The 54,143-nt window shown below is 41.5% G+C and overlaps 7 protein-coding genes and 1 pseudogene across 13 annotated transcripts; 4 read left to right on the top strand and 4 right to left on the bottom strand.

Annotated features, from left to right (window-relative positions):
• Positions 1 to 1,674: 1,674 nt before the first annotated feature.
• LOC102715886 lies at positions 1,675 to 2,925 on the bottom strand (annotated as a pseudogene).
• Positions 2,926 to 3,343: 418 nt separating this feature from the next.
• On the top strand, positions 3,344 to 4,552 carry LOC102715611 (BTB/POZ and MATH domain-containing protein 1-like). The gene has a single exon (XM_006662304.2). It carries the CDS (start codon positions 3,344 to 3,346, stop codon positions 4,550 to 4,552), a length of 1,209 nt encoding a protein of 402 aa, XP_006662367.2.
• A 2,106-nt stretch (positions 4,553 to 6,658) lies between these two features.
• LOC102722248 (BTB/POZ and MATH domain-containing protein 2-like) lies at positions 6,659 to 8,090 on the bottom strand. The gene has a single exon (XM_006661726.3). It carries the CDS (start codon positions 7,987 to 7,989, stop codon positions 6,790 to 6,792), a length of 1,200 nt encoding a protein of 399 aa, XP_006661789.2. The 5' UTR covers positions 7,990 to 8,090; the 3' UTR covers positions 6,659 to 6,789.
• A 6,519-nt stretch (positions 8,091 to 14,609) lies between these two features.
• Positions 14,610 to 17,423, top strand: LOC102721958. Its single transcript, XM_006661725.3, has 4 exons — positions 14,610 to 14,852; positions 14,961 to 15,067; positions 15,425 to 17,041; positions 17,142 to 17,423. Exon 3 carries the CDS (start codon positions 15,522 to 15,524, stop codon positions 16,086 to 16,088), a length of 567 nt encoding a protein of 188 aa, XP_006661788.1. The 5' UTR covers positions 14,610 to 14,852; positions 14,961 to 15,067; positions 15,425 to 15,521; the 3' UTR covers positions 16,089 to 17,041; positions 17,142 to 17,423.
• A 3,020-nt stretch (positions 17,424 to 20,443) lies between these two features.
• On the bottom strand, positions 20,444 to 21,228 carry LOC102721676. Its single transcript, XM_015841788.1, has one exon. It carries the CDS (start codon positions 21,164 to 21,166, stop codon positions 20,858 to 20,860), a length of 309 nt encoding a protein of 102 aa, XP_015697274.1. The 5' UTR covers positions 21,167 to 21,228; the 3' UTR covers positions 20,444 to 20,857.
• A 13,208-nt stretch (positions 21,229 to 34,436) lies between these two features.
• Positions 34,437 to 36,845, top strand: LOC102721482 (FCS-Like Zinc finger 10-like). The gene is made up of 3 exons (XM_015841742.2): positions 34,437 to 34,604; positions 34,686 to 35,534; positions 36,370 to 36,845. The coding sequence occupies exons 2-3, from the start codon at positions 34,687 to 34,689 to the stop codon at positions 36,443 to 36,445; spliced, it is 924 nt and encodes a 307-aa protein (XP_015697228.2). The 5' UTR covers positions 34,437 to 34,604; position 34,686; the 3' UTR covers positions 36,446 to 36,845.
• Positions 36,846 to 37,519: 674 nt separating this feature from the next.
• LOC102715336 (pentatricopeptide repeat-containing protein At1g03100, mitochondrial) lies at positions 37,520 to 45,249 on the top strand. 7 transcript variants are annotated; one of them, XR_005812600.1, is made up of 8 exons: positions 37,520 to 37,546; positions 39,214 to 41,683; positions 42,752 to 42,857; positions 43,095 to 43,295; positions 43,948 to 44,001; positions 44,087 to 44,207; positions 44,297 to 44,746; positions 44,947 to 45,249. XR_005812600.1 is itself a non-coding variant. In XM_040528101.1 (2 exons), exon 2 carries the CDS (start codon positions 39,218 to 39,220, stop codon positions 41,537 to 41,539), a length of 2,322 nt encoding a protein of 773 aa, XP_040384035.1. In that variant the 5' UTR covers positions 37,520 to 37,546; positions 39,214 to 39,217; the 3' UTR covers positions 41,540 to 41,825. The 7 variants fall into 7 exon arrangements, 1 of the variants encoding a protein (XP_040384035.1); XR_005812597.1 differs by having other exon boundaries at positions 44,283 to 44,746; XR_005812601.1 differs by having other exon boundaries at positions 44,283 to 44,746; positions 44,896 to 45,249.
• Positions 45,250 to 48,252: 3,003 nt separating this feature from the next.
• Positions 48,253 to 52,837, bottom strand: LOC102721197 (type I inositol polyphosphate 5-phosphatase 4-like). Its single transcript, XM_040528242.1, has 11 exons — positions 52,767 to 52,837; positions 52,496 to 52,595; positions 51,991 to 52,068; positions 51,687 to 51,774; positions 51,512 to 51,616; positions 50,860 to 51,399; positions 50,606 to 50,741; positions 50,275 to 50,465; positions 50,090 to 50,198; positions 49,725 to 49,873; positions 48,253 to 49,650 (listed from the first exon to the last, which is right to left on the bottom strand). Exons 1-11 carry the CDS (start codon positions 52,791 to 52,793, stop codon positions 49,404 to 49,406), a joined length of 1,770 nt encoding a protein of 589 aa, XP_040384176.1. The 5' UTR covers positions 52,794 to 52,837; the 3' UTR covers positions 48,253 to 49,403.
• Between the last annotated feature and the right edge of the window lie 1,306 nt (positions 52,838 to 54,143).

Raw genomic sequence — 54,143 nt, 5'->3', positions numbered from 1 at the left:
TTAACATAGGGGGTACTAATACTCCACCTTTTCTATTTGATGTCGGTCACTTTGGATCTAATCATTTTTCTTATTCAAAAATTCATATAATTATTGATTATTTTGTTATTACTTGATTTATTACCAAAGTAGCTTTAACCCTAACTTGTAACTTTTTCATATTAGTAGAAAAGTTTGAATAAAGATAAACAGATCAAAAATGCAACGACATCAAATACTAGTCGAAGTAGAACACCGAAACGGAGTAGGAAAAGAAAACAGAGCCCCGGTTAAACTTTGTTGAAAATAAAAGGAAACACTTTGGGAGATGGACAGCGTTAACCGGAGGGAGTAATAGGCAACATATAACACAATTATTCAATTAATAAAGTGAAGATTGAACTCCCTCAAAATAATCCCTCCATTCTGAAATAAGTTCGTCTAACATGATGATAAACACACTTTTGGGACAAAGGGAGTAATTATCATGAAAACAACAAATATCTTTTTTGTAAAGCCAACACTAATTAATATTTGATGTTTAGTGAAAGAGGATATCCTGGCTAGTCACCACACTTCAGAAAGTTGGCTAAAATTGAATGCATTGCAAACTATCCTCTCCATCATATGCACTGCTACTATATGTCTTCAGCACCAGAGAAGACACAAATGCTGGGAATCTGCTAGTCTCTTTTTTCCAAATTCCCTTAAGAAAACCTATTTTTCAAGGAAATTCGGTTTCTTTAGTGATTACATGAAAATATCATATAGAGATAACATAACCTAACATCAAGACAGACATAAAAACTACTCTCTCTATCCCTAAATATTTGATATTGTTGATTTTTTTATACACGTTTGACTATTCTTCTTATTCAAAATTTATATAATTATTAATTATTTTTATATCATTTCATTTATTGTTAAATATACTTTTATGCATATATATATATATAGCTTTACATATTTTAAAAAGAATTAAATAAGACGAATAGTCAAATATTTATAAAAAAAAGTCAACGGCGTCAAACATTTAGGTACTTTGGGAGAAATTTTTGCTTTAGGATTGAGAGAAAGGACAAATGCTTCCATTACTCTTCATGTGACATTCAAATCAAGAATGCCAAATCGAAGGTAACGCTAGGTAACAAGTGACAACCCACTGAGATATACTACTACGTAATAGTGAAGTTGCGGAGATAGTAATAAAAAAAAACAAATATAAAAGCATATACTGATATACACACAGCCACGCAGGGAATTCAGCTGCTGCCTGCGTGATAAAAGTAGAGAAGGCAAAGGTTCAGTTCAGCTTCAGAAGAATTACTGGTGACAACGATTCAGATTCAGCAACCAAAAGCCACCATTGTTTTCTTTGTACTATTTTTTTTTAGAGAAAGGGTATTTTTCTACCGACTTTTTATCTAACTAGATATATATTATCTTTTTATATTGGAAACTTAGCCTAAGTAGGGAATTTAGCCCCTCAAAGAACATAATTTAAAACATTATGTGCTACTTGGATCGCTACAACTGGCTAATGCCTTTTCACGAAGCCATCGTTGTTAGAACACGCGAGGCGCACTAAGACAGTAAGAGCAGGTACATTAGTAGGTTATAAACATATTGTAAGGAGATAAGAGGGAAGAGAGAAGAGCAAAGAGCTATAAAATTATAATCAACTGTCGCACGAATTCTAAGACACAATGTGTGTATGATATATGTGATATAGTAGTATATATTTTATAGTTAGCTATTATATGAATTAACTGTTAGATTGACTATACTACTGTACTATTCTATTGAACTTGCTCTAAGCATCACCCCGTGGAAGCGCCAGCACAGCAAGCAGTTCTTTCATAAGGCAGGGGCAGCTCCTGCTCAGATGCTCCAAGCCATCGGCGGCGACGACTGCGCTCAGATTCACCGGCGAGCCGAGGAATTGGAAGCACGCCTTCTTCAGCCCGTCGCAGTGGTGCTGGTCGGCGAGCGCCAGGATGTTCCACACCGTGTCGACGCCAATGGATCTGCACAGCCTCTCCTCGCAGATCAGCTTCAGCCTATGCAGGTCGTACCGATCCGCCGCGACGAGCAGATGCTGGCACGTGACCTCCTCCTCCGTCTCCGGCAACGAGTCGGTGTACACGAAGCGGAGCAGCTGCCCGAACACGTGCGCGTCCACGTCCTCGACGCGCACGACGCCGCGGGCGGCGTCGCCCTCCTTCATGAGGCCGTAGAGCTCCGCCGCGAACACCGGCTACCGCGCGGCGAGCACGCAACGGTGCGCGGCGAACGTCTCGGCGCCGACCTGGAACACCACGTCGGCGCCCTTCTCGCTCGCCAGCAGGTCGCCGAGCTGCTGGCCCATGTCGGACGCGGGCACGGACACGAACGCCTTGGCGTTGGCGGGACGGACCTCGGTCGTCTTCTCGGCGCGGATCTCGCGGACGACGACAATGTCGCACCGGACGGTGAACGAATCATCCCTGAGATCCTTGGACTTCTCAAAATCTGCCCTTTTGATGAACTTCCTATAGCCCCATGTCCAAGAGCCCTCGTCGCCAAAAATCTTAACTTCGCCCAGTGCCTGCGAAGATTGCTTCGTCACCCTGCCGGCAAAACGAAACTGGAATCGGGCCTGCACCTTCACACCCTTGGTGGTGTTGGTTTTTTCGTCCGGCAACAGCAAGAGGTAGAGCGACACGTGATCGGCGGTTTTGGCGCAGTTCCCGTTGGGGTAGTAGGTGATTGCCCAGCGGTGGCCGGCGACGGTGAACGGGCTGGAAGTGAGAGCCGTGCCGGTGGGGGTGCCCTTGGTGAGGGAGTAGCCGTCGATCCTGAGGAGGTGGTACCCGGCCGCCGTGTCGGCCACGATGGAGGAGGCCGACCCCGACGGGGCGGCGGCGGACATGTCAACTTCTCCTGTAGGGTTCAGCGCGAGGTGGGGGGAGAGCAGGTCAGGACAGGGCGGAGACGACGGCGGCGGCGGTTCGTTGTGAAGATATATATAGGAAGATGCAGGACTGGGCGGCCTTGTCTTGCTAACTTCTATTATTACTTGATTATTGATTATTTTATTATTACTTTGACTCTAACTCGTAACTTCTATTGATTATTTTATTATTACTTGATTTAATTACCAACTTAACTTTGACTCTAACTCTTAACTTTTTCATACTAGTCGAATAAAGATAAAAAGATCAAAGACCCAACGACATCCAATACTATCGGAGTACAGCACCAAAACGGAGTAGGAAAATGAAGCAGAGTCCCGGTTAAACTTTGTTGAAAATAAAAGGAGACAGTGTCGCTGATGAAATATCGACGTTGCGTGCCTCGGAACCATCACCTCTGTTGCCCCCTCATGGGTCAGTGCGCCACGTCCCCCGCGCGCTCTGCTGCCGCCGACGGCAGCGGCGACGCAGGCGAGCCGACGGCCACCGCGCCGCCACCGCCACCGCCGTCGTCGTCGTGGTCCGGCTCCACCATTTCCGCCAAGACGACCAGCGGGTACCACGTCGTCAAGATCGATGGCTACTCGCGCAGCAAGGGCGTGTTCCGCAACGGGGAGGTGATCAGGTCTCGCGCCTTCACCGTCGGCGGGCACCGGTGGCGCGTCGAGTACTACCCGAACGGCAACACGCCGGGCTGCGCGGACTATATATCCGTCTTCCTCCATCTCGACGAGGAGGCGCCGGCCGTGGGCGTGCACGCGCAGCACCGGTTTCGGTTCTTCAACGAGACGGATGCGGCGGCGGCGCCGTCGCCGCCGCCGTCGCTGGCCGCCGTCGAGGTGAACAGATTTCGTAGCTACGCTAGCTGGGGGCGAGCCAAGTTCATCAGGAAGGAAGAGCTCGAGAGATCGAAGCATCTGAAGAACGATTCTTTCACGATCCGGTGCGACGTCGTCGTCACCGGCGAGTTCGTTGCGAAGGACATGCCTGAGGCGGCGACGGCGACGACCCTCCGTAACGGGGGCTTCGTCACCGTGCCACCATCTGATCTTCACCGTCACATCGGGGATCTCCTCCGCACCGGGCATGGCGCCGACGTGATGATCAAGGTCGGCGGCAAGACCTTCGCCGCTCACCGGTGCGTGCTCGCGGCCCGTTCACCGGCGCTCGGGGTGGAGCTATTTGGCTCAACGAACAAGAAGAAGAAGAAGAAGGAGCGCCGCGGGAAGGCCGTCATCCGCATCGACGGCATGGAGGCGCGGGTGTTCGAGGCGCTGCTGCGCTTCCTCTACGCCGACTCGCTGCCGGAGATGGAGAAGAACCACGAAGCCTCCATGTGCTGGAACCTGCTCGTCGCAGCGGACAGGTACAGCATGGCGAGGCTCAAGGCCGTCTGCGAGGAGAAGCTGTGCGATCACGTCGACGCCGGCACGGCGGTGCCCATGCTGGCGCTGGCCGAGCAGCTCCCCTGCGACGGGCTCAAGAAGGCTTGCTTCGGTTTCCTCCGCGAACCAGAAAACCTCAAGGTAGCCATGGCCGGCGAAGGCTTTGAGCATCTGAGCAGGAGCTTCCCTTCTCTCGTGAGAGAGCTGGTTGCCATGAACCTAGCTGCTCGGTGACAGCAGCTCGTGTCGCAGAGCCAATGGTTTGCAATTCCGGGGACGAAATTCAGTTTCGGGAATTTCGGTAAAGCCGGTGGGGGTCCGGAATAACGGTATTAATGTATGGAAATGTTTGGAAATTTTAATTTTATTAATTAAATCCGGTTACTGTTGTTGTTGGATGATAATATGAAAACGTGTACGTAAGTTCAAAAACACATGCACGCCCTCCCCCTGCCCCCCTATGCATTGCCCACATGTTTGACAGAAGAATAAAAAATCAAGAGTAATTTTACTATTCTTAAAAAGGTATCAGAGGTACCACCGTTTTCTATGTAAAATTTGGTATCTCTTAATAGCTTAGATATTAGAAGGTATCAAATTTCACTACCTCATGGTACATTCTTAAGGATATGAAAAATACTCAAATATCAAATGTTTAATTAATAGCAAAAGTGTTGATGTATTATTTTCTGAAATTTCCAGAATGTGAGTCACCTATTCGGTGAGAAAACAAGTGTATTAGCATTTGAATTTGACAATTTTCGTCCAAAAGATTATGAAATTTCGGGTCACCGGAAATCTCGGTCCCTCGGTTAGGGGTGGGAATGGACCAAGATCCGTGGATTCTTTCACAATTATATTTAATTCTTAAAAAAAATTAGCTCAAAATTCTATATAATTTTATTATCAACCCGTTTTAAGCCTGGCTCTTAATTTTTTTGGCAAAATAGTTGAGCTCATTACCACCCATATCCTCGGTATAAAAGTGTATACCGAAATTTTAAACCCTACGTAGAGCTTCTACGCAAGTAGTACCAATTTATCTGTATTTTGCAAGGTCGGCCAGAAAATTTGTCTATATTTTGATCTTATGAATTTGGGACAATTTCGTTCCTGCCCTGCTTTTCAAGTCTAATATTGATTTTACCCCTCTTTTTTAGGTTTTTCGTTTTTGCCCTTTTTTTTAACTGAATGAACCGTTTGCCCCTATTTTGGATGAAAGTTACGTTTACTGTTAGTTGACCAAAATATTTAATTCGCAAAATAATTAATGACGAAATTACCTCTGTTTAAAAATTATAATTTTTAAACATGTCATTTGAATTAATAATATATCGCTTTTGTATATTTCTATGAAACTTATAATTTTTTAAAAAAAATTGACATAGTTTTGAAACTGTCAAATATTTTAAAAAATTTATAAGTTTTAAACATGCCATTTGAATTAATAATATATTGCTTTTGTATATTTCTATGATTTAGAATGGAGGGTAACAACACAAATGACTAAAAAACAAGGATCAAAATGATATTCTCGTGTAGGAGTAAAATAATCCTTTAACATGTTATTTAACACCGTTAGTCCTTCCATCCAAAGGAGGGGCAATCGGTTCATTCAATTAAAAAAGTAAGGGCAAAAACAAAAACCCTAAAAAGGAGGGATAAAATTAGTATTAGAACCTAAAACAGAGACAGAAACGAAATTGCCCCTATGAATTTCTCTCTAGTTTGCTAGTTCAGTGCAGGCATCTACAGCTCTGCCGTTTAATCAAGAATAAGTTAATTGTTAGCATGTTTGTTGTTGTTTTCTTATTTAATTTGCATCAATCAAATCTTGTCGGATTGTTATGGATCTATATTGATCGACATAGGCACACTCATTATAATTGAATGGAAACATATAAGGTAAGAGTTTTTTTATAGTGCAAGACTTTTTTCTCTTCATTAATTCATCCGTGAATAACATATATACATTTTATAAATGTGTTTAAATGTATTATCATCTATATAAATTTAATATAAATTTAGTCGGCGAGACTCTTATTAGAGAAATATCGCATATACCAGGTGTGGATCCCACGTAGCTTGCACGGTAAAACATGGAGAAAAAATTATAGGACACCATAGCAGGTGTATGGTTGAAACGGATCTGGATCCTCTACCATTATGACAGTGTCATCCAGTAATGACAGTGACATAATGGCAGAGGATCTTAATCCGGTTGAAACGCTTCTCTTGTAGGTGGGTCCTATGGCCCATAAGCACCGTTAGGTTTATCTCTTATCATCGATCCACGCCATTATGCTTGATCATACTGAGAAAAAAATCGTACGCGTAGAATTTTCAAATCCATCCACCAGATTATATTCTGACTAAAGAGAGTACAATAACACACGCATTATCTCATGGCACACACACGTCGATCGACTGAGTACATGGAACAAGAAAACTAAATTTGTCGGCGAGATCGATCAGAGCGCGACGACGAGCTTCGCGATCAGCTCCCTCAGGACGGCGGGGCAGCTGCTGGCCAGATGCTCGAACCCATCCGTCGCCTCGACGGCTCTCAGATTCCCGGGGGCGTTGAGGAAATCCATGCACGCCTTCTTCAAGCTCGGGCAGCTGTGCTGCTCGGCCAGCGCCAGCGTGGTCGCCGCCGAGCTCACGTCTATCCGCTTGCACAGCTTGTCCTCGCAGATCAGCTTCAGCCGCTCCAGGTTGTACCGGTCCGCCGCGACGAGCAGGTGCTGCGCCAGAGAGGTGGTGGCGGCGGGGGTGTCCTCCGGCTCCGTCTCGTCGTCGGCGTCGTCGTCCAGCTCCGGCGCCACGGCCTCCGTGTATATGTAGTGGAGGAGAGCCCTGAACGCCTTCGGCTCGACGCCGTCGATGCGCACCTTGCCGGTGCTCTCCTTCATGGCGCCGAACAGCTCCGCGCGGAACACCGACGACCGGGCGGCGAGCACGCACCTGTGCGCGGCGAACGACTCGCCGCCGACCTCGAAGGTCACGTCGGCCCCCTCCTCGCCGAGGAGCAGCGCCTCCATGTCCCTCTGCAGCTCCGGCGGCGGCACGGCGACGTCGGCAACGGGAGCCGGAGGATCGGCGGCGGCGGAGGGCTCGGTCATGAGGGTGATGTCGCACCTCACCGTGAACCGATCGTCGACGAGGTGCTCCGACGCCTCCAGCTCTTCCCTCTCGATGAAGTTAGGGAAGCTCAAGAAGACTCGGCTTGGCCACAGATCCCGAACACCCTCCCCACTCAACCTAGGCAGCTCATCAATGGCGGCACGGGTGCACCCCGGCACCGGCTTGCCGGCGCGATCAAGAAGGCTGAACCGGACCTCCCCCATCTCCCGCAAAAAGATGTACCCATAGTCCTTAGGCTCGAGGACGAGCGAGAGGGAGACGCAGTCGGCGTCGCAGCGAGCGCCGCCGCCGTCGCCGCCGGTGTAGTGCCTGACGACGTTGGAGTTGCCGTTGGGATAGTACCTGATGTGCCATGAATGGTTCCCCACGCGGAAGCTGCACGATCTCGTGCACTTGCCGAAGGGGAGCAGCTCCTTGGTGCGCGAGTACCCGTCGATCTTGAGGAGGTGGTACCCGTGCTCCGTGCCGACGACGATCGCCGACGAGGAGCGCGCCGACGGGACGCCGGCGCCGCGGAAAGACATGCCGATCGCCGGAGCCTACCTGTGCAATATACAGTAGCACACACGGGTGGGCAGTGGCGAGGAGACGGGGAAAGTGACTGCGAATCTTTTGGCTCTTTGGACAGGGGAGATAAGTGTTAAGTAGTGGCCTAGTCGCTTGGGGAAAGAGTTTTTTAGCACATCTATATATTCTCGTTGCTTGTATGTCATCTAAATAGTTATCAAAAATTATAAAAAAATTTAACAAGATAGTTTAATATGAGTTATATCACTCCACCAACATGTAAGTTTAAATTCAACTTTTACAAGTTGTAGCAAAAATAACAAAAACAATTATGAATATGCGTATACTTAGTTTCAGTTTTGTTTATTTTTTTTGCTACAACTTGTAGAAGTTGAATTTAAACTTGCATGTTTGTGGAGTGATATAAATCATATTAATCTATCTTATCAAAATTTTATATATTTTTTGATGACTATTTAGATGGCATGCAAGCACACGGGTGTACCTACACCCGTGTGGTAAAAATTGTTTCCCGCCTAGTGTGAGAGTGCGTTGTGGCTTAATAGTTGCTAATAGGGCCAAAAATGGAGCGTATACGGACGGATAACAGACATATTGTATTTGTTTCCATATTTTTAGGCGGATACGAATATCTCGGATACAGAAACAAATACGAATTATCTCGAATATGAATAATGATCGGATGAAGTCGAACACGAATACGAAAATAAATATTTCTTGAAACATACAAGCACTCAAACCGTTCGTAAAGACAAATAGTACCACATGTATATAGCTAACTTAATCGAGATAGTTATTATTTTAGGCCTCATCATAGATTAAACACGTTACATTTAATTTCACAGGTAACAGATAAGTGACATAAATCCACCACATAGCACATAATGAGTTCAACAAATACTGATAGTCTAATAGCACAAAAGCAATTTGTAGTAAATTGGTTGATGGGCCAGACCTGGAACCAAGTGGGCTGAACTGATTTTAGGTGTTCGCGGATATCCGCTGATTACAATCTTCGGATATCCGTCGGAATATCCGTATCCGTCGGAAACTGCCATACCATATTCGTATTTGTATCAAAAAAAATTATCCGTTTTTATATCCGTATTCAAATTATTCAGGAAATATTCGCTCCGAGCTACCTCCGTTTTCAGCCCTAGTTGCTAAGCAAAGCACCAGGAAATCAAATTGGAATATATTTTTTACGTACGTTTTTCAAACAGCTAAAAAATATTTTTAAAAAACTTTTTATTTCATTTTCTAAAATTAGAAATTTTTTCAATTTTATAGTGTTTCTCTTTCCCATTATAAGATGTTATGGTCTTATCTTTATTTATATATATACTAATGAATATATATATATATATAAAAGAGAAATTGATACATAGATAAATATAGAAAATACAGAAATGAATAAAGTAGTTAATTTTATGGTTTACACAATTAAATAATACTATAAATAGATATTCTTTTTATCTTTCATAGTGGACCTAAGGAACCCGGTCTTTGTGACGTGCATCGATGTCCTCAGCGAGTGACGAGGGACTCTCTTCGTCACCTTGTGAGTGCGTGGGTACTCACCATGTTCTCGTGCCGGAAAAAGGTATGCTTTCCACAACGACAACTTTTACGGTGTTAACCACAAAAGGTAAACATCCAATACTCTTTAATCAACGGTACCAAGCAAGAGATGCTCCTACAATCCAGTGAAACAATCCATCCTAGATCCAAAAATGATCCAACTCAACCCACCTTCTCAACGAATCAAACACATCCTTAGTGTATCTCCGAGAGATGATTAAAATTAATTCTTAAAAATAGAATTTGAGAATTGAGCAATATAATATATCTCAAACAGATTTACACATGTCTAAAATTAAATTACTTATGTTCTAAATTTGAGGCAAGAATATAAGTTATTCATTTTTAGATTTCTGTCGAAGAACTATATAAATTTTAGTATAAATTTTAGGGTAAGTGAACTCAATACAAATTTTTGGAAAGCATAATCTTTTAGATGCTCTTAAGTATTGATATCTTTGAGATGCTCTTAAGTATTGATAGCCCCAGTCAACGGTACACGTCGGCAGACTATTAGCCTAGCCATGTCAGTATCACGAAACATGACAGAGAGTAGAAGGGAAGGAGGATAGAGGTGTTTTAGATAGAGAATGGTTTTAGTTACTCGGTTTTTTAGTTCACTCTTTCTTTAAGTGACGCAATTAAATTTTAATCTATATTTGATCGTTGATCTTATTTAAAATTTTATCTGGATATATAAAATTATAAGTTATGTTTATAGTTCCTATAGTGATAAATCAAATCATTATAAAATAATAAATAATTATATATTTTTAATAAGGCAAATGGTCATAACGTAGACATAAAAGTCAATGGTATCAATAAAAAAACAGAGGGAGTATATAGATGGATCATAGACATCTTTTTCTTGCATGTCATCCAAATATTCAATAAAAATTTTAAAAATTAACAAGATGAATTAATATAAGATATATCATTTCATAAACCAGTATGCATACATTCATAGTTATATTTGTAATTTTTACTACTTAGGTGACATGCAAGAAACGATCGGATGAGCATTTACGTGCTAAAAAGATTTTTCATGTTTGAGATAAATGAGATTCTTATAATTGAATGATTATTTAATTTTTGTGACAGGTAGTTAATGGTATAAACATCTAAATTAACTGCTACGAAATGATTTTTTTTAGAACTATCAAATGAGAAACTTTTCTATAAACAATTGTTGGGCGTGTCAGTCAGTTTGATCATGTAACTGACAAGATATAACTGGAAACACAGTTAAACCCAAGTCACTATCGCCAGACAAATGAATTTCAGACCCTAGCCGATGAGTTAGACGATTAGCTTTATATGAATTTTATGATAGTGTATGAAAATATGTCATATCGGCTGAATTATGAGTAGGATAATCACCAAACAACTCGATCAACTAACTAATCTTAAAATATCAAACTTAACGGAAACAATTTCAAGATTAACCAGCTGATCGGACCGATCTGTTACTTATCGCACGTCCAGTCAGCTACGGTGGTTTTGGCTCATGGATAATAAGGTTGAATACTTTGAATCACATTAGCATCCTTTCACCAAAGTTAAAAAAAAAGGGGGGGGGGGTACTTAACATATATGCTCCACAATGTAGACTAGTAGGAAGCAGCATACGATAGTTATCAAAATTAAAATTTTACAGTATATCTAGGTAAGGTAACAAAATTTCATATGGTACCATGAATGATTTTGTACTCCTTGATAAAACAAAAACCTTACTAATGTTGTTAAAAACTCATTTTATTCAACAGAAGTTCAGAGCCCTTGACGGTATACAAGAGATGGGCAGCACTTGAAGAGATGCTCGAAGCCGTCGGTCGCCATCACCGTGTCCAGACTCCAGCGTCGGCGGCGTGTCCACGAACCGGAAGCACGCCTCCTTGAGGCCATGGCTGGGATGCAGTGGTGCTGCTCGGCCAACGCAATGAGCGCCGCCGCCGAGCCCACACCCAGTCGATGTGCGCGCAGAGCCGCATCAGCCTCTCCATAGCCGTACCTGTCCGTCCGCCTTGACGAGCAGGTGCTGCGTGCATGCGCCATCTACCAGCTCGTCTTGCTGCTTCGTCTTCGTCTCCGGCAGCGCGCGCCCGCCGGCCTCGGTGTAGACGAAGGTCACGATAGGGCCCTGAACACCTCCGCCTCCATGTCGAACACCTTGAGTGACACCACCAGCGAGCACGCACCGGTGCGCGCGCACCTCCTCTCCGGCGACGTCGAACGTGGCGCTGGCCGGTCCTCCGTGCGGGGCCGGGGCTCCTCGACGACGTACGGTGACGTCGCACCGGATCGTTGAGCCCACTGAAGATTTTAGGCCCAGGTCTAACATGGGCCAAAAATTATGGATATTATAGCAGAGCGGAAATTAGGCCCAACAATTTTGCAGGCCGGCCCAAATGTTCCGCGCAACTGGGCTGGCTTGCGTGCTGCTCGTGGCCTCGTGGGCCGAAGTTGTGCTTGACCATGGGCTCAAATTGTCCGAAGAATGGGAGGAAAATCTTGCGCATCTACGGGCCGAAACTGCGTGTGCGTGAGGAAATTGTGGGCCGAAGTTGTGCAGTATATGGCCCGAAATTGTGAGGTTCCATGGACCATGGATCAAAATTGCGGGCTCCTACTGGCCCAAACTGTACGAGCTCCGGTATAGGATGACACTGTGCCCTTGTTATTAATTTTTTATTTATATGTTTTGTTTGAAAAAAATAAAAAAATGGTTTTTTGTTTGAAAAATTGCAAAACTAGACCCCAAACTCCTAGCTAGTGGGTTAATATATATAACGTACCGAAATGGCAAACGCTCATTAGTGTGTCCGTGGATAGACAGGCAACATGGTTCGGTACTTTTGTAGATGGGCCCCTTAACACTCTCTTACTAGACGTTTTATGTGTAGTAGAGGACCACCTATAAACGTGTTATGCCCTAAGCACTCATTTTGCAGGAGTCCCCTCGACATTGAACTACTGAGTGCTAGAGAACTGTACAAAATTGGCTAGCCAGCCACGTGAGACAGGGAGGCTAGCAATAAAAATTGGCAGCATAGTTTGGGTTGACAATAGTACTAAGCTACAAACTCATTTGATTTACATTAGTCACCTACGGAGAACACTCTAGATTCCCTATGACATATATAGGGGTTATTTGCATGGCCTAGTATGAAGAAAATGATCAAGCTTCATCTTCAATCCTAAGGATGGAAATGGTTTGATATGAATTAACCTAAACCTTTTTATTGAGTTCACGAACCAATTGTTCAATAGGGTCAATCCATGTCAAGCTCATTGTGTTGATATCTTATCCATGAATAACCTAATTAGTAAGAGAAGAGACATGCGGGTCTCACGTATAAAAATGGATCAAAAATTGTACAAAGTTGCTCTTGTTCATAATATACTATTACACAAAATTTTAGTCAAATTTAATAAAATTTTGTAGTGCGAACATGAGTTTAAAAATTTTAGTTCTGAGTTTATATTTTTAATTAAATGGATACGAATAAAATGGATAAAATAAGTGCAACAACAGGAAGGATAAATCGATAGATCCTAGGTTATTAAGGTTAGAATCATTTGGTCCATTAAATTATAGGCACATCGTTTTAAATTCATTGGAGCATATTATGAATAGGTTTAAGCGGATAAACGGATTGAGCCTAACCATTCCCACCCAGAAATCAATCATGTCATAAAATGCTTGCAGGCTAAATCAGATTGTGCCAAGTATACATGTCTCCTTTATCCTCTCCCTGTACCTGAAGCAAGGGATATCCCTAGTCTTCGTAGAAGGTTTGCCCAAGTCTAACCATTGTGATTGTATTTTAGTATTGCCCAAGTAGTCCAACATCACCTAAGATTTAATAAGAAAAAACTTTCTCGTACCATGTTGAAATATGTCTTAGTGGTCTAACATCACTTGCCTACATGTTTTACTTACTATCAGTTCGATGCAATCGAGATTTATTCGCTACAATCTCACCATGTCGAATGCAATCAATAATGAAAAACGAGGCAGTAGCATGAAAGAAGAAAGTGATGTTGCAACCTCAAAGAAAGAAAAATATGCTGTAGCGACACATCAAACTCTAGCTAGACGGAGTGAGAAAGACAGGAATATGCAATGGGACCATAGTAGCGATAGAGAGAATGACCATACAAGCAGAAATAAAATACAGTTAAGTAAAATGATACGTAATGTCCTTATTTTTTTAATATCCGTCTTATTTATTTTTTTCTAATTATATAAATTATAAATCATACTATTGCATTTAATAATAAAACATGCCATAGTAAATTAATTATTAATTATGTAAAGGTTTTAAATAATACGAATGATCAAACATATGTTCAAAAATCAAATATGTTAAATAAAAAAACAGAGATATACTTCGTTTCTCCAAACATTATACTAGTTTCTCATCTACAGCAGAGTGGTTGTTATGGGTTAGGGTTCATAGGGGTAAACACCACCATGAGGATAGCCGGGCGGCGATGGCTGCTAGGGGATGAGAGGGGAGCTTAGATTGAGGAAGACTAACTCTGATTCATTGCTTGATTAGAATGACGACATAATCCATCCTTATATAGATGGTGAGACTTAATCCCTAGGTAACTAACTTGATCTAATCTAACTTTATCTCTTAATCACATCTTATCACTTAATATAACACCACGTGTACACTGTTCATTCGTCGGGTTGAGTCTATGGACCTGGATCCCTTGGCCCCTACATATGACAGCAGTAAACAAATGTCGAAAGACTATTTTTAAGGATCTACGACAAGTATTTGGATAAGCATCTTTCTACCCATAGCCAAAGTGGATTAGCTCAAACTTAACCCCACCCGGAGTGGCGAAGTGGCACCCTCCGCGATTAACCACCGGGAGAGCCCACTCCCACGATCGCCGCCCATTCCGCCAGCCCACCCCGATCCGACGGCCGTGACCAATCCGGACGCCAAGATTTCTATCAACTCCAGCTGCGGAAAGCCCGCCTCGAGTCCGTCTCTTCCGCCTCCTCTGCTTTGTCCACTCTCTCGCGTCCGCCCCACTCCTCTCCCTCCCCCTTTCTCTCTCGCTCGACTACTCGAGCTCTTGCCCAAAAAGATTTGGGAGGATTTTTCGTCTCCGGAGGTGGATCTGGCTGCTGTAGGTGCCGTGGATCGACGCGCTGTTGTAGTGCTGGCCGCGGCGGTGGTTTCCTTTGGGATTTTCTCTTTTGCTGCTGCGACGGGAAGTGGAGGGGATTCTCGGTCGGATCGGATCGGATCTGGTGGGTTTGGGGTTGAGGGGTTACTGTTGTTTTGGTGGTAAGTTTTTTGGGGGTGGTTTTTGATGGATTTTGTGGTTTTGCCTCGTGCCTGTGGATGGATGGATGCAGTGTGCTGATCTGACGGAGCGAGAGGTGGAGCGGGGAGTCTGGTTGGTTGGTGGAGACGACGATCTCTGTGGAAGATTCGATTTGCGCCTCGGTTGTGGATCTGGAAGGTAACCATTCAAAAAGACCAAACGAAATCTACCCTTTTTTTGATACTAGTGTAATTGCTCTAAGCTTAGTTGCAGGCTTAGTTTTCATGGGGTTGATGTGTGGCAGAAACATCTCTCCGCGTTGATGCTTGTTAATCATTAGAATTTCTAGTTTGTTTTTGTTTTGTTAGCTGTGATAAGTAGCGTGCCTTGCGATTATGCTAGTCGTAACCTTCAAGATTGTCTTTTTCTTTCATGCTAGTTATGCTAGCTTCAAGTCTGTCTTATCAGGCCATAGTTATGCTAGCTTCAGTTGATTACACTTTTAAAGCTGGTGTATTTTGGTCTCATAGTGTGCGACGTTTGCTTTTGCACTAGGGCTTTGTGTGACCCGCCGCTCCAAGCTGCCTAAGTTATATCGGAAAGTGACCGCCTTTCACGCCTACCGTGATCATCATCACCGTTGCCGCTGACGATGGAGGGTCTTGTGGTTATCTCGCAGCAGCGCAACCACCATATCCAACACTCTGGTGGCCGAAGCAAGTCGACAGGGTCTCACTTCTCATCACCACCAGCCTCACATGGATTCCGTGGCATGAACTGTCGCTCTTTCCATTCCAGTGTCTGTTCTGGCCTCCTGCCCTCACCCCCACCGCCACCTGCTCGCACATACTCATCCCCGGAGCCCAAGACACCAAAGCAGCAGCTGCAACGTCGGGGAGGCAAGCGCAGCCGCCCCATCTCCATAAGCCCTTCTACATCTCCATCCCGCCCTGAGCTGTGGGCAGGTCCAGCATTCTCCAATTCACCACCTCCTAGCTCACTGCCGATCCCCAAGTTCTCCCTGCGCCAGAAGCGCAGTATCTCACTTGAATTGCAACAGGTCAATCGCTCTGATGAAGTGGAGGTGAAGCCGCATGCTAAATCGGCTCCTTCCTCACCGGTTGGTGGATCAGGGTTTGACTTCTTCAATGATAATGAAACTGCTGTTGCAACGGAGAATCTTAGGAGAATTCTCCATTTGGATATTGCTGATCATTGAATGATGGGAGGATGGAAGGGTAGTGCCTTTGTACATAGGTTATCTTCCACTGACTTTAGTTGTTCACTTGCATAGTAGTGTATAGAGTAATGAGAATATTTAGGTGGAGGTAGTACTTTATGGTCAGGGTCATGGTGGAGGTGGAGCTTTATAGGTGAAGCATCTTCTGAAGGTTGGTTAGTCTAAACTGCCATATGTAATGTTGTTAAGGTGGATAGTGGGGTAAGGATAGGGTGGATTCTGTGTCAGGATAGGGTGGATGGCAGTTGACACCTTTAGATTGGGCTCACCTATAATGTTTTAGGTTTAGTTTAAAATCTCATTTGCATCCATGGTACCTGTGATGAACTGACGATGGCATTATGCCAATGCAGAAACATCTGTGGTTGGTTCATGTCAGGTAGAATAGCATAGTCTGGCAGCTTGTTGATGATAGAACACATTCTGTTCTAGAAGTGTCTTTAGACCCCAGTCAGATGTTAAATAGTTGTAGACATCTACTTTTCTTGCATTTCCTTGCACACATATATCCTTCTAGTCAACTGATTCTCACCCTTTAACCATCCTGACTTCCGTGGTGCTCTGCAAAGAACGCCAATACCTCTCCTCACTGGCTCTTCTGTATTTTTGGAAGGAAGAAGCTGGGTGGAAGATGGAAGCTGTCCCCTCTCTTGCTCCCTCTATATGCCTATACTAACTTTCCTTTTCCAGTTTGTTGCATATTTATCATGACATGTTCTCTCCACCTTCATTCATTCCTGTTCTAGGTTCATCTCGTGTCCCTTCACAGGTTGCATTTAGTAACAATCTTTATTCAAATCATCATACTCTCCAAATCTCTCCGCTTTCGTGAACCACTTAAGCAGCTCTAGTTTTCTACTTTTCCTCAAGCCTCAGTGGTTTTGAGGAACAACGCCAGACAATGATCCGCGGAGCATGCAAGTCACATTAAGGTAGCTGTGTGACTCAATTTTTTTTTTCAGTTTTCAATTAAATATGCTTGTTCCCTGAACAGTTCTGAATTTAGACTCCTGTTCACCTGTGCCTATGCAGGTTGGCTTTGCTGTTTATATTTACCTCATGTTGAAGTTGAAGACTTGAAGTTACCTAATGTCCTAGTTCCTGCTACATTACCATAATTGCCACCTAGCAGTCAAGAAGCACTTTGCCGGCATATTAGTTTTGTCGATTGTAATGTCAATCTTTGATGGCCATTTCTGTTGATGTTTAGCTGTATCAGCCAGGCTGTCATGCTTTCCGCTAGTGTTTAATAGATAATGTTACTATCCCATGAACCAGAACTAATAATGTTATGTTTTGTATAACTAAATGCCATCGATGGCCTTCTTTTATCTAAATTGTTTACACGAGTCTAGTTGATCTGGTATGGTTATTCCCTGAGCCAGTTCTGATCACATCTAACCATGTAAAATGCTGCTGATTGTGGGGACTATCACATGAACTTTACTGCTCCAGATGCCTGTGTGGTTTTGGTGCGTTCATACGAGATATGGATGGCCAGTATATCATGTTATGAGATACATCTGAACATGGTACTTTGGGAGGTTGAAAGAACAGTTTTTTCTGCATTTGATATTCTGGGAGTACTTAATCAGCTTTTGATTCTGAACCTAAAATAGGAGCTGTCAAGCCGCTGCTGTTCTCATTGTCTGCTTGTTGGCTTATAAAGAAAATAAGTTGGAGTCAAAATTGAATTCTAGACCTTAATTTTAGAGTTATTTTCTTCGTTGCTTTCTCTTTTTTTTTTCATTCTGGAGTCTTTACTTTTGTATGTGAAAAATACAGAAGTATAAAAAGTCTTGCTCATTTTTTTTGCTTTGTTTGTTTTTTTGTACGTGTTAACAGCTTTGTGAAATGTGATTTTTTTTTTAGTCTTTGAGATACAAATTTGACCATTAGTGCTTCATATTAGGATATAAGGACCATCATGTGATACTTTTATAAAAGCATTTTTAATATCAGTTCGAAATGCAAATTCCACAGAAATCTAAATAGTTTCAAACTTAGACCGGGTACAAGTGTACAACTCTTGAAAGAACCGCATGTCTTCTTAGTCATCGAGTAAAAATTAAATGGAGATTGCATATTAAATCGACAATATAAAAATTATAACGGTAACATAGCTACCATATATACGCTTCTGAAATTGTATATTCCTTTTGGCAGACATGCTATTTCTATCTTGACAGGATTACGCTCAAAGTCTCGACCAGTTATAGTTTGTCGCATCATCTTTTTTTTTCTTCTGTTTGTACTTATAAGATAAAAATTAAATGGTTAATTTTAAATTTGAAGTTTTTTATCGTAGTTTTATTTATAAATTATTCTTCGTTTGCAAACAATCACCCCTTGTATAGATAGGGACATATCAAACATGTATTTCAGAATTTTTTTACAGGATTTTCACAGTAACCAGTTCAATTTCTTTAAAATTTCAGATGCAAACACCCATCAGAACGCTGAAAAAGACAAGCAGTAAATGTTGTTGGACCTTGCCTGAAACTTCTGGCTGTAATCTGAAGAATTTTACAGCTACACGACCACTAGTGGCACTGTTCCATGGATCTAGGCTTTCTTGGCCATTTAATACAAGGTTGATCATCATTGCAGCCAACAAGGCATACACAGAGTCATTGATGAGACACTAACATAGGAGAATACATACATACATGTTGAAATGTGGATCTGACTCAGCATTTTGGATCCATCCCTTCTCCATGGCATCTCCAGGGAGAATCAGACACAATTAGGCAAAGCGTTGCACAGATTATGCAAGTATTCCAAAAGAGCAAATGATTAAATTATCGTTTATCCTTCTCCTAAGCTATATACATAGAGCTTCAATTATGCCAAACCATGCACCTGAGTCCTACACTCCTACTCAGCATCTGTCCCTCTACTGGAAAAGTTTTTTTTATTTCCTTCTTTCTTTTCTTCCCTTTTTGCTGATTGGCAGCAAATCATCTTCCTTTCAAGATTGCTGATTGGCCTTGCATGCTCAGTGGAAAACATGAGCCTACATGATTGTGCTTAGTAGAACTGTGACAGACAAGATGCTAGCCAGTAGCTACTCAATGGCATCTGGAACAGTTCTTCCAAATCTGAAGTGACTGCTGCAGTGCAGGTAGTTTTTAAGGCACTGTTTAGTTCCTAAAAACTTTTCGCAAAAACATCGCATCGAATCTTTGGATACCTAAATGAAATATTAAATATATATGAACATTAAAACTAATTACACAGTTAGGGGAAATCGTAAGACGAATCTTTTAAAGCCTAATTAGAATGTGATTAGCCATAAGTGCTACGGTAACCAACATGTGCTAATGACAGATTAATTAGACTCAAAAGATTCGTCTCACGGTTTCCCGGCAAACTCTGAAATTTGTTTTATAATTAGACTAAATTTAATACTTCAAATATGTGTCCAAAAATTCGACACCATGCTTTTGCAAAGCCTAATGTTCATCTTTAGTAAAGCAGTAATTTAGGTCTGCAGCCTTGCCAAAAGTCTAGACTAGCGCATATATTACTGTCCAGTTATTTGTACCAATTAATTAGATTGCTAAGGGCTTCAAAGGTAAAGTTCATTATCGATTCTTATCTGATCCATGTTAGTAAAAAATCTATTTTATAATAATACGTACAAAGATAAAGTCAGATATGGTTTCTTCATTAATATAATAAAATATTTTTTATTACGCTAATTTCCTTTTTATCCATCCTTATGTAATAAAGTTTTCTTTAATAAATGTTAAAAGTTGACTCTAAGCTGTTGACATGCATGACAACAGTTTTTCTCTCTCCTCTCTCTTTCCTTCATATCATTAAATTTGCTTATGTGACGATTGAGAGACTCAGGTAACAAACATCTTTGCCCTAAAGGATTGAAAGTTGTCTTAACTAAATTACTAACATTTGTAATGTCAAAGTAATGAATACTTAATTTGCAAGATTAACCTCCTTTGGAATAGAGAAATTTTAACAGATATTTTCGAGGAATTGAACTAAATATTGAAAAACACTAGTAAATTTCTTGTGTTCTAAAGAAACCCTTACCTTAGTTCATCTTATTCGTCTGCGCGTATGTATAAAAGAGTGTGAAGCCCCAAGCTATAATCTAATCTTTAAAGGAGATTATGTCAAATGGGAGAATATGATCTGGTTTTGATTTTGGGGTTGAAACTAAAGCAGAGTCCAATCCCAATAAAGGAGATCTCATTGATCAGGATTGATCAGAGAGCACAACAAATGTGCAGCACATGAATTTTCAACCACACTGATAAAAGTGACTCGAAAATTGAAGAACATAAAACAAATTAATTCAATATTCGTGGAACCAATGGATGCTACATTGCAACAGTGGTTCAGGTTCTATAATTAATATCTCCTTGTACAAATCAAGTACTGATCGATCGATACTAATCCCATAAATAATCCTTGCTACAACCAAAACTTGAACAATGCTCCATCATCATCATCAAGAAGCCGTCTTCTAGGCCAAAGAAAGCCTCCACACTCGGCACCTCAATGGAAACCTTCTCCACGAGGCAGCTCATTGATTTTGATTGGATTTCGAGGTTAACAATGTCACTAAGCTTGCAGCTTAAGCTTAAGCTTAAGCTTAGCTTAGCTGCTGCTACAAGCATTCGAGCGCCATTGCTCGTCGTCGTCGTCGTCGTCGGCGTCGTGTCCGTAGCTCGATCTCTCTCGCGGGAGGTAGCTAGCTAGATAGGTGGGTTGGTCGTTGATCAGGAGGCGCCGGAGTGGGCGGAGAGGTCGCCGGAGCGGCGGCGGAGCATCTGGCGCATGCCGTCGGCGACGCGGAAGGCCGGGTTCTTGCGGCAGAACTTGCCGCAGAAGGACATGTGCTCCCTGACGGCGTCCTCCAGCTGCCGGCCGCCGCCGCCGCCCTTCTTGGCCACCTCGTCCCTCACCGCCTCCGAGCACAGCCCGCACAGCCACCTCCCGCCGAAGTCCGCCTTCACCCCGGCGATGTACTCCACCGTGCAGTCCTCCCGCAGCCCGCAGCACTCGCACTTCGCCGCCTCGATCTCCATCGCCTCGCCGCCGACGCACCCCTCTCTCTCCCTCTCTCTCTCTAGCTTAGCTATACGCTGCAATGGCGATGGCACGAGGGTGCAAGGCGAGCTGGTGAGAGATTTATATACAAGAGGCTGGGCTGCCACTGTGATTGTCTCACTTCGTTAATCATGCGTTGATTAGTGACTAATTAGTTGACTCAAGTTACTGCACCCAAGTCGCCATATGTACCTAACCTTGTCCGGGGCTAGCTCTCTTGCCAGCTCACTCATCGAGTGACTTAATTACATCTCGGTCCTTTTTTTTTCAAAACACGGTAGTTTTATCGTACTTGAAAAGTATTTCAAGATATTAAAAATAATGGTATCTTGAGATATTTTTTCAAGAATGATAAAAAAACTCACAAACATAACATAGGCTCTCATATCACGCGCACGCTCATCCCTATAAAAATACATACGCACAGCCTATTTATATAAATATCTTCATATATGTTAGGATTGACGAAGCCACCGTGCATGTTTTGCTGTTGGCAGACAAAAAAAAATTAGGATTTGAACCCCGTCACCAATTAAGCTATGTCCTCTTCACCATCTGTCATTTTCTGAGCTGTGAAGTTATGTTACTTTCACTTCAAAATGGAGTGAAATGTGTTTTAACTCTTGGTTATTACTGAGAAAAAAGAAGTGCTTTTCTCCCCGAAATTTACTGCGTGCCACTCGAAACAGGATTTACTGCAATGTTAAGAGTTATGTGTTCACCGAATTTTTGTACCTGACGTCAGCGTGGAATTGAAGTGAATGTTTCTATGGCAGGGATAGCCAGTTCAAATTTCGAAATTTTGAGATCTGTTGGAAATCCAAGTCGAATTAGCACTAAGCCGTTGTCATTCAAAGCGCATGCCCTGCATCTTTTACAGTTATTGCTCCCTCCATTGCCGCATAAAGCCTCAGCAAGAATCTCATTAGAAGAATTTCTAGATTATTATCACCCATGGACCACAGACAGACAAAAGTTCTTCCAGATTTCATATAAAAAAAAGGGTTCTTTCAGTGCACTTTTCACTCCTTTCGGCTGCCTGGATCCTTTTCTGAAGACAACATTTGCTAGATCTTGGTTCATTGTTCATTTAAAGATTACTACATGTCACAGCTACTGAACCCCCTTGGATTGTCTGATCATGGCAGTGTTGACCCATGAATAATATCATGAACACTGAACAAACTACTCACCTAATTTCTTAACCAACTGCCTGATTGGATTCTTCTTCAGAGTTCAGACCATCTAGAGGATGACCAGGCAAGATTAGCTCGCTAAACCTACATGACTAAGCCCGCGGCGTGATTTTCGATGCTTTTAGTTAGGCATAAACCCTTTGATTATGCTCCAAGAGCATCATCTTCAGCAAGCCTAAGACCTTGTTTAACTGGTCACTGAGGACCATATTATCAGTGCTTCATTAACATAGATCCCCCAAAAATTAAATGTTTGGACCCTACCATCCGTGCCAAGTGCTGCAACACATAAATTTTGGAGCAGTTGATCCGGCCGTGTGACCTAACTGCATGAACACTAACTAAAAGCAATTGCAATTGCAATTGAATTTTTAAAGTGTGTGTGACAAATCGATTCCTGTACTTATTAATTGGCCCCAAAAAGTTGTTGCCCAGCAGTTGCTAGTCTGCTAGCACTACTCGATTGTTCCACGTAGGATGTGGAATTTTTGTATTGTCGAACTGTACAGCTAGGTTCATCAGATTAACTGTACTGACTGGATGGATTAGAACACTGGTTGTGCTGCTGTCCAATGATTCCTGCTTATACTTTAATCACATTGGGGTATTCTGTTAAGAATTTATGATTGCACCACGACAGAGAAGTAGAAAGCGACAAAAATGATCAACTGATCATGTTTAGATTTTCTCCTTTTGTAGGTTTAGGATGTTAGTTTATAATATGATGAACAAACTGTAGCTACAGCAACAGAACAAGCTGTACAAACCTTTAATTGGATTGCTAATCATAATACAATTTGAGAGATCCTCCCATTTCCACCCTGCTGCATTTTCATCTAAAACCTGAAACTTCATGACAATCTGCAGTAGCTGTATATCAGGTTCAAGTGAAAGACAACAAACTGAAGCACAAAGGAGCAAAGAGGGTTACCTGAAAGAAACCAAGAAACAAAAGGGTAAGAAAGGCTGCCCCAATTCAAGGCTGATTGCCCCCCCTGAAAGTCCCTACTGAATGATTAACAATGCCTGGTTTATTCCCTTCTCATTATGAATTTGTCTTGAGACCATGGAGGCAACCACCTTCAATTATTCCCCCATTGGAGTGTTCTTATTGGCACTTCTCACCTCCATAAGAAGCTAAGTCCAGGAGGTTCTAGCTTTGCACTGATTGCTGCTTCCTTCCCCCTCCACATGAACACCACATGCATTTGTCCTTCATGTCAACTACTTTACTTTAATCACATAGCTTCCTACTCTTGTGCCATGCAGCAACTACTGTGGCCTCCATTGGCTACAGTTTTTAGTTCCTAGTAAAGATAGTAAAACTAGTAAGAACATTGATGTTAGTAGTTAAAAGGGCAGCAAAACTGAAGCTACATTTTACATAGTAACCTGAAGAATTTGTTACTCCTTTCTAGTTTTTGCCCTCTTGTAAGGGGAAGAACAAAGCCCAAATTTAAAAGATCCAGACATCCAGCTGTATATAATTGGGCCACAGATTTTTTCCTTAAGAAGGCCAAGATGGACACAAATGCCCAAGTGCTAGGCCCTGTCTGATTTGCAATGTATGGGCCTATTGGTCCAAGCAACAGAGATTGTCTTGTCTAACACATTTGGCAAACGCTGCAACTGCAAAACAGTGTGCTACCTAGTGTCCTCAACACCAATCAGCATGACTTTGGTTTGGATTAACTAGCTCTGTAAGGTTTATAAACTGATCTCAAAATTCTGTCCACAAGCAAGACAAATGTACCATTGTCATTGGTGCCAATAGCAGCGTAAACACACACTAGATCTATTTCACAGTTTGATTTTTTTAGTATTGTCTAAATTCATATGGATGCTAATAATCTATATATATATAAACAATATACATTGATATATAGATAAATCTAGGAATAGCCAAAATATCTTAGAATATAAAACGGAGGGAGTAATTTTTTTTCCACTATAAGGCTTCTAGCGTAGGATGTTGAGTCTAATCACCAGTTGATGAATAGTCAGAGCAACAAGGACAGTATACTTTGCTGTATTGCTGACATGTAAGCTCACTAATAGCATTATCTCTATAGGATTAGATTAAGAACCATCACTAATGTTACTGACTACTACTTGGGCCCTGATTGTGTGGTGCTTGTGTGATTGTGTCTGTGATGTCAGGCCACAAACAGGACCTTTGACTATAACAAGATAACTAATCCATCATTGTGTCATTGTTGATAGAAATGGACATAAGCCCCCAAAATACATGATACATGTTCCATCGTCACACCAACCTATTCCTATTATCTTGGAGCCTATCATGAGTCCAAGAAAGAAAAAACAAACTGTCCAATGGTCTGATAACTAAGGCATGATTTTCTGCAAGGTTTGGATGATCTGTACATATATGGACCATCAGATCACCCACATTCTTTTTTTCTGATTAATGTGGGAATAACCACTATGACAAAAAATTGGTTCTTGTAACACAGTAAACCAATCAAACTACTTGATGTTAAGTAGAGTTTTTGCTTGTAAGAATGAAGAAATTATTCTCAAATCTAGCTATAACCTTAATCACTGCCACAACTTTATTCTCCCCCACTATGACTTTGGAGACAGCCCTATTTGTTTGCTTACATGATTTATCAGTTGCAACCACTTCTGGGCCAGCAGGAATCAGATTCGGCTTAAAGCCTTTTCAAAATCTCTGAGAGCAATGATAAAAATGTTGCAAGCTGATGGGGTTAGGGCATGCCAAATTGTCTCCAAAGCTTTGATCAGTGGGCTCAAAACCTGCCTCCTTTCTTGGTTTTGTGCCTTCCAATGCAAGGCTTCTCCTAATAAGTTCCTACTGATCCAGACACACACACACACACTCCATCTTTATCCACACATACCACACTCTACTTTACATACCCAAGCACCAATAATTAGTGTCACTTTGATTGTTGTGCAGTCTTAGTTAACTAGCTGGCCCTACACCTTCATGTCATGAGGATGTGTCTAAGTTAACAACTACTTGTACTACTCCTACTTGCCTATTGTCACCATTATAGCTAATGCATGGCTCTCATAAGTCCACACAGCATGTATGGCTCTTCAGAAAAAAAAAGGTGTGACCTCGCTAAGCGACACCTGGCCCGCCCTCGATTAGCCTTAATTTTAACTAATGCCAAGTGTAATTTTCCATCAAGGTGACATGTTTGCATCCTGGCCTTAAAAAGAGGGCTCAGCACACTCCTAGAGCTAGCTAGGGACATGATTGCCTCATTGTGTTCTCATTTCATCATAACAAAATTAAAGATGCAGTGCTCATGGGAGGAAAGTCATCCATCTACAAATGAAATTTCCTTCTATTTTTTTCATTTAAGTTATGAAGAAGCTACTGTGACTTGTGAGCGAGGCCGCGACCCGCAAACAGGTGGGTGCTCTCTTAAGTTTGCGAGCCCTCTTGTCAGTGACTGTTCGTAACGACTTCTTTTATTAGAACACGAAAAAAGAACTTTTGTAGACACTTCATAGCGATTTCAATCCATGCATTATATATTCAGTACATATTCTTAATTAGATCCAACACTCTGTTGGATCAGATGATAACTCCTCTAATTTTGTGAAAGGAAAGCTACCAAGCTACCTATTTCCAGTGATGTGATCACTGAATCCAAAGATGGAGGGGCATATGGTTGCATCAATGGATCAATTGACACACCCACCTGTCCAACATCAAGTAGACATGCACGCACACAAAGATATATGCAGACTGGCAGGGACTGTGACCTACAATGGGCAGTGAGACTTAGAAGCTTGAAGACACACCAAAAAGGTTTTCTTCTCTTTTTTTTTTTGCAAATTTGCCATTGTTTTTTTTTTCTAAATTGCAAGCAGGCCACTAGAACGACAGTTCTATGGTATTTTTGTAATTTTCTAATGTCAGTTTTACAATAACGTTTCTAACCAGTGACAAATTTGCAATTGTTCAAAAAAAAAGAAAGAAAGCCTGGAGTGTTTGATGGACATGCACTCTTGCAAATGGAGACTCCAGGCATCATTGCTTGTGAGATCGAAAGAGAGTTAGCTAGAGCAGCTTGTCCAGTGACTGTTTGGGCATGTGACTGGGGGCCAATTCAATGGATGTGGTAGAAACAGTGGGGGCAAAAGTTGGTGCTGCTGGTTTGATGATGCTCATCCCTTTGTTCTTCTGTTCTGAATTTTCTTTTCCTGGTCCCTTGACTGGGCAAAATTCGGACGACATTTTATCTTGCATGTGAGTGATGAAACAATGAGTGTAAGGTGGAATGCATTTTTTTTTGTATTTATGAATTTGCAAATTCCCGAAAAATCGATCGATCGACCATCTCTGATGTATATATTGCTGTGGGAATCCTATATGTGTAGCAGCATGATAAAATTCAGGAACTGTTTCCATGTATATGTTCTTGGATTGCATTTTTTTTAGTAACATGTGGTTTATTTGTTTAGAAAAAGCAGCTAGGGGTTGCCCAGTGTAGATTTGCACAGAGCCAGATAATTCATATAGAGTTAGATTTAATACACAACTCTGAAATTTTATTTCTATAGATACCACTATGTAAAACTATATTTGCACTTTATATATAACTCTTAGCTTCTATTTATATAAGGTCTGAATTTCATATATGACTCTTTCTATTTATATGGGTTTGGGTTTCATATATGACTTTTACCTTCTATGTCTGTAAGATTTCGATTTCATATACAACTCTTATATGATATTTCTATAGGTTTGGATTGGATTTCATTTATTACTCTCTCTCTCTATATATAATTGTATTTTGTGCATAACTACATTGATCAATCTATATTGTTATAATATGGACCTACCATGACTTAAAAGTTAAGATCTTTTTCTTAGATTGATGTGATAATTTCTAGCCTCCAAAGCTAACGTGGTGACTCCTTTTCGAGTTGTCTTTGTAATATAATAAAAAGTAAGGTTTCCTTTCCATATAAAACTCCATTTTGATCCATGTGCAAAGACAGCAAATATGTTACCTTTTCTCCATGGAGAGCTCCCATTTTATCTATGTCGAGTCATCAAAATAAAAACTTCAAACTATTGTGGGGAAGTGCATTAATTCACTAGTATATATACCTAGTGTACAATTTAGGATGTATTTGGTTGGAGGGCAATGATGAATAGCACGAGGTGATCCATGGTTTTGTAGATGGAGCGATCTATTTTAATTACCAATTGCTTAGTTAGGTGGACGAGATGAATCATATCAATATACTAATTATTATCATTTATCTTGTTATGCTCAATTCTAATTAACAATAAAAATAGACTAATTATACCTAATCGATACTAATTTAAACATGATAACTACATTAACAAAACAATAAACTAATTATCACTAATTAGTAACTAATGATCAAGGCTAACGAAGGTGGATGGGACTATCATGCCAATTTTGCCCGATGAGCTCATCGTATCTGTGGGGGAATACTCTCTTCAGTGACTGCCCCCTTCACGAACCAAACATACATAAAAATAGGATGACCATCTCCTATCAATCTTCGTCGCTTTAACCAAACATATCCTTAATTGCTTTATCTTGGCAACAACAAATCAGCGATTCCCCATTCAGCCACAAATTCGTTCACCAGAGAGAATGTACCAAGGAATAATGAAACCTGAGGTGAAAAATATGCAGACAATGCCAAAGTTTCTGCATGCCTATCCCATTGTGCCCCCACCACAGTGATGTAGCATGGCAGTTAATAAGGCCCATGGTGTCTATCCATTCTTTCATATGATAGCTACTAGAATAAGGACCCCCTGTCTACCCTCCTGCCACCAATTGCTCTGATCCCTATCTAGGTCATGGTCAAAGCGGGCCTAGACCCTCAAAATTTTCAGAGATTATTACCCACAAGAGCAGAAAGATCCATTGTGCCATTCATCCATCAATTATGTGCCACTGTTTGGACTTGCAGTGGCCATGGTCCAGCAGCTCTGCAGTTTTGTCACTCAGCTCCCTTTCTGATCTGGACCATCTTCCATATTGTTTTTCTCAATTCACTCATCTGAAGATTAACACAACAGAAATTTCTACCACTAGAGCTAGTACTAAAATGTACTACAATAGTACAATACATTGGTGGATAGTGTTGAAACCTACATACTCTATCCAACATTCCATTCATCAATCATCATGTGCTTGGTCATGAAATGTACCTCAAAACTGTACTACATTTGCAAGCAGATTGATCACAACACCAGGTCTATTCTTTCCTTTAGAATCTTTTACAGATGTCTTGTTCATATCAAGATTGAGCTCAAAGAATTTTCTTACGTGAGTGATTTTACGATCCTTGAAGAGGTAGCAGAGGGTACTGCAATTACCTCTTAGTACCAATCAAGAACTGTACATAAAAACTCTCATGTTATGCAACACCAAGAACAACATGATCATGGAATGCTAGCAAAGCTATAGCTGATCATTGCTGGCCCATCCTATGAGCAATCTCACTGCAGAAACACAATAATTCATTCATCAGCTACCAGCATGTAGCAGAGAGTGAGCATTGGCATCAGACACACATACATCAATCGATTCATGCCCAAAACAAATCTGTCAGTTTTGTTTGTTTTTTGAATGAGAGGCTGATATCATAAATGTATTAAGAAGCATACATACGTACATGCATGCATCAGTAGGATGCAGACGAAACAGGATACAGTTTGATTTGAGTAGCAGCTGTGACTTTGATTTTGATGCCTGGACCCTTCCAAATGTCATTTTCGCTTGTGATGGGCGCACACTCCTTACGTGTCAATTATTCATTGCCAATGACAAGCGTCCCTATTGCCGTATACCAGTTGCGTCCATCTACAACTCTACAAGCAAGCATAGCAAGAACAAGGTTTGTTTTTTAAAGGGGGTTTAATTGTGGTAATTAGGCCGTGTTCTTCTCTACATATTATTATTCCTAGATTATTTATCAGGTTGTATGTGTAAGCTTTCCAAACCTATAAAAGTGTGTTTTTCTTTTTGAAAAGTTTTTATACAGAAGTTCATCATCTCATATTTCTAATTAGATTTTCAACTTTACTAGTTAATTTTATCGTTTATATCATCAAATAGCTCAGCAGTCTTTTGTCTTTTATTTTATATCACCTAACGACCATAGCCGAGAATGTTTCTTCCTTGTAGATCATGGGGGTAACAAAGGGACAAAATTATTTTCTTATGTTGTGTTTTTTCCGAGTATTTGGCTTTATCATGTAGTCAATATATGATCTTTTCACTCGATTGAAGTTTTTGACATGTTCCGTTTTCATCCTGACTAGTGTTTGTTAATTGTCTGCTGCTGAATTTTAGTTAAATACACATTTGTTACCACTGCGAGTTAGAGGGAGGGGGGGGGGGGGGCAAATGCAAATGATTGCCCCATTGGACGGCCACGTCAGCGTCCAAGACCAGTTAAAGACAATTTGGACCATGTGTAATGCATTAAATCATGATTACTTGTCTAAATGTGTGGTTCACAAGATTATGAATCTAAGTGACATCCTAGTACATGTTTAAAAATCGGTCGTGTATTTGCTCTATCTATAACCTAGAACCCATTATGGTGGAGATAAATTATAAAGGAACATCACATCTATGAAAAAAAAGTCGGAAAATCCCCTCTCCCATTTTCATTACCATATTTTTTTTGTCGGAAATAGAATTGTAATGGTAAATCCAAAATTGTTAACAATATCGGCCGGTACTATCAGAAACAAAACTATTGAAACAGAAATATACCGATAATGGCTGGAAGCTGGAATTCATGTTGGAAAACTATATTTTAACAATGTATGATCCTATAACTTCATACTTACATCATGTTAATCATGGTTTATTTAGCACGTGTATATAGTTATACAACTATATTATGATCACATAATATGATAATAACTTGCCGATACATGGTAAGTTATAAACCATATAACTGTTGTCACAGTAAAAACACTGGTCACTGAAAATCAGCAAAACGGATGCAAATTGGAGAGTATATAATATAACAATGAAGAGAAGAACATATATGAAGTGATGTTAAAAAACTTTAATTATATTTCTTCAACTAAATGTAATGATAGGTTCAAGGGAGAGAAATGCCGATGGGCTAGAGATACCGGAGATGCATTTTGAGAAATTTGCCATATTTTTTTTAGAAATTACCAACTGATACGGTTACAGACAAAACGGTCAGATAAATATCTCTCTTGTTTCTGTTTCCATTACCGGGAATTTCCGTACCGACTCAAACAGTTGGAGCAAAATGGAAAATATATATAATGGTTATGGACATGATTTTTCATCTCCTTTACACCCCTTTTTTTAGATAATGGATAAAAGAATTCAGCCTTGAGACTTCAATGAAGCTTCAACCACTTATTACAAAGTTTATATTATATTTCCCTAACACGTATTAATTTGGCTCATACATAAAGCTAAAAGTCCATTAAACATGATTGAAACAACGAGAATCACTAGAGTAAAGCATTATTCAATTCTATTGCTAAATCTTCAGCCAAAGTGACCAAACACTTGCATAGCCAAAATCTCCAACTTCTAACACGCAATAGAGATAATTTCTTTGTTTTCTTCATGCTTTTGTAGGATTACTCACCACCGCAGCAAATACGCCACTCTGAAAAGAACCTGTAAATATGTTTTTGGAAGGGATTTGTCAAAAACCACCGCATTCCTGCTGGTATATATAGGATGCCAATCAGAGCTTAAACCCTAGTTTTTTTATGGAAATAAAAGGTAATCTAGTATGTGTTCTCCTAAAGCACATGTTAAGACATAATTTGAGCCAATAGGGTTCCCGTAAAAGTAAGAGCTGGCTTGAGTCAAGTTGTTTTTAATACTGGAATAGAGCAACTAAGGATATTATCTTCGAGGAACTGTCTTAGTTTTGAATCACCTGAATATATCATAAATTTTAGTTAATTTTTAGACAGCTAGGATTGTCTCAAGATTTTGCGGTACAATATCCTTACTGCTCCTTCCCTTCTCTCTTCCTCCCATAGCAATATAGGACGGTGCTAGATCAAATTTCTCGAACTCGGCACCTCGCCATTGTGTGCCGCCCCTTGGGTTCACCTGAAACCAAAATTGGTGCTGGTGAGCCCCTAGCAAGTGGTTCCTCTTCCTCCCTACCTCACTTCCTTCAAATGTCGGTTGCAACATTATTCCCTCGCACCATTGTTTTTCCTGTCTCCGACAACTCGTGACGTCGGATTCACCACCACCTCCTAACACCACAGCCTCCCTCACTCGTGCCGTTAACCTCACTGACTAATGGTCTCTGTCCCCATAGGCCTAGCGTTCCCCTACCCACCTCCTGTATAGCAACCACCCAAGGATAACCCTATAAAACTAGGCTCGCTTCTCCCCCTATGGTCTGTAGCCCACCTCACACCTTGATCGATGCGCACCCTAAAACCTAACCCTAGGTTTTTTCTGTTGAAGTTTTCACATAATCGCTACCGCTATTGCCAGAGAATATAAACCTCGTCATTGTTATCGTCACCACTACCCTCCCTCCCTCCCTCCCTTCTCTCTCTCTTAAATTCGATGGGAGGGTTAAGGTGACCGAGATTTCTGGGGGGTGGGGAGGGGGGATTACCAACCAACTAGACTAAAACGAAAGCCGTACTGTCGTGCATGGTACGTTTAAATGCCTGCTACATATAAACATATGCTTTGTCTCCATTTCACGCGGCATTTGTCCCTTTTTTTAGTGGTACATGGTTGGCTGCAACTGCAAAGCCTCTATCACTACCACTGTATAAGTACCATGCACGAGGTAGACGACGACGTACGGACGGAGACCGGTCTGCATGCATGGTTTAATTAATCAAATGTTTATTCTTATAAAATTTGCTACATGGCACTTAAAATTTGCGCTCTTTGCTCGAGGGCACCGCAAGATCGCGTTTTGGCCAGAAAGCATCCAAAAAACAGGTAACTTGCCACTGGACACCGCCGGTATTAATTTATTATTTCTGTTACACTTGGAGAGAGAAATCTAGACGAAAGGACCAAAATACCCTTATCCCACAGTTGTTACCCGTCGTCGTCGGCCGTCCTCACCACCGCAACACCTCTACCGCCTCCCAGCCCAAAGCTGGCTCGGTGTCGACCGCACTTGCCGGTCAGCCTGGATCTAGTTCCAACGAAACCGTGTCGGTTGGATATGAGTTGGACCAAGGGCAATACTGTCTTTTTAAAAAGTTTCTCTCTCCAAGTATAGTATAAATACTAAATTAATGCCATCGGTGTCCAGCGGCAAATTACCCATTTTTTTGGATGCCTTCAAGCCAAAACGCGATCTTACGGTGCCCTCTAGCAAAAAGCGCAAAATTTGAGTGTCCTGTATCGAATTCTCTCTTTATAATTATGATGGTATGATAAACGTACAATCGAAACCATCTATACTGCTTTAAAAAAAGTGGTGGTGATGAATTTACCATCACCCACCAACTTTCATATTTTTCTCTACTATTTAAAAGCAGAGTTGTCGTTCTCCTTCTTATCCCATGTCACGGAAATATCATCGCTTAAAAAAAATCAAGTGGTTCTTAGAAAAATCTTTTTTTTCTTTATGGGCTTATGCAGTACATCATCATCACTTGTATGAGTTGTTTCTTTTTTTTATGAGCCCGTATAGTCTATTAGTTATATGTGTTAGAGATAAAATATCTACAGTTAAATAGGATAGAGTCCAATAAAATTTCTAGAGAAAAAGATAGAATCCTATAAAGATATGATATATTTGTCTTGTACTCTAAATATCTATCTCATATTACGTTATATATATGCACCACCGGTCCGTACTGCAATATACAATATAATATAATATATAATTTCTCACTATTCAATATTTTCCTAGTATTGACAATGCATGGGTATATGTATTGCTAGTGTCAAGAAAGTGACAGAGGACTTACGTGTCAACCATCCTATTTTATATACAGAAAAAATACTTTAGGGACAATATATAACATTATTAATAGATAATATATGTAAAAATGGTACAAGTAATTAATGGGTTAATGATTCGAGCAATATGGCACTAAGTAAAATATTGGTGGGTAGCAGAATAATGGATGTATAGATTTATGCACTTCACGACCGTCAGTCCGTCACCGTGCATTCTGATCGAGATACAATTACAATACTGCTTCAAAACATTTTTATGAAAAATCCGTGGATGCATATATGCCACGTTGGCGTACCATTATGATACGCAGTAAAAAAAAGAATTAATGTTCCTCCTGATCCCACAACTACATCGATCTGCATGCATTGCTTTGCTGCGGCAACTTTGTTTAATTGCGAGTCAAAAACTTTGGTAGCTCTTGCACTGTCTCCTGCCTCCTCAAAAATTCTAATCTCTTAGTAGGGCATTCCTGTTTATTTCTTACTATAAAAAATAAAGATAATATAAAGATAAATTAATAATAAATATACAACTTCACAACTCTACAAATTTAAACATAATTTCTATAAATTATAACAAAAATACTCTTTTCGTTCCGTATTATAAAACTTTCTGAATTTAACTAGATTGATCTATGTATCAATGTGTATGTTTTGTATATATGCCTAGATTAAAATAAACCTAGGCAAAATTAGAAAGTTTTATAATATGAAAAGAAGAGAATAACAAATATGCCTATGAATATACTCCCTCTGTTTTTTTTGACGTCGTTGACTTTTTATTTATGTTTGACCTTTCGTTAATTCAAAAATTTTATCCAAATATATAAAATTATAAATCATAGTTAAAGTTAACTTAGTTATAGATCAAATCATAATAAAATAGTAAGTAATTATATAAATTTTCTAAATAAGACCAATGATCAAACATAGATAAAAAAAGTCAACGGTGTCAAATAAGAAAATCGGACGAAGTATGTCTACTGTTTAGTTATCTTAGTTATAGATTATAAAATTTATATTTAAACTTATATATTTACGAAGCAGTATATATATGATATTAATACTCGGGAATTTAGAATCCACTCGTGTGCAAGGTGCATGCATGGGCTGGGTTCCATTGCATCGCACACTCCCCGAGCGAGCTCTCAGCTGCATATGATTGCGTCTCTCTGCTCCAGCTCCAGCTCCTCTCGTCTCTCTCGATCTGCTGCGCGCCTGCCTGCATCGAGCATTTGAGCCAATCTTGCGATGTGTGTTCATGGCGTCTAATTTGTCTTTTTGATCAGGATTTGCTGGAGGTGATTGTTAAGTTTGATTGCTTGTATTATTAGTATGTTGAGGAAGAGAGCTAAGCCGGGCAGTGGAGAGAGCAGCGAGCAGCGGCGCGAGCTGGCTGCGTTTGATGATCACGGCCACGGCGGCGCCATTTCGGCTTTGTTCGTGGCTTCCTCCGGCGAGGCGTCGCCGGAGCGGCAGCCGGAGGCCGTGCTGATGATGACGAGCCCCACGTCCACGCTGCAGACGGCCAGCGGCGCGACGTCCCCGGCCGCCGCCGTCACGTGTGGTAGCGGCCGCGGTGCTGCCAGCGGCAGCACGGCCGTCCCGTTCTCCCGCCGCCGCAACGACGGCGCCGGCCGTGGCGGGCGGTGCAAGAGCCACCGCCCTTGGGACGCGAGGCCCGTCGGGCTCGGGCTCGTCGGCGCCCTGAACGACGACGCAGAGGAGGGCGTGTACGCACCCGACGACGTCAGTTCCGCCGCTGCGGCGTCGTCGTCGTCGTCGTCGTCTGCCTCTGCCTCTGCCATGACCGGGCAGAGGCCCCGGGCCCAGACGAACTACTACACGCCGTGGTCGCCGTCGCCCGTGGAGTTCCGCGTCAACAGCAGCAGCGGCAGGGGCTGCGCCGGCGCGGCCGCGGCTGTCGATCAGCAGGCGCCTCCTCGCCGCCGGTGCATGTCGCCGGGGGAGATGGAGATGTCGGAGGACTACACCTGCGTCATCGCTCGCGGGCCCAACCCGAGGACGACGCACATATTCGACAACCGCGTCGTCCGGAGCTCCGGCGCGTGCTTCCCGGCGGAGATCTGGCTGCCGAGCGCCGGCAAGGACGACGGCTTCCTGCGCTACTGCCATGGCTGCAGCAAGGACCTTGGCCTAGGCAAGGACATCTTCATGTACAGGTCACTCTGCATTTCTCCTGTTACAACTGAACAATTTTCATCATATCATTCTTCACATTTCAGTATGACAACTTCCAAAATCAAGAATTGAGATCATCATTTCATCAATTTGTTGTGTTTCAATTTTTTTTTATAAAAAGTTAGGAAACAATTTTTAGCACATGTGCTTGCATGCTATATAAATAGTCACAAAAAATATAATAAAAATTACTAAGATGGATTAATATGAGTTATACCACTCCACAGACATGCAAGTTTAAATTCAACTTTTACAAGTTATAGAAAAAAATCTGAAACCAAGTATACTTATATTTATAATTGTTTTTGTTATTTTGCTACAATTTGTAGAAGTTGAATTTAAATTTGCATGTTTATGGAGTGATATAACTCATATTTATCTATCTTGTTAATTTTTTTATATTTTTTGATGACTATTTAGATGGCATGTAAGCAACGGATGATATAGACCTGTGTGCTAAAAAAAAACTGCTTCCGTAAAGAAGTATGTCTTGTCTAGCAACCTGCTTAGTTAATTTGTACCAAATTAAAACTTTCCTGATGCTCTAAGCAATTTGGTGACAGCGTCAGTGAAGAGCTTATCATGTCTGTACTTTCATAGAGTTTAATATGCATATACATTGATAACTACATCCCCAACCAACTAAACTACTGTCAAGTATCGCATGGCACTTGCAAAATGATACAGTAATGTTAATTTGTTCTTCACATTGTTCGATGCCATTTGATCAAGTGAACATTATGTAAAAAAAAAAGAAGCGATCAAGTGACAGATTCTGAGTTTCTGACGGCCTGATGATCTTCTTTTCGTCTTCAGGGGCGAGAAGGCCTTCTGCAGCCGGGAATGCCGGCACCATGAGATGCTGTTCGACGAGGGCATCGAAGAACTCTGACACAGATCGATCGACTCTCCAGCTCCAGATTTTTTTCTTCTTTTTTTGTAATCTCCAACGTTGTTAAGTTCAGTCAGGCAGGTTAATTTTCAGACGTTGAAGAAGAAGGTCGATCGGTGCATATGATCCTGACAATACCTGGATGGATGCATCCTCATTTCCAAATGGCAAATGTTCATAAGATTTGGTCTTTGTCAGGATCATCTTATCTGCTCCCTTTTCTTGTGTATTGTAGTGTGGTAGCTCACCAGGTGAAAATGCAGTTAGCAATTACCAGGAGCTAGTGTTCAGAGTTCAGATCAATGTTGCCTTCAGAGATTTGGCCCTGTTTTGATTTTAAAATATGTCAAAACTTCAGAGTGAGACATTTGGTGGTGTCTCATGCTACTGTTGCGTTCCATTAGCTGCTTGTCACCATGGTTTGCAATTTTAAAACAAAATTCTCGAAATTTCAGAAACTGCCGGTGGGGTCCGGTGGCAGTGGCCTATTGGTTAAAAATTTCAGTGCAAAAATAATTTGGCAAAATTTATACTAACGAGGCTCTTCAAAGCTCCAAGCCACCTAATCCCACCCACACAGGCGACGGTGGCGGCAATAACGGACAGCAGGAGGAGGGGAAGGCAGCGACAATGACGGGGGAGGGGAAGGCGGCGGTTGTGGATGGCAAGTTTTTCCGCGGGGGCGGGAGCATTTTGGCCCTACGGGGATTTGCAGCCAGGGTCCTGGTTTTGGTTAGGGCCAGGGTCAGGGCCAGGTGAGAATTTATATCCACGGGATCCGGGTATAAGTTAAAATTTAAAATCTAGAATATTGAAAGCCCAGCCCACTGAAGCCCAGTAAAAGGACAGACGCTACCACCGCCCCTCTCCCTCACTCTCTCTCTCAGCTCACCCTCTCCCTCTCTCTCACGGCGCGAAGGGCGGCGGCGGAGTGGCGGCCGCGGCAGGGCGGCGCTGCGGGCGGCGGCCGCGGAGGGGCGACGCGGTGGGTCAGCGCTGCGGTGCGGGCGCGCGACTGCGGTGCGGAGACCCGGCAGCGGCGGCTGCGTGGAGGGGCGGCGCGGCGGCCGGCGACCTCGCCCCCCCCCTTCTCCGGCGACGGTGAGTACTCACCTTTCTCCCCTCTGTGTGCACTGTTTGGGCGGGGCGTCGGCGCCCCGTCCGGGGACGGGAATCCGCCGGGGTCGGGGACGGGGGACGGGGCCGGGGCCAGGGCCGTTCTTGCCCAACCCGGCCCCGACCCGCCCCGTTGCCATCCCCATGTCGTTGTTCGCATGTCGCGTTTGTTAGTAGTTCCTGTAAACGAAAAAAAAAAGAATCGGGAGTAGTAGCTGTATGTATAAACAGAAAATTATCCAAGTCATTTAGAACAACCTCAACAGAACACAATAGAAAAATCCAGTGGGAATTCTTCGACCGCCAATTCAATTGGATGAACAATATTAGTACTCCACAGTAGAAAAAAGTAGGAGCGTTGTTCAGGTGGGCTGTTTGCTTCAGTTCAGAACTCACCATTATCAATTTATCACTCATTGTTACTCCCTATGGTTTACAATGTTAAATGTCATTACTTTTTGTCATACATTTGACCATTCATTTTATTAATATATATATATATATATATATATATATATATATGCAAACAATATAAGCTGCACTTAAAGTACTTGTAATAATAAAACAAATAACAATAAAATAAATGATAATCATGTAACTTTTTGAATAAGACGAATGACCAAACATGTCTAAGTCAATGATATCAAACATTAAAAACCGGAGGGGTACCTCTTAATTTGAAATCAACTTGCTTTGAACAAAACTTGATTTTTGCCTAGTTCAGATTAACTTGTTTAAAAAATTTGCTTCCAAGAAGGTAAGACATCAATTCAACCAAAACACGAGAAGGGAAAAAACACTGACAAGTGGCTAGTTTCATTGTAATTTCGTAATGAAATTGCAAAAAAAATCGCTTTTGCCGGTGGGGTCTGGTGGACGGTCACCGCCGGTAAAATATTTCGGGTAAATAAATTTTGGCAACAGGGCTCTACACCCTAACCCCTCACTCCCCCTCCCCCTCCCGGTGGCAACATGCCCAAAACCTCCAGACTGGCAATGGCTTTACTACTATTGGCTCTTGAACTGGGTGGAGGCCCACTGAAGGAGGTGGAGCTGTGGAAGTGGTGATTCTACTGTGAGCGGGCATGATTAATCATAGCTTCATGCACTATAATTTTATGCAATGATTTCCATGTGTACTAGATAGAGGATAAACTAGATAGAGCAATTCTAGGCCTAAATCTGCTGGCTCATCTATACCATGCCTAAATCTGCTGGCTCATCTACACTGCCATGTGGGCGTACTTTCCATTTCATTTCAGCCTATACAGCAACTCATCTTCTTCAGCCGGCACATGCTGCAGTGGAGTGGTTTGGTTAACTAAGATTGACAATTCTGACTGTGGTTACTGTACCTTGCGAACTCACTTAGTAGCATCAATGTGCCAAATTAACATATCAATATAGCTTGCATCGCCCACCTCTTTTGTCTACTATGTGCCAGGATCACATGGTTTTGTTGCGATCGCCTTGTTGTATGTGAACATAGGAGTAAGAGTGAATGATGTATCTACCATGTGTCCAGTTAGTTTATCTACTTGCTAATTTGGATAATTATTGTTGAATCCAGGTAACATGATGCTGAATTTTAACATCTTCTGTATTAACTCGAGTTATTGTTTAAGTTGTGTGATCCTCCATGACCATGGCAGGCAAATGCTTCGTGTTGGGAGAATTTGTTCAAGATCTTCAACTTGTGCAGTTTCTTCATTGCTGGTGGGTCCAAGACATTTGATTGGTCATGAAAGCCCACATTGCTTGGATTCTAAGTGTTCGTGGACTAACCACAGTGGTGCAAATAGAATTGGATTCTTGAACACAAGGCTAAATATCAGTAGTTGTGGTGCATATTTATCAACTCTTACTGAAACAGTTCTGGTCCAAGCTCATGACCCATCCCTGCTAGCATTGGAGATAGAGAATGCAATCGATCAGCAGAGGTTTGATGATGCGTGGTGGGCTTATCAGAAGCATATTCACATGGAAGGACCCCCAAGGAAGTCTGTTTTGAGTAAGCTCATAACTGGCTTCGCAGAGACCTGTGATACTCACTGGCTTAACAAGTCCTACAATGTGGTTAATCATGCATTTGAAGAGAAGAGTGAACTGTTGGAGAAGGAGCCCCTTATTTTCCTTTCTCTTGCTCTCGCACGGTCTTGTCTCCCTAATCTTGCTATAAATGTTGTGAGGAAGTTGGTAAAGATGGAAACATACCCACCTGTTGCAGCATGGTCGGCTATCCTAGCACATATGTGCCAAACTGCAACCGGTGTATCTCTTGCTGCTGACATGGTAATGGAGATTGGCTACCTTTTCCAGAACAATAGGGTTGATCCACGGAAGAAGAGCAACCGTTCATTGTTATCAATGAAGCCCAATTCGTTGACCTTCAACATAATTCTGACTTCATCCCTTCTGTTTGGCACTACAAAAAAGGCAGAGCAGCTTCTTGAATTAATGCCTAGGATAGGGTTGAAGCCTGATGTCAGCTTGTTAATTGTAATGGCCCGGATATATGAGCAGAATGGACATAGAGATGAGATCAAGAAGTTGAGGAGGCATGTTAATGAGGTATGTGGCCTAAGTGAATCAGAGTTAAGGCAGTTCTATGATTGCTTGCTCTCCTGCCATTTGAAATTTGGAGATTTGGATTCTGCAGTGGATATTGTATTGGATATGCTTAGGAAAGGTAGAAGTACAAAAAGTTCACTTGAAGCAGCTAAAGCAGTTCTTGAAGCAGTTGAAAATAACAAAATTTATCTTCCTCATGAGAAAACTGGGCCTGACACTGCAGCTTCCTCGAACAAATCTTTATCTACTGATACTCCGCTGCTAAAATATGTTCCATTCTTCAAAGATAAGAGCTTTGCAAGGCTTGAATTGGATGCAAGAAGATTACTCAAGTTGCTATCAGATAAGCTTCAGGATCAGGCTGCGCTAGTAAAATCTGAATGTGGTATCCTTCATCCAACTGAAACAATGTATGCCAAACTTGTTAAAGCTTTTTTGGAAGCAGACAAAATCAGTGCATTGGCGTCGTTTCTTGTGAAAGCAAGTAAAGAGGACTCACCTGTCTCTGTTGAAAGATCCTTTGTTGTTCAAGTAATAAACGCATGCATTTCTCTTGGGTTATTAGAGCAAGCACACGACCTTCTTGACGAGATGAGATTTTCTGGAATTAGAGTTGGTTCTACTGTTTATTCATTGCTCCTAAAGGCCTATTGCAAAGAGGGCCACCATGAAGATGACATAACTGCACTTCTGAAAGATGCTCAACAAGCAGGCATTCAGCTTGATGCAAGCTGCTATGAGGATTTGATACAATCCAGAGCACATCATAATAATGCCACAGGTGCTCTTGATCTTTTTAAAGAACTGAAGAGCTTGAATATTTCGAAAACTGGTCACAATGAATTTGAGATATCAGTACAAGGCTGTGATAACAATGGAACTGCTTTGACAACTAAGTTAGTGGAGGAAGTCAGAAATGGTCATGTGGTTAATCATGCTATTCATGACTGGAATAATATGATCCATTTCTTCTGCAAGAAGAGGTTGATGCATGATGCTCACAAAGCACTGAGCAAGATGCGAGCTTTAGGCCACACGCCAAATGCACACACATTCCATTCTTTAGTAACTGGTTATGCTGCCATTGGTGGTAAATATGTAGAGGTGACAGATTTGTGGGGCGAAATGAAAGTATTGGCCAACTCAAGTTCAATGAAGTTTGATCAAGAGCTCCTAGACTCTCTATTGTACTGCTTTGTGAGAGGTGGTTTCTTCCTTCGAGCCATGGAAGTCATAGAAATGATGGAAAAAGGCAAGTTGTTTATAGACAAATACAAGTACAAGTCCCTATGGCTTAAATACCACAGAACATTGTACAAAGGTAAGGCTCCTAAAGTGCAAACAGAAGCACAAGTGAAACGGAGGGAAGCAGCATTGCATTTCAAGAGATGGATTGGCTTAACATGAAAAGCACGTAGTCTTGAAAACACCAAGTTTGATGGATAGCTCTGCTGCTTTTTTCATTGTATGCTATAGGAGATGTTCTGGTACCAGACTGGTTGGCTATCTCTATATGGATGGACATTAGACACAACTGTATCGAAACCTCTGGTAATAAATTCTTATATGAATATATAATAAGGATTGGTAGTATTTTTAGGGTGCATATCTTTCTTCTCTAAAATCATAAGAATTGTACAATGTTTCTCACCCCCCTTAACTTAGTTTTATTCAAAAATATCTTACCTATCCTCTTCGCTATAAGTTTCTCCTTTTTCTCAGCCCTTTGTTTACTCACCTGGAATTCTGATATTTTGGTCCTTTGAAAAACTTATTTTACAAATAGATCCCTGAAAAAACTTATTGTACAAATAGACCTTTTTACCGCGCCAACTTCATTGGCGCCGTCGTTGTATAGGACGGCGCCAATGACGTTGGCGCCGTCCTCCAAGTGATAATGCTATGTTCATGTGGCCGAAGGATGACGCCAATGACATTGGCGTGGTCAAAAAGGTCCATTTGTGCAACAAGTTTTTTTGGGGTCTATTTATAAAATAAGTTTTTCAAAAGGACCAAAATGTTAAAATTGCAGGTTTACTCACTGCCAACAAATCTATATATAGGCATACCATTATGATGGATTGTTTGAAAATATTGTATTTCATTGCACATGTCTACTGGCATATAAGAACCTCTTCTATTATTATTAGCATGGGGATTTCAAAACCATTGCTTGATTCATACCTGCAACAGGAAAAGTGATTCAGAACAATGTAACATGCATCACAGTTAATTCACAACATCGAGTACTATAATGACAAATACGGTCTGTAGAGTTCTCTGAACGGTAAGATATTTTGCAAATTCCTGCTAGTGGGGTTCTCAGTAAGAAACTATATCTTGATCCTTTATAAATACTATGTTCTGTTTGCTGCAATGAACATGGAAGTGACTACTTTCCATATTGTGGTGTACCTATGGTATTCTCATAAATCCATTCATTTGCATAGTGCCCAGTAGGGGAGAGCCCTACTGAAGAACTTTTACACAACTCAAGAAAAATTCATTACTCACTAATATATAGGCCCAAATGTTAGTGACTACAATTTTCAAGATAGGGTCTATTCTGAACCTGATATTCTATCTCACCATCCTTACTTTTTATTTCTCTTATGTTAGGGACATTGTGTTAAGCTTGACATTGTGGCATGGATATGTAGGCATCATTCCATAGTGCCCGTATGTATTAACAATGTGTACTTGTGTATTAGCCACTGATGCTTAGGTTGGTCCTTACTCCATAACTCTTTGTGCTGTTAAATTAGGTGTTGTTAGTGTTTATACCAAGTTTTTTTTTTAGTCTTGTACTTTTTATATTAATACTATGGGGTTTCCCCTACTGTTCTTCTAATAATTAGTTCCAATGAAAATGTTTAACAAGCACTAGTCCTTCAAGTGGACTTATTTTTTCATATAGTAACAGTTTCTGTAGTATCTACTAAATTCTCTTTGTTCTTGCCAGGCAATAGATAAAGGCATTGTAATTCTCGGATTTGTACACCAACCTTCCTTTAATCTTAAGTACATTCATCAGCCTCCTTCAGCCGACCCGACAAAAAATAGTTGGAGGCAGAAGGCTTCTTTTTCCGAATGGACCTGTGCATCGAAGTATATGGTTTCTTAGCACACAAACACTACTGAGATCATTTGAGTGTTGATATAGGTATTTTTTTAATCTTCCTTGACAGCTCTTGATATTTTCTGATGCAACTGTCCTTTTATCAGCTAATGCAATCTATTCTTTCTTCTTTTCAAAAGAGATCTGCTCTGAACCAGAGGGAGACGCCCTTAACATATTTGTACATTCAAAGGAAAAGTCAAATTGCTAAAGGAATTGTCTTGAAAACAATGTCAAATCAACAACTAGAACATGAATGGCATAGCTAGCTAGTGCCCAGGGGAGATCTCAATGAGCACAATGCTCACCACAATGATTTTGTGCATAGCCGTGATAATAAAAGTTACACCTTTGGTTGATCTGACTGCTCTTATTCTCTTTACAATCTACCACTCAAAGCTAGATATGTTACAATGCTGCTACTCAAGTAATCTTCACTGCATGACCATGTAGTTAACCGTTTCTGTAGGCAATATGATTATGGAGATTAAGGATGTAAATACAAAGTTCATTGCTAGTATGTTTAGTGTTTATTTTTAACTTAAGATTGTTGAAATACCTAGGTATTCTGTAGACTGTAGATGACATACGAAATGTTCACTAGGTGTATTACCAGAGTAATAGACATGACCCCATTTTGATAAGGTCTTGACTCTTGAGGCGAACAATTAACTTGAACTCTTATTCGTAAAACCAGCAAAAGATGGTGGCCTGGTGCAGCTTCAAGAACCATTGCAGTTCGTGTGCAAGGGTAAACATCGAGCGCAAACCTGTTTTGGGATGTTGCTATTTACCACTAGTGGACTAACATGCATGATGTGTTCTTATCTGTCCAGGAAGGGCAGAAATGCAGAATGCAATTTCTCCATACATTAGAGAGGATAAAATGGTGCAGTTGCTTCTCCTGGCTGCTTCTCTCTCTCACTAAGCAAAACTCTCATTTCCAAAAACAAAAAAGTATGTTTCACTTCACATGTTTTTCTCCATTTTCCAATTCTGAAGTCCTTTCAAACCCAAAAGGTTGATGTGCAGGTTGCTTTGTCTAGGGTGCTCCCGAAATGTTCTTTGGCTATGGGTACCAATTAAGTACCAACTGAAGCATGATTTTTGCAACGTCCTTTTCTCATATAGTTCAAGTTGCACTACCATTTGATCGAACCTTGATGCACTTCTAATCCATTATTCGTCATGATAAGGTACTATACCTCAGTTTTATCCTCTGGAGGCAGCAGTAGCTGCCTATGGGTTATATGGATTTCTTTCCTTGGAAAGCTGCAAGCTGAAGGTGAGGTGCTGTCGTGCTGATATCACAACTTTTCGTGCCTCGAGATTCGGGCCGGATTGAATAATAAGCGCTTTGCTCTTTTGCTCTCTTCGTGCATGCGTACTTGTGAGCCAATTGATGGTGTTTTTGCACGTACTTGCCTCAAAGGCAGGATCACACGCTAATTCCTGGTTGCGTGACACTTTCACTCCATTGCCTTGCCATCCAAGATGTAAGATCTCCCTCCTTTATTCCCATGCCACTGATTTCTTCAAGTTAAATAAAAAAAGATTGATCACACTGAATAGAAATGCAATGCAATGTAATTATTAGTAGCTATTGCAAATCAATGTATGAGCCTATGTTGTTGTGCATGGCCAGATATCAGAATGAATGATGTGATTTTTTTTCTCCTGACCTGGAGGAGATCAGTGATCAGAGCTGCAGCTAGGACATGATGCTGTGAAAAGAGCAGCAGCCCCCAGCTGATGAGTCATGACAGTTTGTGGCACTCCCCAATCATTAGCAGAAGACATAATCAACTCAGAACTGCATGCAAGATCAGGGCAGGTAGGTAATGGGAAGAAAAAATGTGAATGATGGATGGATGCATCTTGTCTATTATATTATAAGGAGATGGAGAAAGTAAGCGGATGTTTAGATGTGGTTAAACTTTTTAGCCCTATGTTATATCGGATGTTTGGACACTTAATATTAAACGTATTAATATTAAACGTAGACTAATTATAAAACTAATTACATAAATGAGAGCTGATTCGTGTGATAAATTTTTTAAGCTTAATTAATCCATAATTAGCACATGTTTACTGTAGCATCACACAGGCTAATCATGATTAATTATGCGCAATAGATTCGTCTCGCGAATTAGTCCAAGATTATGGATGAGTTTTATTAATAGTCTACGTTTACTATTTATAATACATGTTCAAACATTCGATGAGATAAGAAACTAAAGTTTAGTCTCTTGCCCCAAACACTCCCTAAGAGCATCCCTAACAGCTCATCTAAATTTGTTCATTCATATTTTCACTTGGATGATCATCTAAATTAATTTCATTCTTCATATATCTTTGTACTTCATTAGATCATCTATATATGATATCTTTTGTATCTCTTTAGAGAATGGAGAGAGATCATCTAAATATGAAGATTCTCTCTTCTAATATGGATGACATCTAAAAATAGATGATAGGATGGTCGTTCTGTTGGAGCTCAATTTATAGTCTTCATCCTCTATTTTTATGATAGAGGATGAGATAGATGAGATGTTAGGGATGCTGTAAGATGTCACGTTCTCTTTGGATGCTCAAAAATTCTAGAAAAAAAAGGAAAGGGTGTTGTTTGATCATGGTGGATTCGGATTATAATAGTGGAGATTTGACTAATTTAGTTATATATACAAAATACAACCTTATTTATAAAAACGGAAGGTTGAGAGTTGTATATCTAATCCATTTCTACTTCGAAAACCAGCCTCATCTCATGCAAAATTGTGTGGAAAAATCTATGGAAGATGGATGGATCTCTAGTTCTTGACTGCAAATTTTCTCATTCAATCCATATGAATGATCCCCATTCACCAAACTAGCATCATTCGCTGTGCACTGTCCATGTGATCGTTTTGGTTTGGTTTGGTCCCATGCAAAAAAAAAAAAATGTACTGCTGCTTTGTGCTTTCGGCCACCCTTGCTGCCATGGATGGCTTCTCTAGGAGACTAGTAGCTAGCTAGCTAGGGTTGCATGCATGGATCCATCCCTCCCCTCTCAAATCAAGAAGGGTCATGTCTTCTCTTTGCTTTCACTCCGGTCACTTCCATGCCTAAAGGATGCGGTATTGCCATTACTCAACCTTGGCTGTAGCTGTCTTCTTATTTTTCATTGTGTGTTTCTTTCTTTCTTCTTCTATTCACATCGAGTGTTTACCTTACCGCTGAGTGCTCGGTTACCGCGGCAAACCATAAAACACAGCACAAACTTTTTCAAAAGCAAATCAGTGAATTATGTTTGAAATTGAATTTTTGTGGGGTCACCGTATATTTACTGTTACCATACCCTGACGATAATTGTGGTTACCGCGGTAACCGGTGGTTTTGGTTAACCCTGCTCACATCACATGCTGCTGAACGATGAGCCATCCTTGAGCTGGTGCCCTCATATATGGGAGCATCAGGGTTCTAAATCTCGTCGGTAACAGGTCCTAACCAATCTACTGGTTATGATACGCTGTTCGAAACTATTTAAATTTAAATGTATAATTTGAAATTTAACTTTTCCATTGTATGAACTGCATATTGTCTTGTAGCGTCATGTCTAGGTATGTTAATATATTTTTGTATGTTGTATCTAGACAAAAATAGATGTTACACATGTCAAAAGTTTGAATCAAGAATTTTGAATTGAACAGCTACCACCAGTTATCGCAATAACATTTTTTTAATTCACAATTCTGGATTTAAACTTATATCCAATAAGAGAGATACCGGTATTTTTTTTGAATGATAGACTAGCGTTTTGTTTTCTTTCATCTTCTATTTGTTGGCTCCTGATTCCTAACTAAAACAAACTCTCGAGTGTAACCAACCCCCATTGTTTTTTTTTTGGTGAATATGTTCATTGTAAAACTTTTGATGAACCTTTTTCCTTGGACAATATGTTCTCTGTGAACCCAAACATCTGCCCCATCTTTATATGGCATTGTTAACTGTATTCAGTCAAACCTTGAAACTTTGAACATCATGAGCTCTCAAAATATTTAATTTGAAAACATTAAAATCATAAGGGTAGATTTTTCTTTATAGGTACTTTTACAATATTACTCCCTCCGGTCAAAAATATTCATCGTTTATAGTGAAATTTGGTCAAACTTTTAAAATTCTGACCATTGATAGTTTCTTAAATTCTTAGCTTAAATACAATACAATGATACATATAGATTCTCCTCAAAAAGTATTATCATAATTCATAAATTTATTAGATTTTAATTTTAGAAGTTTGATTAAATTTTGTACTAAATAACAAATATTTTTAACTGGAGGGAGTATAAATTTGTTAGATATTATTGTTATATTTAAAAAATAGTGGCCAAAATTGCAGAGAAAAAATTAGATAAAGTCAATAATGTTATATATTTAGATACGAAGGTAGTACCACAAACATCCTAAGAAAATTTCGCTTGTTCTGAAGTGCATGGATCCATCTGTCAGTAACAAGAACGTTTTATGCACCTTTTAAGACAGCAGAGTACTCCCGTCTTTATGTTAGAGCTACTAACCACTGTTCTCGTGAAAAGAAGTATAATTTGTAAGGCTGCAAATGTGCATGGTTAAAGTGGCCTAGGAGGCTGTTGGAATATTGGTATGTACACGTCTAAGATGTGATAGTTTTGGCCTTCTCAGATCTAGGAATGCTGATGCCTTTCTCTGGCTCTCTGTCTTTCATGGTGATAATTCAGGTATTCAATTTGAGTTCATATTTGTTTCTAAAGAATGTGTCGAAAAAGGAACCCCTTCTTCATGTCAGTTTTTTCTTTGGTTATGTGCACGCGTTTTTTGAACGGTTAAACTAGGTGTTTTTCATAAGAAAAACATCTATGTAGAAGTTCAGTATTTCGTACTTCTAAAGTAAATTTTTAACTTTGTAGTAATTTATTTCATCAGAAAATCTTTATCTTTCATCAAAAAAGAAGAGAGAGAGATAGATTACATGATGTTTGGGTCTCATTGCACCAAGATCTCATTATAAATAATAAATGAGTCCATAATTGATGAAAGTACAATCTCAGCCTCTGAAGATGCAACTGAGCAATGAACAGTTCCAGAATGCAGAAGTTGCAGCCAATGGTGATAGTTATAATGGGTTGGCTGAGAAAGAATGACAAATGCTCAAAACACAGGAAACAAGAATTTAAAACGTCTCTGAAGATTCCAGTAACAACAGAGCCTTTTGTGGCTTCTGTTCACTATTCCTGCAGACAACTGAGAACAGCAAAAGGAGGGAAAGGGAGCAAGGGGTAGAAGAACACATTTTCCTGCAGAGTGAAGGCTGAAATGTGACTAGTAACCTTTTCTGTCAGCTCACTGATCAGGCAATGCTCCTACTGCAATGCAACACAGGATGATCATGACTCACACTTGCTTCTTCCTTTTTTCCATCCAGAAGAATGAGTATGGGCATTGCATGCATTCATTGACCTTTTTTCAGCTTTCAAAAGCCAAGAACACAAGGATTGTACAATAACCGACACTTGTCATTTTTCGTTTACATGTCAAAGCAACCAAAGAGAGTGAAAAAATTTGACCTACAATGCACAGTAGGGAAGAAAAACTGATGCACGCTTGCTGCTCTTGTCTGGCATGCATCTCTTTGCTTTGGCCAAAGTCATCTGAGATTCAGATTGAATGGCCAGTACTATGCTCATTATATGAGCAATGCTCTTCTACTAATTACTAGATGGTGCCTGTAAAAAGCTCACCATTTGCTCTTCAAGTTCTTTATTATTCACAAATATTGAAATGATGTACATGGACCAGGTATGTACCTTGTATGGATAGTGAAAACTCCTGACATCCTTGAACATTCAAGGAACTTCTGAAGATGACTCAATATGGATATCATGATATTTTTTTTCTGAACTCATATGAACTGTCAACACACAAAACTTTCATGACTAAGATGTGCAAATCAGCTCACCAGTTCACCAGAAGCAGAAATTTAGTTCAGTTCTGGGTCTTCATGTCTTATCAACACTGTCCGTTGTTGTTGACAGAGAATTGACCAAGCTAATTAGAGGTATTTCACAGCAGGACTGGAAATACAGATGCTTCTACAGACCGAGAACTCATGTTGAAGCTAAACCAGTTGAGCCCATTTCAATAGAAATTGAGATCAGTGTATCCATATGGGTTGATGTCAGTGTACCCATATGAGTAGGGCAGCAATTCTTCGATGTCCAACTGCGAGCTTGAACAACTCATCTTCTGAATTTGGCTGTGATTGATGGATTCTACTTCTGCACTGAACATGCTGTACACAGGCCTATGATCGGAGAAGCGGGACTCTCCTCGGACATATGAGAGTTGGCTAAGGCCCCTTCCATACCACAAAATTCGGTCGCACCTGTAAAAACAAGATCACTGAATTTGCTCAACTGTACAAAATCCGGCAAAAATCTGGCAATGTGCTTTAGTTACCATGCTGGAGTTCTCTTCTTTTCTTTCTGGTTCATGTCTTCCCCTGCATATCTGTCAGAATTATTTGAGTATTTGTATGTTGGTGGGAAATATATCCTCCCCTCATTCCAACCAGGAAATACCCGGCCGCCTCTTTGCTCACTCCTAAGCTGAAAGTAATAAAAAAGAATCATGCCTTCTCATTAGAATTATACTTGGCCTGCTGTTTTGCCAAACTAATGAAGTATTGTAACGTCACCAAAGCAAAAGAATGACAGGATATAAAGCATTGATTGCCTTTGTCACAAGTAATCTACTATTGAAAGAATTTTACCGCTATTGGAGATCTACATTGTGTCATTCAAAGCGTGTTTCTAAGCTCATACCTGATCTTTCTCAAGCAATGCTTTCCAATTGCGCATCTCCACAAGGGCCTTCACCGATCGGTAGGAAAGCGCAATCCGATAATTTAGGTCCCCGAGCCAAATGATTCGACTAATAAAAATGGCGATGGTAAGGTATATATTGTGAGTTTTTATAAGGAGTTGAGGATGCTAAGGTGATTGCTTACTCATGCTCTAATATCGTCTCTGGTGACCTCTCATACTGTCCATAAACCATTGGGAACCTGGTTTTTCTCAAGATTTCCATCACGTCTGAGTTTCTACGGTGCTCATCGCCATCCTTCTGCCCCGATGTGAGGTGACTGCAGACGAAGCAGAAGCTTGTTTGGTGCAACAACATGCTAATCGAAATCGAACCCTGAAAAAAATGGAAACCTTCTCATTGGTTTTACAAATCTACTGAAACACAAATTCTCACTCCTTTTACTTTCAAATTCAATCATGTCAGCAGTATGATTTAGCATTAGAAATCAAACAGTTTAAATTAACATAGTTTACCTTATTACCAAGATAGCCCATCAATCCTCTCCCTACACAAGAAACCTTGAGATTTCTTATGTCACTTTTTATTTCTCTCCGAGCCCAAATCATGAGAAACAATCCAACCATTTGCTTGCTCGCAACTAGGCAGTACCTAATCATCCAAAATTTGTATTAAAAAAGAAGAAAAAAATCATAAATATCATCAAAACTGCTAAATTTGGAATAATGTCATGAAAATTTCAAGATCCAAAACCTGAAATGGCGGTTACCTAGTATGGGTGCCGCCGTGATTGCTATCTTCCATGTACGGCGGCGCGCCGTATCCGTACGACATCGGCGAGTACACCGTGCTCGGCGAGTCGCCGCCGTCGTCGTCGTTCTCGCCGTCGTCCGACGGGTGGCCCCACCGGCAGTTGGCCTCGTAGTCGCTCGGGCGGCTGCCGTACATGACGCGGTCGTTGACGCTGTACCGGCGCTCCAGCCTCGGCTGCGCGGCGGCGGCGGCGCCGCCGACGCCGAGGATGTCGCCGTCCATCCGGAGGCTCCGGCTGAGGCCGGCGTTGAACGACCGCCGGTGGAAGAAGGACGGGTTGTTCTGCCGCGACGAGCCCTCGAAGTCGTCGTCCATCTCCACCACCGGATCCGGCGCCGGCGACGGCGTCCGCATGCTCCCTACTCCTCCACCTCCTCCGCCCGTGCCCGGCAGGCTGTTCAGCGTCCGCCGCACCAGCGACACCCACTTCCTCGCCGGGCCGTTGTCCTCCGCGCCGAGCACGTTGCCGGCGTTCAACGGCACGATCTCCTGGAACCTACACCAACGGCAGCCAGCCATGGCCGTCGTCAAGAAGCGGAAGGCGAGGAGAGCTGCTACGAGCCAACGAGCATGCATGCACGGTGAGCAGCGCGTACGTACGTACGTACCCGAGGACGTAGATGTCGGCCGGCGGCGAGGTGCGCAGCCAGTCCTCGAGGCCCAGCGACCCCGGCGGCGCGCGTCCGCCCACATTCCACGTGGCAACGAAGACCCTGCCGCAACAACGACATCAATATTTGGAGATGCAGCAATGGCGGCGATCGCCGGAGACACGCGCCACACCTGTAGTCCAACGTGACGGTGGCCTCGGCGGCGTCGAGGTCGATCTTGCTCCGGCGCGACCGCTCGTGGCTCCGCCGCGACGCCCTCTCTGCAAGATCGGCAACAACTCCATCACATTACGCCAAAAAGAAAAGAAAAAAACGAAAACGTACGAAATCAAAGCTCAGAACTCTTCAATTCAATCAAAATCATACAAAAATGATTCTTTTTTCCGCCCCCTCGTGTCCTTGCAGATTCTATCTACCAATTCAATCAGGATCATAGAAATGCGAATTCTTTTCCCCCGTCAGGTTGCGAGAATCACCTGTCCTGCTCTTCTTGACCGTGCAGGATTCCCTCCTGGAAAAGCTGCTGCTCCTCCACTCATCATCCCCTCCTCCTGCTGCTGCTTCAGTTCCAGTCACAACAACAAATTCTCATCAGAGATTCAGAGAACAACAAATAAATAAATGAAAAACCAAATCGATGTCCGAATGTCTCAGCAAATTTGGATCACCACGGCATCATCGGAAACCAACCCAAAATAAAAAAAATAAAGAACCCTGAGAAAGTTGTGGCCTTTGACTAGCAGCAGCAAAAGAGCAGGACAAGTGTGGAGGAGCAACAGTGCAAGAAAACAAAAGAGTGATCTCCCCAGAGGCAGGCAGACAGACAGGAGGTAGGAGGAGTGTTGGGGGCCTCTGCAGTAGCCAGCCATGGGGTGGGGGTGGCAGTGGGGGCCCCACCATCTACACACACACTGTCAGTGAGAGAGACAGAGAGGCATAGCTACTCTGCCTGCTGCTGCTGAGACAGTGAGGCTGGCTCACCTCTCCTCCCAAATGCAGCAGCTGCATCATCAGCATGGTAGTCATGGGACTTTCCCCTGATGTTGAACCACTTCCTCACAAGGCTCTTGGACCATGACAGCTGCAGCAACATCAACAGCAAAACAACATCAGCAAGAAGAACACTCTCAAGTTGGACAAAGATTTGGGAACCCAAATTCTACCCCTCTTGCATTGTCTGAAGAAGCTACTCAGATCAGATCAGATCAGATCATCATCATCATCATCAGAGGAGGAGGAGGCAGGAACTCACCTTGCTCTTCTTGGTGCCATCTCTCATTGTTCCTCAGGGGCAGCACTCATGCAGTCAGGCCAAGAGAGGGATGATCCTGCTGCTGTTGGGAGATAGCACAGGTGAGGCTAAGTCAGGAGAGGTAGAGACAAGCAGGGCACTGTTTGTCTTTCTGCGCACAGAGATTGTGATTTGATGGAAAAGTTCAGAGCAGATAGAGAGAGAGAGAAAATGCAGCAAGAGAGACTGCAGCTAGCAGGAGCTGTTTGGGCTGTGGCAAAGAAAGATTTTGTTATTGAGGAGGAGGAAGATGATGATGAAGAAGGAGGAGGAGGAGGAAGAGAGAACGGCTTGTGGCTGGAGTCTGAAGCAAAGGGAGCGTGGAGAGGTAGGAGAAGGAGAAGCTGAGCAAAGTGCAAGTGATGCTACCACTGCTACTGCTGCTGTCTGCTACTTCTAGGAGGTAAAGGCCTAAAGCGAGGTAGCCGTCTCAGTGTCTTGCTTCCAATAGAGAGAGAAAGAGAGACAAAGTATTATATATATATAAATTAATAGAAAATGAGTCATCTAATTCGTTCTTACGGGGCTGTAAATTCCCACATTAATAAAAACAAAAAATAAAATCCATTTAGAAATACAGTTTTAGAATTAAAAATAAATAAAAGTAAAAAAGAGTTCCGGTGTCAATACAGTTTAGAAACCAAAATTCGGATTAAAATTTAAAAATTAATATTAAATAAAGAGTCCATATAGTAAGTGCAATCTGGAAACACCTAGAATTCTAGTTAAAAATAAGTAACATTACAAGCAAGAGTCGACGTATAAATGTAATTTAGAAGTATCTAATGTTTGAGTATGTAACATTTCATTTCTAGTAGAAATCAGGGAAAAAAAATTCCTAGTTACATACGACGAGGCAAGGCATGGAGATCGTTCCAACCACGGAATACCATCTATTTTTTACATAAGTACATTATTATTATTTAGTCCCGCTATACCGATTGTACTACATGTGTAATATTGAAACAATGTAACTATTGATTAGACAAAAGGGATCAAGTAAGTGCCACTGCAGCCCGTTTTAGATGGTTGAATCGTATGGAAGTCGAATGGTTGAGTCGTACCCATAAGCAATTTTCGTTATTATCATTAGTGTGGCTCGAATAGACGAAACGGCCAGCGGCTAATGCGATTGGCAGGGCTCGCGAGATTAGGGGAGGAGAGGCAGTTTCGTTTGATTTTGCCAGGGAGTGCAGCTGGATTGGACGGCTAGTTGCTTCAGCTGCTGGTGCTTCAGTTACCTGAAAAAACGGCCACTGTTGATCAGCTATGCAGCAACGGATCCCACCCTGAATTCACTCATGTGTTGACGTGTTGGAGATGAAACATATCTTTTAA

The sequence above is a fragment of the Oryza brachyantha genome, chromosome 10 (genome assembly GCF_000231095.2).
Source record: "Oryza brachyantha chromosome 10, ObraRS2, whole genome shotgun sequence".
Lineage (NCBI taxonomy): Eukaryota > Viridiplantae > Streptophyta > Magnoliopsida > Poales > Poaceae > Oryza > Oryza brachyantha.
This window is presented reverse-complemented; position numbering and strand designations above follow the sequence as displayed.

Excerpts from the sequence above, each read along its gene's own strand:
- LOC102715336 (XM_040528101.1), top strand. The coding sequence starts at position 39,218 with ATGCTTCGTGTTGGGAGAATTTGTTCAAGATCTTCAACTTGTGCAGTT.
- LOC102722248 (XM_006661726.3), bottom strand. The coding sequence starts at position 7,989 with ATGTCTTTCCGCGGCGCCGGCGTCCCGTCGGCGCGCTCCTCGTCGGCG.
- LOC102721676 (XM_015841788.1), bottom strand. The coding sequence starts at position 21,166 with ATGGAGATCGAGGCGGCGAAGTGCGAGTGCTGCGGGCTGCGGGAGGAC.
- LOC102721197 (XM_040528242.1), bottom strand. The coding sequence starts at position 52,793 with ATGAGAGATGGCACCAAGAAGAGCAAG. Across the intron at positions 51,775-51,990 it reads GGTCAAGAAGAGCAGGACAG|AGAGGGCGTCGCGGCGGAGC; the intron begins GTGATTCTCGCA and ends CCGATCTTGCAG. Across the intron at positions 49,651-49,724 it reads AAGAAGAGAACTCCAGCATG|GTGCGACCGAATTTTGTGGT; the intron begins GTAACTAAAGCA and ends TTGTTTTTACAG.
- LOC102721482 (XM_015841742.2), top strand. The coding sequence starts at position 34,687 with ATGTTGAGGAAGAGAGCTAAGCCGGGCAGTGGAGAGAGCAGCGAGCAG. Across the intron at positions 35,535-36,369 it reads AAGGACATCTTCATGTACAG|GGGCGAGAAGGCCTTCTGCA; the intron begins GTCACTCTGCAT and ends TTTCGTCTTCAG.
- LOC102715611 (XM_006662304.2), top strand. The coding sequence starts at position 3,344 with ATGGGTCAGTGCGCCACGTCCCCCGCGCGCTCTGCTGCCGCCGACGGC.
- LOC102721958 (XM_006661725.3), top strand. The coding sequence starts at position 15,522 with ATGGAGGGTCTTGTGGTTATCTCGCAGCAGCGCAACCACCATATCCAA.